This window comes from Gastrolobium bilobum, unplaced genomic scaffold (genome assembly GCF_033153095.1).
Source record: "Gastrolobium bilobum isolate Gb01-03AN ecotype WA unplaced genomic scaffold, APGP_CSIRO_Gbil_v1 utg4067, whole genome shotgun sequence".
Lineage (NCBI taxonomy): Eukaryota > Viridiplantae > Streptophyta > Magnoliopsida > Fabales > Fabaceae > Gastrolobium > Gastrolobium bilobum.
This window is the reverse complement of record NW_026896031.1, coordinates 34,545-106,633: the sequence shown is the minus strand read 5'-3', so window position 1 is coordinate 106,633 and position 72,089 is coordinate 34,545. Positions and strand designations below refer to the sequence as shown.

Genomic DNA, 72,089 nt, shown 5'->3' with positions numbered 1-72,089 from the left:
ACTGACTTGTCTCACAAGATCGCATTCAGTGTTCAACCGAAGCTATAAAAGTCCTTTTCTGTTGAAAGTATTGCTGGCTGATTTTGTAAGGCAAAACTAACTAAAACCTTTCTTTTATATATATATACTCATGGAATGAATAAAATGGAACCCTAAATTTTTTTAGATGTTGTGCATATTAAAATATGGGTCTATGATTTTTATTTTTATTTTTATTTTTGGTAACGAATATGCATAATTATGAGTTTTGTTAGAGAATGGAGAGTGATCCCAAAATTTGTTTCTGGCACATACTAGAACAATGACCTGATGTAAAATGTTCGTGACCAATGGTTAGGAGAAAACCTAGCTAGTAATGATATTATGCGGACCTTGCAACATGGAGTTGAGGAATAAAGGTAATAAAGGTAGGTTGTACAGGGTAGTCCATTCACTCCATTGTTGGTATATCCGGTGCCAAAGCCTGCAACCTAAAAAATTCTGTAAAAGTTTATCTTTGTATTCAGGCACAATGACCACTGAGGTAGGAAGGCACTCTTCAAATCGTATAGAGCATGCTGCCAAAATAAATAATATGGGCAAAATGAGTTGAGCTAAAATTTAGTTAACATGAAAATCAGACATTTTCTGGTCTTGTCTTGCAATTAGAAGCTCAATGAGCTGTGCTGACCTTTAATATATCTAATATATATAATTTTGTTTTTTATATATTATAGATACACATATATGTATATTCTTGCTTGGTGCATCTTTCAGAGCAAAGATTAGAAAACTTTGAATCAAAACATTCAACTGCAACAGAACACAACTTCTGAACCTCAACACCAGATGAAAGCCTGCTCACAATTCCACGTGTCATCCAGGAACATTCTTGATCCATTGGCCCCACTTCGTTCTTCAGTAATTTGAGAGCAGTTTGTACAATCTTATGTACTTCCTTATATATTTGTGTTCCTATGAGAATTCTGAGAGCCAAGGATATTCGCAAAGAGAGTACATCAACTCTTCTGGCTTCTTTGGCAGCCAATAACTGCTTTCGCCATGTCCTGTAAAATCTAAGTATCCAATCAAATTGACAAAGTCTCATTTCCTAACGAAGAATTGGATAAATGCAAAAGGTGAAAAGTATATCTCATTTTAAAGGATATAAAATTATATTATTTTTATTTATCAAAAAAAAAAATTATATCAGTTTAAATGAGAAAAAGAGATAGGTCATAGAGAAAAAGAGTGAACAAAAAAAATAAAGGAATGCGTCTCATCTTTTTGTAAGTGTGAAATGACACAAGTTGTGTCACCAAGCCACCAAGAGAGTTGTGAGCATAATTACAGTATGCTAAACATCAGTTAATAGTACTAAGGCTAATTACTTGGCTTGCTAATTTCTCAAAATAAGCCAGCAAACGTTCTTATCTACCTCTATATAACATTCAGATTCATTATATGGTCCCAAAAAGCACATGCCACATGCGCAATAATTGTTCCCATTCATATATTCTTAGTTTGAACTTTGAATGGAAGACAACTTTCAGCACAGATTATGTCTAGAAGCTCTCTGCGAGTAAAGGAATGAAGCATATTCTGGGCATCTTTTGACTGCTGAGCAATCTCATGGACTAGTCTTTGTTTGTCTAGCAAATTCAGCATGCCACATTTTGCAAGGTCAAAAAGCAAAGCTGTATTGAAATATGAACAACATTCTTAGTTTTAACTTCATAACTACAATATTTCCAAGTGCTGATAATTAAAGTTCAACATGACTAATTGGAAATTACTAACAAATTTACGAAAGTTGTGGGGTGCCTATGGTGATTTGATCACCATAGATCATTAGAATTGGACCCCCTTTTAGCACTTTATAGTGTGATGTGAGAACTAGTTGCTGCTGATGAGAAAAACAATGGAGGGGGTTCTCACAAATTCGTGATTTTTATTTATTTTTATTTTTTTTGTAATAAAATTCGTGATTTGTTATACAGGTGCTTGCATTTTATTAAAAACCTAAGCCACTGATTTTTACATTAACGATTATCAGCTATGCACTTTGCTGCATAAAGTGATTCTGCACTTTAGAGAATCTGAGAACATATTTATTTATTATATCTCAAAATATTTATATCCAAACCAAACACCCTCGACACAAATGGTAAGGAGTCTGTCCCTTTTAACTAGAGATTTTGAGTTCGAACTGTGGGAATGAAAAAAATAATTTGGGAGAGCTGCTCCTTTAATAGGGTCTGATAAGTGCTCGAACCGGATGTAGTCTGAAGGATGTACCGGTTGGAAACTAATATAAATATATATATATATATATATATATATATATAAAAGATGCATTAATTTATGAGAACTTTCATCTTAAAAGAAATGATGACAACAGAATCTATGGGTCAGAAAAGATATACTAGTAATTATGCTTAGTTTTACATATACTTAGTCAAACTAAGCATTATTTTTAAATTGTAATTCAAAAACAACAAGCTTAAGAATAACAGCAGCACGTTAAATATTCAAGCCCCTGATATATGTTGCCCTGACTATCAAGAAATAGAAGATTCTCAATTACATGAACATTAAACCATCCAATTCCCATGTACATTGTTTTATTGCAAATATATATGGATAAACATGCTTCCTTTTTTTCCCCAAAAATTTTTCTTTATGAGTAGGGTACCGAAACATCTGGTAGGGTGGTAGGTAGGAGTAAATCTCTGCCTTTTAGAAGTGAAGGAAGTTCCATAAGACCAATACTCGCAGAAAAGGATAGCAGAATAGCAAAATGAGGTTTAAGTCAAAAGATTGAAACTTACGACAAAAGAAACTTATAAGATAATTTTACCTTATATAACAAAAGAAACCCTTAACCTTTATATAATTATAAATGGGGAAGAATATACTTATCACCAAAAAAGTTTACCACATTTACAATCAACCTAATTTCCGTTGATTTCTGTCAATCTAACAGTTATAATTTATTGAATTTATTAAAAATTAATAAATAGCTAATAAATGCGATCCAATAAATTATAACAATTAGATTGATGGAAATCAACGGAGATTAGGTTGGTTGTAAAAGTGGTAAACTTTTTGGTGGTAAGTATATACTGCTCCATTATAAATAGTTTGTTTTATTTCATTTTATTTTCTTAATATTTTGGTTGCCCCCATACTGCATGAAACAGCCACTCGTTAAGCGCCTCGCAATTGAGATGTCCTTTTATTTGGATTGGGGAGGAAAGCGATTCAATGCAGCTATCCTTTTTCGGACTCCGTTGGACTTAGCTCACATAAACACATGCCATCCATTTTTACTTTGGATGCTCTATTTTTGGGCCCTTATAAGCCCAGTTTTGAATGGGCTCTCTAACTTACCTCAAACACAATTTCGGGACCTGGGCCTGAAAAGAACTAATTTGTCGTTAGAACTTGCAGCAATAGACTTCCCGGGCTTGAAATCTGTAGATAGGCCTGTTCAAAATATCCAAGTTATCCAAACCCAACAGGAACTAAACCGTTCCATAATTTAAAAAATCGGTTTTTTATTTATTTAATTTCGGGGGTAGGCGTATTAATTAACTGTCGCGTTAAACAAAAATAAATAAATAAAGAAATAAAAATATTACGAGTAAAATAAACAAGCTTTTATATTAAATTAGTAAACAAAATATTTAAAAAAAAATTCAAGACCAACGTCAATCATTTAGTTAAAAAAAATTAAAAGTTTGCATTTATTGTAAGGCTTTAATGTTTCTACTAGATAAGTTGTCTACATTCGATTATTAGCTGCCAAAACGATATCGTTTTAGGTTAAAAAATTAAAAATTTAGAATAAAAAAATTATTTTAACCCTAAAATAAATTATAATTACAAAAATATCTTGTCTTTCGCCTTAAAATAACATTATTTTAGACTCAATGTAGATAAGTTATATATATTGACCGCGGAAAAAGTGAATCCATAAAACATAAAATTTAGTAAGTGTTTGTAGTGATGTATTTGAATAAAAATATAATATAATATATGTAATTTCTTTTACTTCGCATAATCAAACTTTAAAAGAAAGATAAAATGATTAAAAAACAATATATGTAATTTTTACTAAAAAAATTTACTGAAATTTTATTCAATGTATTAAAGTCAGACTTAGATTAATCGCAACTGGAAATAATTAGGGGTATCATGAATTTAACTTTTTGTTAAGATAAGCTTTGAAAATATAATTGCTGAATGAAACATTAATGATTAAGATTATCGTAAAATATAAGGGTTTGCTTTTTCTGCAGTTACTGCAGATAAGTTATCTGAAGTAAGCCAATACGCAGTGGCGTAGCCACTCCTATGCCAGCAGGTAGGGGTGTAAATGGGCTGGGCTGGGCTGGGCTTTGGCCATCCTGGCCCAAGCCTACGTCAAAAAAAATTTAGCCTATCTGGCCTACTGGCCTATTAAAGGCTTTATTTGTAGGCCAAGCCCGCCCATTTTCAAAAATAAGAAAGCCTGACATGGCCTACAGGCCTTGTAGGCCTCCCACTATATATACTAAGCAAAAAAAATAATTGTATAGAGCAAAGAAAGTTCCATTCATGCATGCACTAGTACTTCTCATAAGAAAAAAATGACAAACAAGAAAGAGAGAGTCAACATAATACCTCAGCTCTAGAATGTATATCATAGAGGAATAGAGTCAAAGAAATGGGAAAAATAAGAAAAATACAATTACTAGATGTCTACAAGAGAATGTCATTCATCTAAAAATCTTTAAACCACCATCAAGACAAGGGAAAGAAGAGTATTATTGAAAGATCTTCATCAGTAACATCATAATCCAGCAAGGTACCCATTGTTCCATGGTATTAAGTTGCAACAACATGTAAAATTTGGAGACATTAGACAAGTTTTCCTTTCATAAAATAAAATAGCACAAAAAGTAAGAGATATTGGTATTTGGCACTTTGTGTCTTTGCCACATAAAATAAATATTATTTTATTATTTTATTTTAATAAATTAAATAGGCCAGCCTACAAGGCTGTAGGCCGGGCTTGACAAAATTGGCCTATGGCCTATTTATTAAAAAAGCTATTTTATAAGCCTAAGCCTACTCTACTTTTCTGAAAGGCTGGGCCTGGGCTGGGCTCAATGTAGGCCGGGCCGTAGGCTGGGCTGGGCCAGCCTGGCCCATTTACACCCCTACCAGCAGGTGCCTTGGCACCTGCTTGGTTTTAAAAAAATTTACTTGTTATATATAAATATATAATTAATTATAATTAACTAAGATTAAATTTGTAATTTGGCACCACCTAAATAAATATAATTATATTTATGTTTTCAATCAGAAAAATAAAACCCAATACCCAAACCCTTTTACCTAACCCATCAATTAAATTTACTTTTAAAGCCTTAATTTATGACTTACAATTGCAATCATAATAAAGACTCAAATTATTCTCAAAGAGGAGATGCTACTTACTTAAAATAATTCGTAGTGAAGGCTCAAATTACTCTCAAAGAGGAGATGCTACTGCAGCTTATAAGATGATCACTTTCTTTAAATTTATCTTTAATTTATTTTTGATGAAAGAGATAATAAGCATCACTGAAATTCTTTTCCAAGCATTACAACAAAAATCTCAAGATATTTTAAATGATATACAATTAGTTTCAAGTACAAAGTAACTTAATCAAGAATTACGAGATTCTATCCTTGAAGATTTTGTCAGTTTAAAATAGCGTCGTTTACAATTTTAGGTATGCATTTTTTATTAAATTTTAAATTATTTATTAAATGTTATTAAGCATGTATTTATTATATTTGTGTGTTTTTATATCTTTAGGACAATGCTTGGTCCATTACTTATTGGGATAGGTTATTCTACCTACCATTTTTTCTGCCTACCATTGCTTATCACTCTTCAATACCATTTGATCAGAATCTCAATTACATTTATTATTTATTTCTCTTATTAAGATTATGATCTAACGATGTTGGAGAGTGATAGACAAAGGTAGACGAAAAAATGGTAGATAAAATAACCTATCCCCTACTTATTATGCTGTGAGAGGAAAGTGAAATTCTTATGTTTGAAATGCTTATCGAAAATGTTAGTGCCTTTTTATATGTTTGCTTTGATATATAATCATTGACAATTGTTCATTTGAATTTTCAATGTTACGTGATATTATTTAATACATAATTTAGATAACTATGTTAGAATTTATAGTAAATTTTTTTCCTAATTAGTTTGTGTAATTATAATAAAAATTTTAATAATTTAATATGTCAAAAAAATTTGGCACCACCTAAAAATTTGGTGTGGCTCCGGCACTGCCAATACGACGTCGTTTTGGGACGGAAATCATGGTGTTTTTGTAATTTTAATTTATTTTAGGGTTATAATAGTCTTTATATTTAAAATTTTTTAAGATTTCAATACCAAAACGACGTCGTTTTGGAAATAAATGCAGATAACTTCTCTGCATTAACTGCGAAAACATTTTTCCCAAAATATAAACACATAATGATTGAGTTATAAAATTGTTAGTGTTTTTTTTTTATCAACCAACAATTATAATCTTGCATTTTACTCTTTAAAGTACACGATAAATTCAGGTATTATATAACACCAATCCACAATTGAAAAATATATCTAAAAAATCCAAAATTAAAATAAACCATACGAAATATTTATATTAAAAGATAAATTTTATATATATACAGGTGGGGGGGACGGGGGACGCAGACGATTTTTATCTATGTACACTGTTAATAATTATTTTAAAAAATATTATTTATAAAAAAACTATTACATGATTAATTAATAATTTTGTCATGAATAATGACCCGGTCGACCCGGAACCTATTGAACTGGTCATCGGACCAGTTCGGGTCAAGCATTTGACCGGCGGTTATGTATCAGACCCACTCAAATCTGGTTACCCAATTAGGTTATGCATTTAAAAAAAATCAAAATTGTTTCATTTTGTCAAACAAAAATGTAGAACTCATTTTAAAAACTTTTGTAATTTTATTTGCTTGTATACTATTCTATAATGACCTCAAATTTTAGCTTTTAATATTGAAGCAATTTGCGAAATAATAAATTAAGAGAATGTGAAATATGTCATTTCAATGTAGATAAATTTAAAAAATATGAATTTAATGTCATTGAGAGGTGTATTTATGGAGATTCTGAGTTATAACTTAAATTGACATAGTCATAGCGTGCATTTTTATTTATTTATGCCTCATGTTTTTTATCTTATTTAGTGAATATTGTTTAATTCATTTTAGATATGGAGAATATAATTAAATTTATATGTTCATATTTATATATTTTTATATTTTTATATATTGGACCATTCATATTTATATATATTTATATATTTTTATATATTCGGGTCAACCGATCTGACTAGTGAGTCAATAATCCAGTATCCTGACTGGGTCGATGCCCGAGTCGAGTTTAATAACACTGGATATAAAAAAAAGAGTTTTTCGTTATAAGAGCTTTTCCCAAAACCTGTTTATCCTAATTTATACTTGTAAGTAGCTTCTAGCTTAAAAATAAGAGGATTAGTCTTATTCTTTTCTTCCGATAATAAAATTCAATGCACCCATTGTTAGAAAAGGACATAACGACCGTACTTCGATTAGCGACCGACTCCTGCCTTACCCAAGCCCTGAGGGGACAAGGGGTACGATTTCAGCTACCTATCAGGCGTAACTAGAGCCGGCAAAACGGGCTCGACTCGGCGGGCCAACCCGCCCAACTCGCCAAACGGGGCGGGACGGCTGAGTTTTTCAACCCATCTCAAAAGCGGGGCGGGGCAGGGCAGGGCAGGGCGAGCTCATTTTTTGGCGGGTTGATGGCGGGCATAGGCGGGTCAGTGTAAAATAGGCTCGGGCTGGCGGGCCAACCCTCCAAACAGGGCTGGGCGGGCTGAGTTTTTCAGCCCACTTTCAAAAGCGGGACGTGACGGGCTGACTCATTTTTTGGCAGGTTGATGGCGGGGCGGGACGGGACGCCCACTTTGTCACCTTTATGCGTAACCGCCTAAGTAGTTGCCGTCCTCCTTACGTGGCATTGCATGGGGTGCCACCTGGTAGGCTGGTACCGTTTTGACTTTTGTGTACTCTTGAATTGATTATTGGATTTATTAGCTTATTCGAGTCTGAGATTGACTGTTCAATACTTAATACTTTTTCAACTGTACTTATTTAGAAAAAAAATTATTATTTTGTTATTCGTCTATCTTTGCACCAATGATATTAAAATATATCCAGAGCTGTGATTCACTTATTTCTCAAACAAATATTTAGATTTTATCATTTAGATTTAATCTCTTATCATTAATTTATTTTTTTAATGGTTCGAGATCTCTCTATTAATAAAAAAGAAAATATAATACACTTTATATTAATAAATAAAAAAACTTCGAAATATAATATTAACAATAATAATAAAATTATTATTTTTAAAAATATTTGAATACATATTGTTCAATGAAAACTGTATTTTGTAATACTTAATCAGTTTATTGAATTTGAAATATATAAAAAAATTCTAAAACATTACTTTGATATTATGAACATTCATTATTTTTATGTTCCTATTAAAAAAATCCACTTGTTGCTTATAAATTTTGATAATATAATTTTGATTATTTAGAGTGTATAATCTCTCAAGTTTTTTATTTAAAAAAAAATATGGATATAGTATTAAAAATAGATCTGGCATATTTAAAAATTATTTTTAAAACAATTAAAAGACATCAAATTAAATAATTTCATAGAATAATTTTTAAATCATAAGTATAGATCCCAATCAAAATCTCACTAAAATTCTATTTTATTACTTTATTAGCAATATTTTTATGTTTAAATTTAATAATTATATTATAAAAATTACAAATTTAATAATAATCAAAGTCAATAATCAAAATATCTCCTACAATCGATATTATATGCTTTTAATATTTGTCCACGTTAAACATAAAAATGTTCTATTCTCTCTCTTCATTGATGAAAAAATCTGTAGTTATAAAATGAAAATGAAATTAATATATAGCAGGATATTAGGTGTAAGTCTATAGAATTAAAGTAACTAAATTTTTTGTCACACACATAAATAAAAATTATTATCAATTTTAGTACTTATAGAAACAAAATATTTTTTCATTATTGCATGACTTTTTATTGTATAATTATAGTATAAAATTTACTGTTAACTGAAAGTTTCTATTATAAAAATCACATATCTATGAAATTTTATATTATTCCACAATTATTTATTGCGTCAATATATAGCAAGAAGAATGTGTTGGGGGTGTGCATTGGTGACTGAACATGTACTATATTTTTTACATGACTCGTCGTTGAATAATTATCCCAATAAATGTTACCTGCTTCATGATTAAGAAAGATTTTAGAATGAGATGAAGGGTTTTGCCTCTACATAAGTATATGAAAACCTTGTAAAGTGTTAGCTAAGAATAGGGGTGGCAATTTGTGGCACGACCCGCCAACCCGATCCGGACCCGACACGAAATTTTCGTGTATGGGTCAACCTGTTTAATAAATAGGTCGTGTTCGGGTTGGGAAAAAAATAATACGAAAAAATCGTGTCGGGTTACGGGTCAACCCGTGAACCCGCTTTGACCTGTGAAAGTTATTATACTCATTTTATTCTATGGTATAAAAGGCAAAAAATACCTAGAGTTTCAATTTAACTCCCCTCCAAGCTCCGGCGCAGCTCTCTGCCCCGCCTCTCTCTCAAATGTGATTTACTCCAGTCCTCTTTGGGTATTTTTAATTTGGTTGCTTCTTTTTTTCTTGTCCCAGTTGTTGGAGTTTCTTTTCTGTTTGGAAATGTTCATGGTCTTCTCAACTGCATTTCTCTATGAAGATGGCCCCTTGTTTTCTAGAAAAAGGCTGAGAGTGTCAGATCTTGGACATCAAGATATTGATTTACCTGCAGATGCAGGAATTTGCGGTGATATTTCCTTGTTCACGCAGCAAAATGTAGAAAGGTCTTATTCTTTGGACATTCATGAGATGCTGACTTGGTCTTTCTGTCTTGTTGCCAACTTTATTTGGTTTTAACATATTAATAAAATCTGTTATCATTGATAACTTGTTAAATTTTATCATTATCATGTTTACATCAAGATTCAATTGGTCTGTATCTTTTATGCTGTTTATTCCAATTAGTCCTCTGATTTTGACGTCAATTTCTAACATAGGATTCTTCTGTTCCATTTGTGACTTGTTAGTTTTGATCCACATGTTTCAGAATCACACATATATTCTATGTTAGCAAAAATAATTAATGATTATGATTGCTACTGCTGTAACTCACTCAAGTCCCCATTATTGATGGTAATTTTGAAACGATGCATATGGTGCAGTGTGGCGTGCCACACTTGGCTGTGAACTTGGAGTGGTTGGTGGGCTTGGAGGGTACATTGGTTGGTTGGGTCGGGTCGGGTCGTGTCGAGTCGTGTAAATACAAGTTGCACTCAAAATCGGGTTGTATCGTGTCAACCCGTTTATAAATGGGTCGTGTGCACGTTGAGTTTTATAACACGAATTGTTAATCGTGTCGTGTTCGGGTTGAGTCTATTCGTGTTCGTGTCAGACACAGGTCGACCCGAACCCGACCCAAGAACACGATTTGCCACCCCTAGCTAAGAAGGTTATGAGAATACTCTAAAATGAAGTTTGAGTGTGTGACTTCTTTTGAGATTAACTTTATGACCACTATTGTATGTGAGTTTGAATGTAAATTTCTAATTTAATCAGGAAAGCTTGACTATAGTAATCTGGTGAAATTTTTTCTTAACTAAGTATTATGGTTTTTAAGGGAATATTTTACATTTTAAATTTATTGTGTGTTTTCTCTCCATCTCTCTACCTCCGAGTTTTCTATTTCTTGCGATTTGGAGGAGACCGACCTCCAAGTCAAGTTGCAAAGCTCGTCATATATATTCTTGAAATATATGAAAATAATAATTACATAGTTATATTCTTGATCTTATTAAATATTATAAGCATTATTCTGGACGAACATTAATGAGTATTCTGCATATCACGTGTCCTCCTAGGGATCATTATATATATATATATATATATATATATATATATATATATATATATATAGGGTTAGGATCATTTTACACCAGTGTAAGTTACACTCCCAATCTTGTTCGTTGATTCCACTTATATCCAAGGGCTCTAATTTTTTAGTAATGTGAGCCATTGGATACAAGTGGATCAATGGTCAAGATTGAGTGTAAGACTTCTAACTCTTACACCGGTGTAAGAATATCATGTCCCATATATATATATATATATATAGCCTAAACTAGGAGTGTGCAAAATAACCAAAAAAATGAACCGAACCGAACCGCCCTTAAAATAATCAGTTTTTAAAAATCAGTTCATGAACCGAACCGGTTTTTAAAGAACCAGTCCATGAACCGAACCGAACAGAACCGTTTTCAAACCGAACCAAATTGATTTTTATAACTTTATTTTTTAAATTTTTAAATTTTTTTCTTTTCAAAAGAGGGTCGACCCGAACCGGTTTCGAACCGAACCAAACCACTTTCGGACCGAACCAGTTTTGAACCGAACCGAACCGCTTCTGAACCGAACCATTTAAACCAATTCGGTTCAGTTTTTCAAAAAATCCGATTCGGTTCGATCCATGTACATCCCTAGCCTAAACTATGCAGTTATGATGAACGTGTGTGGTTATGGTGATCGTGGGTGGTTATGGATATCCCAGTTTGAGGTTATGGTAGGACCCTAATATCATACTAATACGTGAGCCTCTTACCCGACTAAGTAATTAATCCGGGCGCGTGACCCCAGTTGAGTTAAGTATTGGAGGGATACTAACTAGGAACCCGGAACATTAAACCCCCTAGCTCGGAGTATGATTTCTTATCTGCTTCGAGTTGATGATATAAATTACCTTATCCACAAACTGTCTGACCTCTTTTTACTTTACATGTAACCTTATTAAATGCTTCTTGACTACTCATCTCACGCTTGCCAACTGTCCTCTTCTTATTGGTTTCGATTTCCTAAAGAGCGTGATTTGACAACTATCAATCATTTAGCTTCGAAATTCAAAACGTCAGTTGTCTCTCAAAATTCAAACGTCAGTTGTCCTTTGAGTTTCTCCTCATCTTTTGCATAACCTCTCTTATCACCCTTTCTTCCTTTCATTTGTCTTTCTTCTGGTACCATATCAGCTTTTCCTCATTTTTGTCCACTTTACATTTTCTTTACTCTCCTGTCGGTTTTCTCTACCAGCCTGCTTTTCTTGCTTGCTATCTTCGCCAAATTCTTCCCCAAGTAAGTTTACTATTTTTCTTGCTTTCTTTCTTTGTTCTTGCTCTTGTTTGTTATCATCTTCATTTGTTTCCTTTTTTGTATATTTATCTTTCTTGCCTTTATTACTTCTGTTTTTCTTCTTGTTACCATGAATCCTTTTGATATCTCTACTATCCCTTTAGAGGCTACTCATTTAGACTCACCTCTATCTTCTTTGCCTGAAAATGATTTCCTTTAACACCGTAATTTTTCTGCCTTTAGTGCTCCTACCTCTACTTTCCTGGGTTTCAGACGGATTAGGGTAATTTTACGCCCCCAACCATCCCCCCTTAACATATTAAATATTAATTCCTTTACTGAATTAGATTTTAATGGTGTCTTTCCGTTCAGGCACATGCCGAGGAATCGTCCCTACCGTTCGTTTCCCGCTTCTCGCTTTGCACTCCCTTCTACTGTGGCGGGCTTAGAATGGGTTGACGAAGAAGCTTTAGGTCTTCGTTCAACTTATGAAACTAATTCGAGTACTCTCCATGCCGCTTTACAATCAGTACCCCTATTTCATGACTCCATTATTACTTCTTTCCGGGTTGCTGTACCCGGAGAAAACGACGAGGTTTGTTCTCCCTCTGGGCAAGGTGGGAACTCTTTCTTTTTTTCTATAAATGTTTATTTTCTGAGCTCAAAATCAGATTACCTTTTATTGAGTTTCAAATGGACGTCTTGAATCATCTTGAAGTCGCCCCCTCTTAACTTCATCCTAACAGCTGGTGCTTTCTACACACCTTGGAAATAATTTGTCAAGTTTATGGATTTACTTACACTTCTCGAGTCTTCTTCTGTCTTTTTGCTGTGTTCCGAAATGCCATCGAAAAAGGAAGTACCCGATATAGTTGGGTTTCTTTGAAAGCTCGCCCGACTTTCGATGGTGCAGCATATATGAAGATAATTGGAAAAACTTCAAAGAGGAATACTTCAAAATTTTCATACCTGAAGCTCTTCCATCTACACCTTCTGCTTCTTCTTCTTCTTCTCAATCTGCACCTCCTTCTGCCTTCTTTTTAGATCCAGATGGAACTCCTCCCTGGTTCCCTCTGTCTTGGAACCAAAATCATTACACAACTTCAGCAAAAGCGTTTTTAACTAATTCAAAGAACCTCACTGACGAGGAATTTCGAACCTACACTTGGTTTAAAGACCTGGCTGCTCAATTAACCAAGCAAAATGCTTCTATTGTTCCTCGCTCCATTCTAGACTATAAAGATTCTTCTGACTGGATTGCAGAAAATTAAGTAAGTGACCTAACATTATTATCTCATGTTTTTATATCTTCAATATGCCTAACTCGCCTTTTTTTTTTATAGATAAATTCATGGATCCTTCATTTTTTGCTCGGATGAAGAAGAAACCAGCTCGGGCTGATGCTCCTTCTATTTCTGGCGACAAAGACCCTTCTCCTATTCCTTCTATTCCGTCTACCTCTGCTACGGGTTCTATTCCCAGAGATAGTGTTATGGATGAAGTAGAAACACAAGTGGATTCTGGCGAGCTCCGTCAAAGAAAATAGGTTAGGATTGAAGAACCTAGCCCTGATTCGAGCGCTGCTGATAGGACTTTAATGCCTCCGACTTCTGTAGTCGCTACTCCGTCTTCAGGTCCCTCTCTTTTAACTAAATTACAGCCCTGTTTTATTGCTGGACTCCGTGAGAAATGAGACAAGTTTTCCTTAGATCAACTTATTTCCAAGTTTACTGTTATCCGAGATAATGATCTCCGGGAAGCACATTATTTTGAAATGGTTCTCTTAGCTTTGGCTGAACGCTAGCAACTTCTCACCGATCTCAAGAACCTCAATGCCGAGAAGGAAAGACTTAATCAATGGGCTGAAGCTGTCGAGTTTGCAGCTAATGGTTTCCAAGTTAAACTTAAAGAAACTGAAAAAGCATTTGTTGTTGCTGAAGAAAAAGCCAAAAAGTCAAGTGACAATTTGGCAATTATTAAAAAAGTTAACTCAGACTTAACCCAAGAGCGTGATCGTTTGAAGAAAAACTGTGAAGATTCTGACTTTCGAGTAACCGAGTTAGAGCTAGAAGTAGACGGTTTGAAGAAGAACGTTTCTGGTTTACAACAGGCCGGAGATGAAATGGATTCTAAATACGCTGCTTATGGCCATGAAATTCATGGTTGGGTCTTAGACCAGGTTAGCTTCTTCAAACTGGAAACTCCTCTTCGGGACTTAGATAAAATTGAAACTCTCAACTTTGTCTAAGACCACCAATTTTGTACTTAAGGCGAGGAAGGTCTGATTGTTGTCCTCGCGACCCGCCCATCTGAATATGACAGCTTGAACCCGGATTCTAGTATTACTGCCTCCGACGACGTTCCTAAAGAAACATGAAGGGGTGGGATGCCATTTTAACATGTATTTCTTTTTATGCCCTATGTCATTTTGTCCTGTACTTCCTGTTTGTTTTGTACTCTTAACTATTGGCCACTATGATGCCCGTATGACTGTCTTTGTTACTAAAAACCTTTTGCTTTTACCCTTTGTTATAAACATCTTTTTCTTTGATCTGACGAGTAAACTTATTCAAACATCTTTCTCAACAAACTTAGTTTGAGAATCCTTTTTATTACCCTTGGTGACCATTTATCCGAGTAATAGCATATCCGAATTAAAACTTATAGGTAACTCGTTAAGAAAGAGTACCATGCCTGGGTAAAAATAGCTTTTACTGAGTAATATAATCATTGGTCTATGTACTATATATCTGCGTACTACATCAAACTTATGGGTTTTACTGAGTACCCTATCTGAGTAAAAATAAGTTACAATTCGTTACCAATTTATCTATATTAGGCGAGTATACCTATAATTTACCAAGTTACATCCGTCAAATTTGGACAGATGTCTTAATATTTATTTCTGGCCATTCATCCTGATATATGGCGAGCCCGCGTTTTAACATATACCGACTACCATATCCGAGTAAAAAATGTGAACGATTCTTTACCAATTTATCAAGGTTGGGCGAGTATACCTTCTTTCTCATAAAATTTGGACGGATGTCCTATAATTTAATTTTGGCCATTCACCGAGTACCATCTCCGAGTAGAAATGGAACTTATAATTCTTTACCACTTATGAGTGGTAGGCGAGTATACCTTCTTTCTCCTAAAATTTGGACAGATGTCCTGTAATTTACTTCTGGCCCTTAAGGGTTTTGACATTATATCCATTTCTGATTAAAAAATACCTACTTCCCAAAAGGCCAATTCTGGTGGACAGAGACTTTGTTTTCCCATTTCCGATTTGGAATTGGACGAGTTCCTAAGATGCCATTTCTGGCATCAAGGGACTTTGTTTTCTCGTTTCCGAGTAAGAATTGGACTGGTGCCCAATAGGCCATTTCTGGCGGCAAGGGACTTTGTTTTCCCGTATCCTAGTAGGAATTGGACGAGTGCCCAAGAGGCCAATTCTGGCGGTAAGAGACTTTGTTTTTCCGTTTTCGAGTAGAAATTTGACGGGTGCCCAAGAGGCCATTTCTGGCGGCAAGGGACTTTGTTTTCCATATTCCTGAAACCGTTGTCAGAACTCACTTGTATTATATAATTCAAAGATTACGACTGAAAATACTAAACACAAAATCATAAACTTCCTAAAACAATCTATTAAACTAAACTGCTAACATTGGACTTCCACCTCCTATGTCTAATGTCTACTTAAAACGAGTTCCTTAACTAAAATAACTTCTTAACTTGTCAGCATTCCAATACCTTGGAATTGTTTTTCCATCTAAATGCTCTGTTTGATAAGCTCATGTGTTAGTGGAAGTCGTTATCCGATATGGACCTTCCTAGTTTGCTACCAACTTACCATCTCCTGCATTTTTATTTCTCACATATACCCGCCTGAGCTCCAGATTTCCAACTTCAAATGACCTTTTTACTACCATCCGATTATACCTTGTTGCTGCTTGCTGTTTGGATGCCATTTCCACCATTGTTGTCTTCTCCCTTTCTTCTTCCAGTAACTGTAAATTTTACCAAGAAATATTCTGGACGAATTTTACCGATTCCCACAAACGACGCCAAATGTTCTAGACGAACATTAATGGGTATTCTGTATATCTCGTGTCCTCCTAGGGATCATTCTATATACATATAGCCTAAACTATGCAGTTATGATGAACGTGGGTGGTCATGGTGATCGTGGGTGATTATGGATAACCCAATTTGAGGTCATGGTAGGGCCCTAATATCGTACTAATATATGAGCCTCCTACTCGGCTAAATAATTAGTTCGGGCTCGTGACCCCAGTAAGACAGTAAGTGGTTGAGTTAAGTATTGGAGGGATACTAATTAGGAACCCGGAACAAGTAGTATTACAAATAATCAACATTAAATAGTCATAATGTAAATCTTATATCAATAAAATCCATACCCTACGTGTTTGATGGTGTAAAAGTATCAAATATTTCATTTGAAGCTTAACTAATATTGATTATTTAATCTGACGTGAATAATCAAAATTAATTTCTAGTAAAACTAATATTAACAAGGAAAATGTTATATTTACAAATTTTTTGTTTACAAACTACATTAAGTATGATCGGTCATACTTCAAGCAAAAGTGTATGACCGGTCATACTTAGCGTAATTTGTAAAAAAAGTTTATAAACGAATCTTTTTCCTATTAACAATTTATGTAAGGATATGTTATTCTGCTTACTTTTTTTTCCTTACCTACCTTGCCTACTAATCTCGAACTGTTAGATCAGAATCTCAATGTGAGAGATAAATAATAAAGATTAGATGAGATTCAGATCTAACGATGTTGGGGAGTGGTGGACAAGGTTGGCATAAAAATATATAGAATAATCTATCTCATTTATGTGTGATTGTATAGTAAAAATATTTTTCTGTCTTTTATTTGTGTCCAAAATAAATGAGAAATAAGAAAATAATAAAGAGTAAAAAGAAGGAGAAATTATACAGCCAATGAGGTTGGGCAAATTTGGCTCATACTTTATGAGGGTGTGAATTTGATTTCCTCTGGAATTTGTAATTCCTTTCAGAAGTTGAGAGGGTCTACCCCAACTTTGTTGAGATATTGGGTTCTAACTCCACCTAATTTTTTAATTAAAAAAAAATCAAAATAAAACATAGCCGGGAGGATGGTCTGCTTATTCTAACTTGGATTAATTAGAATGATCTCAATAAAAGAAGGAATATACAAGAGGTTATATTAGCCGGGAGATACGAAAGTTCTGTTAATTGGAAAAGGAATAAAAACAACGGTAACAAGAAAGAATTAAAGGGATCAACAATTATAAAGTTCACGTTATAAATGAATCATTTGAACATGAAAATTTAATTTAATAAATATTACTTATTAGTAATTTAAGTAGACGTCTCAAGTTCAAATTTTAAGAATGGAAAAAATAATGTTGGATGGCACGGTACTCAAACTAAATTAAACCGACTCGGATAAAAAAAGAAAAAGAGAAAAAAAAAGACTAAAGGTTATTTTAGATTGCACTTTGTATATATTTGGCAAAACATTATGAAAAATGAACGAGTTACAATTGACATTTAAAGAAATTTAAAGGGCGTGATTTCGCGCAGTGTTGTGAAACCCAGCCTGAGTGGCTGGGTCGATTCAGAATCCGATGAACCGTTCATCAGACAAGTTCAATCAAATATCGGAATGGTTATGTATTTGATATTGTCAAATTCAACAAAAATTGGTGACCCTGCCAGGTCATTCATTTTTTATATAAAAATGGTTTATTTTTTCTGCAATCAACGTAGATCAATTATCTACATTGAGCCCAAAACGACATCATTAGAGAGCAAAAATCAAAGTATTTTTGTAACTATAATTTATTTTAGGATTATAACAGTCTTTCTTATTATAATTTTTTAATTTTTAACCCAAAACGATGTCGTTTTGGGAGTGAATGTAGATAACTTATATACATTCATTGTAGAAATATTAAAGTCATAAAATAAAATTGTTTCATCTTGTCAGAAAAATATAAAACTCATTTTAATTTTTTTTGTAATTTTATTTGCTAGTAGTATATTCTTTTATAATAACCTTAAATTTCAGCTTCCAATACTAAAGCAATTTGTGGAACAATAAATTAAGAGAACGTGACATATGTCATTTCAATGTAGATGAATATGAAAAATATGAGTTCACAACATCTGACCTTCTGAATGTCATTGAGAGGTATGTTATGGGCATTTTCAGTTACAATTTAAATTGACGTAATAATAACGTGTATTTTCATTTATTTATTCTTTTAAACTTGTAAAAATGTGATTGAGTAATTTTTTAGCTTATTTAGTGAATCATGTTTAACTCATTTGGATATAGAAAATATAATTAAATTTATATATTTATATTTATATACATATTTTTATATATTCGATCAATTGGTCTAATCAATAATCCACTGATTTGACCAATAATTCAATAACTCAGTATTCCAAACCAATAATTCAATAACTCAATATTCCTATCGAGTCGATGCTCGAGTCAGGTTTAATAATATTGATTCAGAGAACATTTGGTTTTGTGGTGTACCTAATTACTAGCTCCAAACTACTATAATTAATTTCAAAATATACTTATACTGGTTTTATGGGCAAAAAAATTTATTTATTGCATTTTAATTAAATAATTACGTATTTATGACAGTTTGGGGAATAATTACAAATATACTGCACATTGTGACACTCCAATGAGGCGTCTCCCCCCTTTGGGGCATCACATGTGACGCCCAAAAGTGGGGTCACATTGTGCACCCTATATAATCTCCCACCCCCTATGCACTCTTCACACCTCTTCTCTCACTCTTCATATCTCTTCTCTTTAATTTAGTATTTGAATTTTATTTCTTATTCTATTTTAAAATGAGTTCACGTCCTGATTTTGTTCGTGTTGTGTTATATTACAATGGTAGGAAGGTAGAAGGTCGACGAGGTGTCATGTTTGAAGGTGAAAAAAGGCCGACACGTATCCAACGCAACGCAACCATTGGCAAACTGCATCAGAGAATTCCGCAGAAGTTAAGTCTTCAAGGCAATCAATGTATCACTCAGATCACGACAAGGTTATGGCAATGTGATAAATACATTAGTTTGCAAGTGGTTGACGATAAAGACCTGGAGATGACAACAGAAGAATTTTTTAACCAGTCAAGGACAGATTTTCTAGAGTTGTTTGTCGACATCACCGCAACCGAGAATGTTCCCTTCTTGGTGAGGTCAGTTGATTTAAATCCTCCCCGTCTTCCATCTTCGCCTGCCGCTCATGCGTCTCCAGTTGGTAACTATTTTGAGGGAGATGAAAATGATCCGACTTGGGAAATGCACGACGACGACGATGAAAATATAGCAATGGAAGAACGTCTTCTTGCGGAGGATGCTAGTGCTTCCGAAGGAGATGAAGGTGCTGAGATGGGTGTGTCTCAAATCCCAATATTCCATGAACCATCTGTCGCGCAAATGGTGCAGTTGCATGACCTTGCGTCAGCCCTATTAGGTATTCATCATGAAGGTAATTGAAATAATGTGTATATAGTTGAATAGATACCTGATTTAATACCTGAATTAGAAAGTTTGTATTAAAAAGTTACAATCCGCAGTTGCAGGTGACGAAGCTGTTATTCCTTTTTTAGAAGGAATTTTGCATTATTCCTACATTGATTGAATTTATCGGAGCGAACAAGAATCATGCACTGATGGTACGGTCTCAAGATCGGATTCAATACAAGGTCCGTGGCAAATGGGTGACAAGTTATTTGTCAATCAAGAATTTGCAACAAAAAAATATGTCCAAATGGCACTTAAGCACCACCTCATTAGGGAGCATCAAGAAGCAATTGTAATTGAGAGCACGCCTGCAAAGTTATCCACGAAATGTTGTGCGTATGATAAGGGTTGCCCGTGGCGCGTTAGGGCCATGAAACCAGTGTTTGGTGAAAACCAGCATTAGGGCCATGAAATGTTAATACGTAGTACAGTCATTTATTTGTAATTAAATAATAATAAAACATCGGACAAAAATAATATCATACTTACATAATACTGAACCCTAGGTCACTAATAACTTCATAAATATGTACTAATCAGCACACCTAACTGACTACAAAATTATGAATACACTCCCGCATTAATAATATCATACATACAAAATTTACGAAGTCGCTATCACTATTTTCTAAATCACTAATTAATGCGCTAAACCCTAATGCATAATTAAATATTAATAATAATAACTACGTAACAAAAAAAGGAAGTATCATTACAACATTCATAGCATGACACAAAATTTCTAAGTGACTATCCTGATGTTCTAAGTCTCTAATATACGATCAATCCTAACATGTATTACTAACTAGCACTGTAATTTAAACGTATACATAGGAGGTATTATGGCCTTACCTAAGTTGGCAGAGCTTCACTACGAACCGTGGTTAGAGAGAGGTTAGAGAGAGGTAGAGAGAGGTGAGAGACAGTGACCATTTTGCCACGCTTCTCCAAATTATTTACCAGACTGCCACGCGAACAGTAAAAATTCCCGAAATTCTACGCGGCATAATTCGCTACACTGTGTAGCGAATTATGTTTGCAAATAATTCGCTACATAGTGTAGCGAAATATGCAATGTCAGGCAGCACAGTCAGCAAAAATGACACGTGTCAAGCTGGCAGCATAACAGACATAATTCGCTACACACCCCAGCGAATTACTGTCAGCTTGACACGTGTCATTTTTGCTGACTGTGCAGCCTGACACTGCATATTTCACTACACTGTGTAGCGAATTATTTGCAAACATAATTCGCTGCACTGTGTAGCGAATTATGCCGCGTGGCATTTCAGGAATTTTTACTATTCGCGTGTCAGTCTGGTAAATAATTTGGTGAAGCGTGACAAAATGGTCACTCTCCCGAGAGGTAAATGAATGAGGAGTGAAATGGTGAAAGGAGAGAATATATAGATGCACCATGAGACGTCCTTTTTGGGCGTCACATGTGACGCCTCCTTGGGGCGTCTTCCCTTCATGAGAGACGCCTCACTGAGGCGTCACAGTGTGCAATATATCTGTAATTATTTCTCAAACAGTAATAAATACGTAATTATTTAATTAAAATACAATAATTAAATTTTTTTGCCTGGTTTTATGGCGTAACTCTTTGCTCTCGAAACGTCACTTTTCACTAGAAACAAATAATTATGATTCAAATCAATCCAGAAATGATTACTCGTAACGTTTTGCACAGTTGGTTTGGGGTAGATGAGGTTCATTTAGTGCTGGTTATCATGCAGTAGCTCTCAGTCCAAGTATTTCATTATCACCTAGTTACTAGGTAAGTTTTGTTCGTGGGCTACAACGGAGAAACTCTTCTTTCATGTTTAAAAAATATATGATATAGTTAGGTGGGATAATTATAATCATATAGAAATAAATTAAGGATTATGATTTAGTAACTACTCATTTTAATATTTGTTCTCTCTTCTCTTTTATTATTATTAATCTACCTTTATATGATTATAATTATCCTAACACGAGAGAATCCACTCCGCTGGTCAACATATGTTTGCCCAAAAAAAAGAAAAAGAAGAAGAAAAGAAACTGGTATCATCTGTGGGGATCCGATACACTCCATAAACTAAAATAAATAAATTCAAAGTACTTATTTACATTTTTTAGATATACATATGGCGGTCGTCTCTTAGTACTAAACGATCACTTGTGCTCGTACGTTGGAACTTGGTATAATATTAGTAAATGAAAACTTATATAAATAATTTAAAATTAAAATATTTTTAATAATTCACATTAAAAGCATATATAAATTTATATTTTAATTAACAAAAATGTTAATGTAACAAAATTATATTGTACAACTTCTTTATAATTATCAAAGTTACCATTTAAATCAGAACACAATATCACAATTATGAAAAAATGGTATTAAATATTCATTAATTAAAGAGTATCCAAGCAATGTACCAAAAAAAAAAAAGTATCCAAGCAAATTCACCAACAATTATTTCCTTCATCAAAATTTCAAATTTGAGTCGAGAAAATGAAGAAAATGATATTTTGGAAGCCATCCCAATACTAAACCTGTAGGTTTGAAATTTTTTTGTTTTAAAAAATCTAAGCATCAAATCAGAAAATTAGTTATAAAAAATGCATAGCCGTTAGAATGAGCCAAATCCGATACTATTTCTTGACATTTTTGCCTCAGGCGAATTTCTATCTACAGTTATGTTATGAATTAAAGAAGTGGAAGTTTGCATGATCCAATTTCCACTTTCCATTGGGACAAAACATTCCTATTTGGGAATATTTTCCATCTCTTTCCAAATAACCACACTTTTTATGAGTATATTTATATATTACAAGAGTATTTATTTCTTTACTAAAAATATGAGACCTAAGTAATAATAATCATAAAAAATAAGTAAAACAATAAAAGTCAATTACATTAATTTTTAAATTTAATTAAAATATATTGAATTTTCGATACTACGAAAGTGTTGAAGATATTTTCACTTTTCACCGCCATTAGAAGATTCCTCCCCCTCCTCCCGTTTTGGCACATGCTTACATTACATGCAGAGTCATGTATCTCCAGTGGCGGACTCAGAAAACAAAATTTGTGTTCGCACATTTAGTTGTGGGAGTTCGAGGGCAGCATCTCTGAATTTTTTTTGTAAAGACAGTTTAGATTAACGCTTTATGTATAAGGTTATAAACTCGCTCATAATCTAGTTGCTTCCATAACAAGCTGCAAGCAATAGTTTGACCAATCGTTTCTCCCCTTAAATCTTACGAATCCTCCAAAACAAATATGAGAATATACTCCAGGTCATTCATATATCATCATTCTATTGTATAATGGTGAATAAAAAAGTCAAGACTACCTGTACAGAAGGCAAGCGAAATCACAGTGAAGGCCTCGTCTCTAGATATTAACTTATTTGGAATGTCAGACCTGCAATCAATCCTCTCTTTTTATAAAATTGAAAAAAGAAACAAAGGATGAAGAGAGCATGGGAATTGGTACGTGACCGGGGAGGAAAAATAAGTTTTCTCTCTAATCAATTTGTGTTACTACGTTGTTTTAAATTTAGTGACCTGGTTCCTATTAAATTCAAAATGGATATATTTTAGTCCTTTTGAGTAACTAATGTGGGTCTTTTTTGAATTTGTGAGTGACCACGATTTGAACTAAATTGATCCACTTTGAATTTCATAAGAACCTCGAGACTAATTTTTTTATAAGGGACTAAAGTGAGAATTGTATTTTTTGTTATAGACTTAAAATGATCCTAATATAAATATTGAATCAAGAGACAAATAAAAATCTACAAAAAAAAACTAAAATCAAATATTCATGTCCGCAAGTGCGGACATGCGCCCCTTGCTGGGTCCGCCGATGTGTATGTCAACTCATATTTTGTAACATATTACACAACCGTCTCTATATAAATCACGTTATTGCTTAATTGAAAGGAATTTGGCCATTTACACATGGGTTTATAAAGTTATCTCCCATAATTTCAAAATTAAGTAATTTTGGGATTAGAATAAGGAAAATATTTTTTTTTATGTTGTAGGAAAGTAGTTACCTCATGTTGGATCTCGGACCTATGAATGGGGATACTCCCAAAACTCACAAAGAAAAAAGGAAGTGAGTTAGACAAAATGAGAAGAAATTTGGACGAAAAAAGAAGTAACTTGGACAAAAAGAAACAAAGTGACTTAGACAAATCTTTTTTGTCGATAACCTCAGAACAATCATTCAAATATTGATTAATACGTAATCAATCGAACATTACTTGAAAATTGCTATTCTGCTCAGAAATGAAATGTTCCAAATGTTCCTGGAGATTCTTGCTCCCATTGGACCATTTGTGAGACCCACAAGTAAGAGAAGAGAGAAATAAAGTGATAGAACCCAACCTTTTTGTGTGCTTAAAAAATTATTTATCTCATGTAAAATAAGATAAATATAACCCTTAAAATAATTAATGAAGAATATTTTAATAAATTTATATAATAAAAAAACAAATAAAATTAACATCGTTAATTTCCTCAACCCTCAAAATAGTTTTATTGAAAATAACTTTATTATAACCGCAAAAACAAATTTCCCTTTGCACATTGCACTTTTCATATACTCTCCAAAAACTTACACTCTGCATATGACCACACATCACACCATGAATTCACCAGTCACATGATGGAAATCAGCATCTCCCCCACAAAACCGACCGCCATAGAGTTCAAGTTCTTCACATATTATATTTCTAACTCAGCAAACATAATAATATATAATTCCTCCTACCGGACTGAACATCTCTGCACAATTAGGTTGAGCCAATATACACTAATCTAAATTTCCAACTTAAATTTTTTTAAAACAGATAAAAAAAAGAACATTTTATGTTTCATGTGATGTTTGTCATTTTAAATGACATAAGTTATGTCATTTTAGGAGAAAGATAGACACAGAAAAACAGAAATCATGAGAGAAAGAAAATGGATGGTTTTTTTAATTTAAAATTCAAATTTTTTGTGTCTGTATCTCTCTTAAAATAACATAACTTTTTGACATTTAAAATAACAAACATTTTTCCCTTCATTTAATTTAATGCATATTCATATACAAGGACACCTCGACAACTGTTCAACTCCCAAAAATATACGTGTTAAGTAATGAGTTCACCTCTTCAACAAAATTCATCTACCATTTTCTTTCTTCTATTTTTTTAAAAAAAAAAAAGACATTTCAGAGATGTAGGTCCTCCTCTCCCCGGTCCCCTTATCCCTTCTCGCAGCTACCATCCAACTATTTTCCTATAAATGGAACTAAAACAGCCACATTCCAACCATACCTTCATACAACTCTCTCTCTCTCTCTCTCTCTCTTTTTCAAATTTGCCTTGCAAATGGGTTCACTAGGAAATTCGGAAACTACCACTCTGAGCTCGAGGATTTCAACAGTGGTTCCTGCAACTCCTCGAGGCGAAGAAAAAGGAGAGTATCAACTCAACTACATGGACTTGCTCATGAAGCTCCATTATATCCGACCCGTTTATTTCTTCAATTCAGAAGCTGTGCAAGGGCTCTCAATCTTCGATTTGAAGAAACCCATGTTCCCACTGCTCGACCCGTACTCCCACGTATCGGGTCGGATAAGGAGATCCGAATCCGGAAGGCCGTTTATCAAGTGCAACGACGCTGGGGTGCGCATCGCCGAGTCTCACTGTGACAAAACCCTCCGAGAATGGTTCGATGAAAACGGAGACTCCGTTGACGGGCTTGTCCATGATCACGTGCTTGGTCCTGATCTTAGCTTCTCTCCTCTGGTTTTCATCAAGGTACGTACATGATAAACATTGATCATACCTACCTTAATCTTAAGAGTTATGCTATTCTGTTAGACGTACCTTTCTTTGATGGGAACTTTTTTTTTAATAACAAGAAATAATATAATATAAAATCATTATATTTTTAAATTATCAAAAAATAATATATTTCTATATTTATATATTTTACAAATAAATTTTCTTTAAATTAAACAAGTTTTCACGCATCATCATGTAGTATATATTTTCAAAATTTCCTTTTTTTTTTTATCTTTTTCTTTCTATTATCCACTCTTAGGAGTGTAACTCGGATGACCGTCTACAAAAGTCTACGGTCTAGTCTATATCAGGTCAGATTGAACCAATTACATATAATCAAATAGAATAGGCCTAGACTTTTAAAATATATGTTTAAAAGTAGGTGGTAGGTTTTTTTTACATGCCGGCTTATATCATATTATTTATTTTAAATAACACAAATAAAATTATTATTTTAATAATAAATAATATTATTTTTATTATTTTCTAATTATTGAATACTTAATTGACTTAAACAGACTAAAATGCCTAGGTCTAGCTTTTTATTTTTTTAAATATAGGTCAGACTAAACTTATAATTTAGGCCTACCCAGATCTAACATGTCATGTCAAACCTAAAGTATTTTACACAAACTTAGTCTATTTAAGTGACTGTTTGGATCCTCTTATTTTTAAGCTAAAAACTACTTATAAGCATAAGTTAGGTCAAACATGTTTTGGGAAAATGTATTTTTTTTAAGTTTAAAAGCTCCCATAAAAGCTGAAAGTTAAAAGCTCATAGGAGGAGTTTTTTTTTAAGCTCTTATCTACTTTTGTTGAATTGTGTGCTTTTTTTTAATGAAGAGTTACAAAAATAGAGAGAGATAATTTTATTGAAATATGTGCTTTTAAGCTAAAATTTTTATGTAATTACCAAACTTTAGTTTTTTTAACCTCTTATTTTTAGCTTTAGCTTATAAATAGTTTCTCTCTTAAAAAAGAGAGGATTCAAATAGGCTCTAAATCAGTCTAACCTAACTTATTGACACCCCTATCCAATCTCCCTGTATTCAGTTTGGATTGTACATAAAAATTATGTGCATATAAATAATTACATATATATATATATATTAACATGATAGATTTTTTTTATAACGTTAAATATATCTGTAATTTATGATAATTTTTTAAAAATTTTCAAATTGCCGTAATTAATGGTTATTTAAAAATAAAACTCTGGTTTCTTGAAATGTTCTGTTGATTTTAAGTTTAGTAGTCTCAAGGAGATTTAAATTTGTGGTGATGAGTATTGCAAACTATACTCACTATTATTAGTTAATTTCAAATGGTTTTTTACTCCAATTCCATTGCAGTTTATATATGTTTTTCTATATCTTTTTAACAATTAAATTACTTGTTATAGAAGAAAAACAAAACCAAATCGATATCCCTTTGCATATGCGTATAGTCATGTGCTGTTATGAGAAATTGAGACTTTACATTGGCATTTGAATTGTGTTATTTATTAGGGCTTATATACTCTCATCTGACATAAGAGTAAATATCGTATCCTATGTCATAAACACATAGTAATTTTCAAAATATAAAACAAAAAATTATACAAGATAGGTAGGCAGTGGCGGACCCAGAAAATTTTATTTATATCCGCATATTTAGTGGCGGGGGTTCGGGGGCAACACTCTCGAAATTTTTTTTGTAAAGAAAGTTTAAATCAACGCTTGAACCCGCTCATAATCTAGTTGCTTCCATAACAAGCTGCAGGCAATAGTTTGACCAATTATTTTTCCTCTAAATCTTACCAATCCTCCAAAACAAATATGAGAATATACTATGGTACATCCATACATCATCATTCTATTTTATAGTGATGAATAAAAAAGTCAACACTACCTCTACAGAAGTCAAGCAAAATCACAGTGAAGACCTCGTCTCTAGATATTAACTTATTTGAGAATGTCCTCTCTTTTTATAAAAATGAAACATGAAACAAAGGATGAAGAGAGCATGGGGAATGGGTACATGACAAGGGAGGAAGAATAAGTTTTCTCTCTAATCAATTTGCGTTGCTACGTTGTTTTAATCATTTCCGTACGTTGTTACGTTGCTAACTAATATAAGAATAAATATCTTTTTTGATCCCTAACAACAAATTCGGTTCACACTTTAGTCTATTATAAAAAAAATTAGTCACCTGGTCCCTATGAAATTCAAAGTGGATCTATTTTGGTCTTTTTGAGGAATTAATGTAGGTCTTTTTTGAATTTGTGAGTCACCATGATTTTAACTAAATTGATCCACTTTAAATTTTTTAGGGACCTCGAGATTAATTTATTTTTGTAAGGGACTAAAACAGGGACCATATTTTTTTGTTAGGGACTTAAAAAGATATCTGCTCCTAATATATATATATTGAACCAAGAGATAAATAAGGATATGCAACCAAAAAAAAGCAAAAAAAAAAAAACTGATATATAATATTTTATGTCTGCACTTGCGGATATTTGCGCGCAAGTGGGTCCGCCATTAGAGAAAAATTAATCTCATTATATAACAATGAGAATAGTTTCAGAGAAAAGGAGTTAGTTATTTTAAATTGCAGAACTCTCTTATTATATCTATGATAGCAAAAAATATATTAAAAACTGTATTAATTTCAAATCTTATGTTGTTATGATGTTACATGATTCTAATCCGAAATATAGCATTTAAGATCCCGAAATGTATGGTAACTAAGGTATCAAACATCTCAAGGCCTGATGGTTGAGATGTATGTTATAAAGTGCCAAAGTGGGGCATGTCATAATGATAAATTCTCATAGAAATCAGTATATATAATGATCAATCGCATCACCGCTAGTGCTGAACAAAATTTAATGCATGCTGAGCTGAGAACCTGACATTGGAAAGGTGTTACAATTATCATACTTGCATAAAATTACTAATATAAATGTATTTTCTTACATTTCTTAAATTATACCATTTTATTTTTATTTTTTTTACATTTATGCATTCCAATTTAATCATTTTACGTGCGTAAAATTATATATTTAATATTAATATACATATCATGGATTAAAAACTCCTAACTCATATACTCACCTTTTGGCAGTAATTAATATACGTTTCAGTGCTAAGCTTAAATTAATCTTGACTTCAGTCAGCTTAAGCTTCAAATTATTTATGACGCCGCCGGTAGAGATATATTCCATAATATTTACAGTTATATTTATAATTATTTTATTAAAAAAATTGTTGGTTAAAAAAGTCAAATTTAAGCATTTTAAATTCAATTTGAGCAAATTCCCAACGACCCTGCATACCTAAATGGAAGGTGGCAGGGACCCAAACTTTTAGGACGTCGGTAAGGAATAAGGTGGGGTGATAAATATCGGTTAGAAGTGTTAAATTCAGTGTTATCTGTGCTTATATTATACTATACCTTGTACTGGTGGTGACAAAGATTAAGAATGCCCATGCAACAATAAATGCGCACAGTATACGGGTTTAACGTATATGAAAATAAAATTATCTCATATATATATATATATATATAAAAATAAGTGTTTGAGATTTATTTATTTTTTTATGATTTTTTATGGGCTTCGTATACTTCTACCTATCTGTAATAGATAATTCATAATTTCATCTCTTACCACGTAGAAACATATCTACTTAATTATACTAGTGGTTGAAAAATATAAATTAAATACATTATGAAAGGAACTTTTATTTGCACCAACTTATTTTAAATTGAAAGCATTTAAAATTCTCTTAATTAGTAGAAGCTCTATGCAGAGTTCTAATGAATAATATTCTTTGGTTAATTACTGCTGTTGGGGTAAAAGCAACTGAATTTATGAACTGTTATTATGTTTTCCTTTCAGTTCACTTGGTTCAAATGTGGAGGACTATCCGTGGGATTGAGCTGGGCTCATGTAGTTGGAGATGCATTTTCAGCTTTTAACTTCATCACCAAGTGGAGTCAGACACTCGCTGGTCACGCGCCACCGAAATCTCTTCACAAGCCAAACCTCTGTGAACCTCAATTTCCACCGAATTCCGTTTCTGTTAATCCCGTTTCCGTTAAAAAAGCCAGAATTGTTGGGGAATACTGGCTCGCTGCTAATGATAGTGACGTGGCCACTCACTCTTTCCACGTCACTTCCAAACAACTTCACCATTTGGTAACAGAGACCAAAACCTCGTATTTTGAGATTCTTTCAGCTTTGGTATGGAAATGTATTTCACACATCAGGGAAGACTTTGGACCAAAGGTTGTGACAATTTGTACAAGTAGCTCTAATCGTGCAGAAAATGAATTCCCCACCAATGGTTTGGTGTTAAGCAAAGTTGAAGCAGATTTGACAGCTGGGGAATCTGATATATCGGAATTAGCAAAACTGATTGCTGAGAAAAAGATGGTTGAGAATGAGAACCATGTCATGGAAAAGCTGGCGGAAGAAGATGAAGGGAAAGGGGATTTTATAGTTTATGGATCAAACTTGACATTTGTTGATTTGGAAGCTGCTGATTTTTATGGGGTAAAGCTGAATGGAAAGAAACCAATTATGGCGAATTGTACCTTCCGTGGGGTGGGTGATCAAGGGGTTGTTTTGGTTCTTCCAGCGCCGAGAGACAATGAAGATGGTGGTAATGGAAGGATTATAACTGTTTCTCTGCCTGAGAAAGAACTAGACCAGCTGAAAGACAAGCTGGATGGAGAATGGGGTATACACTGTTTGCATCCTTGATTTTGAATTCCCATAGCACAAAGAGGTCAAATTGTGTGGATTGTTTTTCATCTTTTGCCTATACCTGTTTGATATATCTGCAGGCAATTAAATAAGGGTTAGTTATCCAGTTATTGTAATATGGTGATGATTTATAATTGTCTTTTATAAGAGTTATGTCGTAGAAAAAATGATTGTGTTATGTCATAGAAATTCGTTTTGTGTGCCGAAGTTTTTTTTTTTTGCTGCGGGTCCAATAAAATATTGTGTGTGTAGGAAACTTTTGTGGTCATGTTAAATAATAGATGATAAACCCTTTAGAATTCAGTAAAAAAAGAACAGTTAGAAAGTTTCAATTGTGTAAAGCTTCGAAATATCACTGTATAATTTTTTTTCTTGTGAATGCGAATAGTATAAGTTTATATTATATGGCATTTGATAGAATGAAGTTTTATAGTTCGCTTATTTTTATCTTTAAGTGGTTTGATAAAATATGATAGGATAATTTTGTATTATATTAGAAAAAAATATAATACTTAATTTTAAATCAATCTTATCTCCCCTCTTCATTTTTTCATATGTAAATATCATCTCACCTCAGAGAATATCTTTAGTGTTACGAATGCACCGACTTTTCGATGCATCTTCTACTTATAATGTGACATGTGTTTTATTTTTGTCAAATCATTAATAAAATTTATTTTAAAATCAGCTAAGAGAATAATTTGATGAAAAGTAAGATACGTGACAAATTATGAGTGGAAGATGCGCTGAAAATTCGATGCATCCGTAGCACTAAAAAAAATTTCCTCACCTGATCAGTTTCAGCCACCTTAAGTTTTTGTATTGAAATGGTTAATTATAAAACTTTTCTACCCCCTCCTCAAAAATTTCTTGTTGATATCCATTCATAAACCGCAATTTTGCTTTAGCAACGTCTTTGAATCTCATTCCGAGTAAATTATCTTTCATGCTCCTGCTAATCATAACGGTTTACATGCTTTTCTGTAATAAAATTGGCAAATACGTGCTCGGGATTGAAAAAAGTCTATATTATATCAATTATTTAGATTATTAATCTCGACAATTATCATTGCAAAAATATTTTTTGAGAGTTTTTTTTAATATATAATAGTATTTTTGTCCATAAATTTTTTTATTCTATGCGAACTTACAGGGCTATACAAACAACATTAGATGAGATAAAATTATACAATCATATTTGACGCGATGTTGATTAATATAGAAATTTATACAATGTATAACTTTAATACTATCTTAATTAGCAAATATTATTAAGCATTGTTTCGTGTCATGTATCAACTGCGCGTTTGGATAGGAAAAAAAACCCTTTTAAAGAATTTTATATGTTTGAATTGCAACTTTTAGAAAAAATTTAAATTCTTTACTTTTGGGTTCAAGTTTTTATGAATATAAAATATTTATTTTAGGAGAGATAGTCTCTTCATGACGTGGATATTTTCGACTCGAACAAGTTTGTCTAGTTTATAAAAAATAAAAAATAAATATTTTATAAAATTTTCAATTTTATTCCAATCCTACTCCATCCTACTACCATCACTATCATCCCATATTCAGTAATTTTATATATAAAAAGTGTTTGTAATTTTAATATCCAAATAATATTTTTATTTAAATGTGTTTTTTATGTTGTTCAATGTTCATCCAAACATAAAGTAATTTTAATTTTTAAAAAACTCATTCTAAAAACTGCAAGTAATAAAAAGTTTTTTTTTTTTTTGAAGTCTATCTAAACGGACCGTAAATATGGTTCAATATCATTAACACACGGGTTGAGGCCCTAGAACCTAGTCGCCTCAGTGATTGACAAGATGTATGTTTGATTCTTAGGTAAATTTTAAGGGCGTTTTGGTAGAAAATTTTTATTTATTTATTTATCTGGAAACAATAGATTATTAGAATATAATAGGAAATATATTTTGCTGGAATGTTACTAAAAAATTATTTAGTATGACCAAATTTTCTCGAATTTTTGTGATTTATTTTACTGAGTGTGTGTTTGATTAATTGTGAAATATTAATGAGAATGTGAGATTATTTTACGAAAATAACTCATCTTTATTTTTTAATACAATAGATTACAGATAGTACACCAAAAAGTAAGGTTATTATCGTCCATAATATTTTGGTCATTTTTTTTACTTCATGCGCAAACCAATAAACCAACTAATCGATAGAGATTTACATTTTTTCCATATCACTTTTTACACATGAACTGCAAAAAATAGAAAACATTGTTCCCAAAAAAGTGTACTATTTCTGTTACCAAACACAGGCTTCCAATTTTCCATAGCCAGCTTTCTAAGAACCCAAAAAGAATCTGGATATCAAACACCCCGTAAAGGACGATGGTATTTTGCTCTGGGCTTAAACAGAGCTGAGATCTCAAAGTGCGTCTGAGTTATCTATGACCCATGTTTGACCACCTCAATTCCTTTTAATAAAAAAAGCACCCTTTCACCAAAAAAAAAAAAAAAAAAAAAAGCACCTAAAAAAATCATGTGATATATTAATTATAAAATTCATACTGGCAATAGATTAACTTCTAATTGTTGAAGATTCGTAACTCAGTTAATACAAAAATTAAGTCCATAGAAACCAACAAAGATAGCTTGTTCTTTAAGCATGATGATAGTGGGATCCGTGTACAAAAAATGTTTTTTTATAGAGATTTATCCACTTAATGTATGTGTTACTTCGAAAGGATTAGTCTTTGAGAATCGACGAAAGATATATTGAAAACAAAAATAAAAAATAAAATAAAAATTAAGTGCATAGAAAGTTACAAACCTTTGAATTATTAATGAAATTATGAGCTAATTTGTGACCTCAGTGCGTAGAAACAGAAGATCTGTGCTTCTTATATTAATTATTTGACTTTTGGTGAGCAAGAAACGAGAAAAATTAATTTAAAGGTATTAAAAATGTATTATTCCTGTATTACTGCGTCACGTGCAGAACGTTCGCCAAAGAAAAAAAATAATGAGCGGAACTTGTGTTTTTTTAAGTATATCTAGGCAATGGAAAGGAATATGCTACAAAATGCAACGGCTTATAAATGATCTAACTTCTTATTGGCCATTATTTTAAAAAGAACAAAATTCTGTATTTTAAAAACTAAGTAAAATTGGACATATTTCAACTGAAAAGGTAATGAAATCAATTTTTTTTAGTGCATAGTGAAATTAATTTTAATGTATTGTTAATATAAAAAGTCATTATTATTTTAAAATGTATTAAGAGATCATCTGATAGGAATGATATATCAAGTAAGTCTTAACCTTATCAAAATTATTAAAGATAAGACAAGTTATTGAACGACCATGTTAAATTATTATTTTTTTACTGTATATTTTGAATAATTTCTTAAAAGGATTATACAACATTATTCTTTTTAATAAATATCTATATTATCATAATTTTATAATAGTTCTTCTATTCGTTTACATAAAATATTTAGTTATTTTAATTTTTTAAAATAGTATATACTTAAGCTTTTTTATTTAATATTATTTTTTAAATAACCAAATAGTACATAAATTAAGAAGATATACTATTATTTTCTTTTAGCAAAATATTTTGCAAGCTACTTTTTTTTAAAAACTTTTTCTTATACTTGCTCTTGCAGGGAAACATGTATTGAGAATTACGTTTTTATTGTTCTATTAAATTAAAAGAGAATAACGTCAGTAATATTTTAAATATTAAACTTAATTGATTGTTTGAATCAGTTTTTTTTTTTTTTAGTACAAGTTTGAATCAGTTCAACTGTGAATATATTATGCTTTTAATCTGACATTTATAAACCAATCCAGTTCAAACTCTTGTAAGTACAAGTTTTAGTTTAATTTTTAAAACGTTAAATATAAGAACAATATAATATAAGTTTTAGTTTAATGGTTAAGATTTAGAAACAAGAGATAGTAAAAAAAAGAGGTAGTAATTATAGTCTTTTATGGACGATATAATAGAAAATAATACACAATTTTTTTTTTGATAACTTAAAACACAAAAAATTATTTATATATTTATTTTCACGTAGAAAAAGTAGTAGTTGTTGTTGTCCATGTTTTTTATTTTATTTTTCGTGAGATGAGTTGAAGAGGCACAAACAAGGGAAAAATAAACGAACGCAAAGACAAATTGTCAACGCCGAGTGGCCTCCTCTGCTGTGCTGCGTTATCTCTCCAATTGCAACCTGCAAAATCTCAAACTCCAAAACGACATATCGTGATATCAAATCGAAAGTGGCCCAAAATTTCTGGTCTATCTCTCGTTGGGTCCTCCACTACTTCCTTCCTTCTCTCTCTCTCTCTCTCTCTCACGCGCTTGAGCTAAGTGCTACAGATTAGGGGAGCAGAGAGCAAATCGACCACACCGCCAAACACACCTTATTCTGAATTTGAATTGATTTGACTGAGTTGACTCGATGTCTTCCAATTCCGATTTGGTGCGCACCATTGAATCGGTTCTGGGCGTTTCACTTGGCGATTCCGTTTCCGATTCGTTGGTTCTGATCGTGACGACATCCGCAGCCATCATAATTGGGCTTTTGGTGTTCTTGTGGAAGAAATCAACGGATCGGAGCAAGGAGTTGAAGCCGGTGATAGTGCCTAAGTTGTTGGTGGACGATGAAGACGATGATGTTGACGTTGACTCCGGCAAAACTAAGGTTACTGTTTTTTACGGTACTCAGACTGGTACTGCTGAGGGCTTTGCTAAGGTATATTTCGTTTTCCATGTTTCGCGCATCCTTGTTTTCCGCTTGTTTCTTTTCTCTGTGTTGATAATATGTTGGAGGATTGTTTCTAGGTATGGTCGAATCGAATGCGCTGGATTTTAAAATAAATAAAAAATAAATTTATTCTTCTAAAAGAGAGAATATTGTTCTTTGGGTTCTTTAACGTAGTTATAGCTTATAGTTTGTTTATTTATCGTTGCTTTATTATGATTGTCTGATTATTCTTATTCTAATTTTTTTTTGAGAATATACTTTTCTGTATGTCTAAAATGTTTGCCAAATAATAACATTACAGTTTTTCGTGACTGTGAAATTGAATTTGCTGAAGGAAGAAGATATCATAGTTTTAACCCTGGGCCATAGTGATGTTTATGGTGAAACTATTACTTTTTGACAGCTCTTTAATGTCAAGCAACCCTGTGCTTTTGTATAATGTCTTCATTTTGTTATATTAGGGCTTTTTGGAAACACCCAGGAGTGAGGATGTTGTTGATGACAATTTGAAAATAATTCCTTTTAGTCAAAGGCGCCAAAAAGTAATGCTAAAGGTGCTGAGGTTAGGTGCCTGAAGGGGTCAGTGCCTCTTGCTGGTTGAGACACTGCCTTTTTAATGAGGCGCACACCTCTGGTGCTTCAGGCGTGCCTTTTTATCGATACCTGTAGAAAATCCCAAAGGTTCAGCCATTTAACTTGTTAACTGTTATATTAGACAGTGTAAAATAGTCAAAATGTTCAATAATGTCAATCATTGGGACTCATACCAGTTAGCAGTTTAGGGTTTTGTGAAATAAAAATGTTATGCTCGAGCAGTTAAATAATATGGGAAATTAATTCAAAATTGTCAAATACTGTAGTGTTTTCTTCTTTTTCTAATGTTAACACCTTTCTTGAGTGAAGTTTTTCCTAATGTTAACACTTTCCTTTTCTAATACTGTAGTTGGCCAATTGTGAATATTCTAAATTTAGCTAGAAATGATTGCAGCTTATGCTACTGTACTTTGTGTAAAGATAAAACTCTTTCCATCCTTTCCAGAATGCTTGAAATGGTCACTCCAATTTAATCCCTCTTGCCTTTAAATTTACTGGTTGTCATGTTCAAGTGTTATATAATTACTGTGCTTTTTTTTTTTATAGGCATTGGCAGAAGAGATAAAGGCAAGGTATGAAAAAGCAGTTGTCAAAGTTGTTGACCTGGTAAGTTGGATTTAAACAAAATTTTGGCAATCCCTCCATTCTGATTGTAGATTTTTGGGCCACTCATTTTTTTTAAATGTTAGATTTCTCGCTAGGGGAGTTCAATTTGTAAAATATAGCTTTGGCTCAAGTGTCTGATGTATTTAATTTGAACTAGGATGACTATGCAGTGGATGATGATCAATACCAGGAGAAGCTGAAGAAAGAGACTCTTGCATTTTTTATGCTGGCAACGTAAGATTCATGTACATAAAATGGTTGAAATGCATTTTATTCATTTATTTATTGTAATATGTGGTGGATATGATGCATTTGGACTTGACATGGCAGTTATGGAGATGGAGAACCAACTGACAATGCTGCAAGATTCTACAAATGGTTTACTGAGGTTTGTAGTTATATAACTTTTAAGCAAATCCTAGATTAAGGTCTTTCTCTCTCTCATATTTCTATCATGGCTTTCTTAAAGTGATTATAAGATTTATTTTATTTATTTATTTATTTTTTTGGGGGTGGGGTTAATTTTAGGGGAAAGATGAGAGGGGCACCTGGCTTCAACAGCTCACATATGGAGTTTTTGGCCTAGGTAACAGGCAATATGAACATTTTAATAAGGTAAATCAGATGATTTTATTTTTGTTAAGTTACAAAAAAATTCATTATCTGATTCTGATGTTTTTCTTTTGAAACAGATAGGTAAAGTTGTTGATGAAGATCTTAGTGAACAAGGTACGTGATTTCATCACCTGTATTTTCCCAAGTATTAAATTGGATAACTGCTCCATTGTATTTGCACAGTATCATTTTTTTATTAATTAAAACTGATGATCATGATATCTTTTCATTTTTGTCATTTGTGCATATGATATTTTTTTGCTTTATTTCACCCCTCCCCCAAAAAGTTAATATATTGTTCAACTTCCTTTTGTTCAACTTCTAGAAGTCTAACAGATGAAAATATTTGTTGAAACTTGCATAAAATACTAGAGGTCATTTGTTAGGCAATCAAATTATTGTATCTTGTCCAGATATATGAAGTGTACACTCTAGCCTGCACATACATTGGGCTAATGGAATTTAATTACATAATTCTAGTTTGTTTACAACCTAAGAGCAGACTATCATGTGAAGTTTTATATACTTGCAGATTTATATTTAATGCTTTTAATTAAGTCAGATGAATAGCGAGTAAAAGCATGTATCTAAGTTCTGAAGTTTATATATATGACTTAAGAATAGTGTTAAAATAGTTGTTGACTTTGCATAAATATCTTATATGTAGTGTTGTGGTTGCTGCAGGTGCAAAGCGTCTTGTTGAGCTTGGACTAGGTGATGATGATCAATCCATTGAGGATGATTTTTCTGCCTGGTAACCATAGTCCTCTTGCTTGTACTATCCATCTATCAAACAGTGTGGCTGCTGCTATTTTGGCACTTCAAACATTGTTTTTGCTGTGCAGGAAAGAATCTCTGTGGCCTGAGTTGGACCAGTTGCTCCGAGATGAGGATGACGTAAATACTGTGTCTACTCCCTATACAGCTGCTATTCCTGAATATCGAGTAGTGATTCATGACCCCACTGTCACATCATCCTATGATAAACACTTCAATGTGGCAAATGGGAATGCTGTGTTTGATATTCATCATCCTTGCAGGTGCTTGGATTGGAGTTGTACTTACTCATTTTATGACCATTCTTACTAAACAAGGCTAAAACAAATCTGTTTCTTTTCTTGAAGGGTGAATGTTGCTGTTCAAAGGGAGCTTCACAAACCTCAGTCTGACCGATCTTGCATACATTTGGAGTTTGATATATCAGCGTCTGGCATCACGTAAGTTAGACTGTGTTTTTTGACAAAGAACCATATAATTTTTTTCTTAGTGAACAAGAAAAAAAAGAACAACAACATTGGTCAATTATAATTATTTTGTTTCTTATTGACTTTAAAAATATTTTGTTAATAATTATCTTTATACAATTTTTTTATACTTATTTTAAAGATATTACATAATTATTATTTCAACAATTGAGTCCTGGTGGGATATAATTATTATTTCAATTGGTCATTCTAAGAAACGGTTAACTGTTGGTTTTATAGATAAAAAAGAATCTAAGAAACAAATTTTATCTCTGATTTTCCCCCTCATTTCACAATTTTCAAGTACTGACTGGGAAGCTGTGAAATTCTAGAAGGGTGAGATTCCCTGAGGAATTTATTGTTAATGATTTCATCCGTACAAAAGTGTCAAGATGTTAAGTGTATGAAGCATTTCATGGATTTAAACGCATGGCAATCTTGTACAGATTGAATAATAAAAAGTTGTGTAAGTTATCAATAATTATTTATGGTTTGATGTTTTATCATCTCAAAGTAGATGGCAACTATCATATCCTGTCCTAATTACCCGATACTGTTTAGCTAATCTGTTGATGGCTTTTGTCTGATCTTTCCCAGATATGAAACTGGAGACCATGTGGGTGTTTATGCTGAGAACTGTAATGAAACTGTTGAAGAAGCTGGGAAATTATTGGGTCAGAATTTAGATTCGCTGTTTTCTCTTCATACTGATAATGAGGATGGCACTTCCCTAGGAGGTTCTCTGCTCCCTCCTTTTCCTGGTCCGTGCATGCTGCGCTTTGCATTAGCACATTATGCTGATCTCTTGAATCCCCCACGAAAGGTTTTTATATGATCTTCACTTCATGTGCTTACCATTTCCTTCTCTTTTCTTATTATGTACATAATTGGTTTGACTCATTATAAGAGTGTGTTTCAGTTGGGATTTGTCCTTGTTTTATTTTAAAAAATGAGGAAATAGTTAGCATGCTTCTCTTTCAGGCTGCTTTAGTTGCATTAGCTGCTCATGCTTCTGACCCTAGTGAAGCAGAAAGGTTAAAGTTTCTCTCATCCCCTCAGGGGAAGGTAAAAAAAAAATTGCTCATACTGTTTCTGTCTGTTGTTTTCAAGTCTGATTTATCTTCCCCCCTCCCTTTTTTAATGATGGTTTTCAATTTTTGGTTTCCAGGATGAGTACTCTAAATGGGTAGTTGGAAGCCAGAGAAGTCTCCTTGAGGTGATGGCTGAATTTCCATCAGCAAAACCTCCCCTCGGGGTGTTTTTTGCTGCAGTAGCCCCTCGTTTACAGCCTCGTTACTATTCTATTTCATCCTCTCCTAGGTGATTTTCTTATCCTATCTAAAATATGTAAATGAAGCTTTATAATATAATTGGCCAAGAAATAATATTGCATTATTTTGACTGTTCAGGTTTGCCCCACAGAGGGTGCATGTAACTTGTGCCTTGGTGTATGGTCCAACTCCCACTGGAAGAATTCACAAAGGAGTATGTTCAACCTGGATGAAGGTAGCAATTTGCAATTTGATACCCTTCTCATGCAATCAAATTCTCCCTGTTTCTACATCTTGGACCCCCCCCCCTCTCTCTCTCTCTCTCTCCCTTCTTCCCCTCGGGTGTAATACCTAGTCATGCTATGCTATATCTAACTTAACTTTCTAATGAATGATCAGAATGCTATTCCCTTAGAGAAAAGTCGTGACTGTAGCTGGGCTCCTATTTTTATTAGGCCATCAAATTTCAAGCTACCAGTTGATCATTCAATTCCCATTATTATGATTGGACCTGGTACTGGCTTGGCACCTTTCAGGGGATTTTTACAGGTATGTGAATATGTTATTGATATGTATAGTTTTCTATTTATTTATTTTTAAATGAGATTGTTAGATAGTGACAAAATAGAATGAAGAGGAGGTTGGGGGTAGAATAGGAAGTGAAATATTGAAGAGAAAAATTGGCATCAAATATGTAATTATGTAATAATCAACCACAATTTTGTACCAGAATACAAAGTTCCTAATTTTGATACTGTTATGATCAGAAAGCTCCATTTTGCAGTCTTTGGGCTTGTTTGCTGTGTTGTGAAATCAACATCATGTACTTATAAGCCTAAAAAAAAGGGATTTTTTTTTTTAACTTTTCAAGATACAGAGCTAAAAGTGTTTTCAAGCAACGGTGGTGCTTTTCATAGGAAGCAAAAGTGGAAGCAGTTTTTTCTTTAAATCCAAATTGTTTCTTTTTCATAGTGCTTTTATAGAAGCATTTTATGATATAAACAAAATTATATAAAAAAATAATTTCACAGCCTTACCAAACAGGCATGTAGTTTATTGGAAAACCCTAACTTTTAGCTAAATTAATAATTAATAAACCCTAAATTACAAAATTGTTAATCAAATCCCTTTCCTGATTGACATGATTCAGTGAAATGAAATTATTATTATAAGCATCTACTTGTTCTTAATTCTTCCTTTATCTTTGATTTACCCAGGAAAGATTTGCTCTCAAAGAGGATGGTGTTCAACTGGGTCCTGCATTACTCTTCTTTGGATGTAGGAACCGTCAAATGGTAAATTAATTGCTCAATGCAGTTTCAATCCAAATTGACTTTCAGACCAACGATCTTTGTGTTCAACTTGGTCCTGCATTTCTCTTCTTTGTGTAGGATTTTATTTATGAGGATGAGCTAAATAATTTTGTGGAACAAGGTTCTCTGTCAGAGTTGATAGTTGCATTCTCTAGAGAGGGGCCTGAAAAGGAGTATGTTCAACACAAGATGATGAATAAAGTAAGTTCTAGTAGTGGCCTAGTATGGAACGAATGTTACTAGATAAATTATTTATTGCATCAATTTTCATATGTGCAGGCAGCGTACCTGTGGAGTCTGATTTCTCAGGGAGCTTATCTTTATGTCTGTGGTGATGCCAAGGGTATGGCCAGAGATGTTCATCGAACTCTTCATACCATTGTCCAGCAGCAGGTTCTGATTGTCTTTCATCATCCCTCTCTCTTGCGGAATACATGAAAGTGTCAACTTTTCTTGTTCCTTAACATGCATAAAGATTATTGATTTCAAAGAACTGAATCGTGTGAGAAAATAAAAGCAGAGGTTTTTGTATCTTCTGCTTAGGCCTCTTTTCCTGAAACAGATTCACATTAATAATATTGCTCAGCAGTGAGTATAATAGTATATTTATGTGATTGTGGAGGTGATTTGCATCGTACCTGATGTTTAGGCTTTTGTTTTCGGAGTACAAATACAGATATTACTCTCTGTTTGGTGAAAATTTCAGTATTAAATTATTCAGCTGTGTTTGCGCTTTCCAATAGACACCAAAGCTCTTTGGCTTTTAGGTGAAAATTCTTAATGAATTAGCTTATTAATATGAACTTGTACAGTTCTGTCATTTTCTGTTGGGATTACTATCCTTTTGTTGGAGTGTTTAGTATTTCAAATGTGGAAGGAAGACTAGAACATTCTTCTACGTGTAGGCATGTGAATATTTCAACAAATTTGTGTTTGGAGTAAATAGTCACTTCTTTCTGGCAACTTCTTGAGAGTGCTTTTAGAAAACACAAAAAAATAAAATTCGATTATTTCCCATAATATAAGTGTTCCCTAAAAAGCACCAAAGTGGTTTTTACCATATAGTGGTAGAGATTTAAAATTGGGGAGTTTTTTGGTGCAATGACACTGAAGAAACTGTTGGACAAATCAATAGTATGCTTGCTATTGAAAGTTTGAAAAAGGTTTTTATTTGAGATAAAAAAGGATTTCTTCTTCAGCTTCTTTTTTATGACTCCACGACTTTGTGTCAGTTTTTGTTTGCGGTGCCTTTTTGTAAGAATTCTCTCTCCCAACAAAAAAGGGCTTTAAAAAATGATATCGAAAAAACTATCTACTGTAACTTCGTTCTATCCTTATGCATATTACACATGCATGTATGGGTATGATTAGTTCCCTCTTCTTTCCTTTTTAGCTTTAGCTTTCACAACTTGAGTATGTGAGAGAGGTGCTTTGTCCACCTACGTATTTCGTTTGCTGATTCTGTCAGACTTGTATATGCTGTGTTTACATTTATAGTGTTTTTAGTATTTCTAGGGATCCGACAATGTCAATCTTCATCTTTAAATTACACATCCTTTTAAAGTCTTTTTGCAAAGCACATAATTTGCGGTACTGTATTTCTTCTGACTCTCCAATCCAACGTGTATTTTATGTTGCAACAGCACATATACTCCATACCTAATTGTATGAAACTGTCTTAAAAACCATGTTTCTGGATTGAAATTTCAGGAAAATGTGGACTCATCAAAAGCAGAGGCTATGGTGAAAAAACTTCAGATGGATGGACGTTACCTTAGGGATGTCTGGTGATTTTTCTGATTGTTCATATGTTAAATTCAAGATTGGCTGAAGGATATTTTTGAGATTAATCACTGCTTTTACGGAATTTTGGGACACTGACGGTGGAGGCTAAACAGGTTTCCTTGAGAAGAAATGATTTTCTGAACATTTGTCTTTTTCTTTTCTGTTATCTTTATATTCTCTTATTATGATAGGTTAGAGCCCTTCGGACTAGGATTATTTTTAGGGGACTGTATGGTAGTTAGTCTCAGAGATCGGTCAACAACACATACAGGTTACAGTGGATGGTCATGTATTATTAAGTATAGGAATTGGTAACGAATAATTATTTTATTAATGAAACTTGTGTATTTTTTAAAGTACAGTTGATGTTCAACACTGTATCTTCCTGCGTTGGAGACAAGTTTGTTTGAAGAGTAAATACATTTTTCGGTTCTCAGCAAATTTCACGATACCTGCTTTAGTCTCTAGTAAATAAAAAAGCTATTCGTGGTTCCTAAGAAATTTAAAGTGGACTCATTTTAGTCTTTTTGAGGGACTAATGTGAGTCTTTTTTGAATTTATGAGGGACTACGATTTTAACTAAATGGATCCATTTTGAATTTTTTAAGAATCACAAATAGTCTTTTTATTTGCTATGGATTAAAGCGGACACTGTAAAATTTGCTGAGGATCAAAAAGAATATTTACTCTTTAAATATTTTGAGTGTAATACCTTAAAATCTTCATCTTACAACTGTGCATGATGTTTTAAATTTTCATTTTGTATATATCCATAAAAAAGTATTTCTTTATCGTAGTAGCTTGTACGATTCACCGTGTTTCAAATTTTAGCTATAATGTGAAAAGCGGGAGCAATAAAGCAAGGGAAGCCAGAGAGACTTTTCCTTCTTAGGGCAGCGAAGTTTTCCAAATCAATAGCTACTACAACTGTGGAAGCTATGCGACTTTATCGGTGGAAACTGGAAAGACTTTGTAAAAAACTGCATGAAAAAGAAAGCTGAAATCTCAAGATCAATTAACAGGTTTTTCGAATTAAACTGAATTTCTCACAGAATTGAATTGAGTTGATTTAAATCGATTTGGTTTAAAGAACTGATTTTATTTTATTTTTATTTGAACCAGTTCAGTTAAGTACGCAATCAGTTTATTTGAATTCAAAACCGATTGAGTTTGATTAATTGAAAAACTAGTTGGCTGTGGGAGGCCAGAACGATTTTTTTATAAACAACCCAACTGCTTTCAAATCAACGGTTCTTTTATGGTACGACCGCACCTCGCCTTTTATTTGTCCTTTTCTTTTGTGGATTTTTTTTTTTTTTTTTGAATTACAATGAGAATTGAACAATATACACACTACATTACACACCCGAAAGGAGGATGAGCATTAACGGTTGTCGCTCTCTAAATTTTTATTTTTTAATTTTATATATAAAGTAATATTTATCTAATATTCAAAGATTATTAACACTAATAGTTAACCTTTCTCTAACAAATACTTATAACAATTAGTCAATTCTATTATTATTAATAACACTTATAATTTAATATTTTATCTTCGCCCCATTATAAAATTTCTGGTCCGTCACGGACGAACAAATATATAATGGTCCAGAATCATTGGTCCTCCATAAAGAGAAAGGGAAGAAGAGATGAGAGAGAGAGAGGAAGAAAGAGGAGAGAGAGGGACCAGAAAATTTATTTCCTCACGGACGCACACATCCTACACTTTTCTTGGGTTTGATCCGTTATAGGTTTTTTTTTATTTTTTATTTTAAGAAATCCGTTATAAGTGAGTGAACTCCAATATGGTCCAGATCAAATGCAATATTGTTTTTACATTTTTTTTTAGTTTCTTCAAAATATTATGAATAGCTGAAGACTAATTTTTTCGGGTTTTGCTTTTATTAACAAAATATTTTTTATAAACATGTGACCAAAAATCGAACCTACCAACTATTCCGCGATTTGTCAATATTTTTACATGTCTTCTAAATGTGAAGACTTACGCTTACAAAGAATTAATTCATGTGTTTTAATTGATTTCGTTTTGTAGTATTGTTGAATCAACGAAGAGTATTGAAGACTAATATAGATGAGAAGATTTATTTTCTACTGTATTCACAGTTTTTTTTTTTTTGGTAGCATATTTGTTTTTTTTTTTTCATTTGCCTTTGTAGGGTGCTGTTCAATGTGCTTGATAGTATTGAGCACAAGAACTTTGACTCATTTTTTGATCGTTTCTATTTGGTAAGACAATATGCATCTCATTATTGTTCCTGTTATATGGATTGCTGTATGATGAGTCTCCAATTTACTATGTGTTAAGGGTGAATATGAGCATGAAATTGATTTAAAAGTAATTAAAAGTTATGAAAATTATAATTAAATTATTATTTTATTTTCAATGATATTCTCATAAGATTTCTTTTATTTTGCAGTAAATTTCAGCTCAATAAAAAGATAAATTGGAGAGATTAGGTGGAGTTGTTTTGGATTTCTGAATCATTCAAGATCTTATCAAATCTTTGTTTGAATATTTTTAAGGAAAGTTTCCATTAAATAAAAAAAAGAATATTTGAAGGATTGTATCAAAGATATAATAGGAGATTCTAGTGAAGATTTCATTGAATATATTATGGAAAATTAAAATATATGGTTTGATTCCTATAAAAAGGCATCTCTTAGAAACACAAATTCACAATTCGACAGAAGAAGGAGGAGAACACCAGATACTAGAGTCGTAGATTTCAGAGAGAGAGAGAGAGGAGGAAACACAAATTCACAATTCGACAGAAGAAGGAAGAGAACACCAGATACTAGAGTTGGAGATTTCAGAGAGAGAGAGGAGTTTGAAGGAGACTGAACAACATTGATTCTTCTTCTTCTTTATGATTTCTTCTTCTTTTTGTTTCTTTATTTTGTTTAAGACAATTATGTCTAACTAATTTTCTTTTGTAGTTGAGATCATAAATCCAATGTGAATCCTTTATATGTTTTAAATTATTTTTATAATTGTTTTAATTTAATTAGTTTTATTCTACCTGAATGAATTTTTTTCATAACCATTTTAGAATTGATCGCTCTATTATAGGGTTTTGAAGGTTAGAACTCACAATAGAGATATTGAGGTTTTAATTCTGACAAGGGAAACTTACATAGATTGCAGAAGAATCACTAGGACACTGTGTTCTAGTTGGGTTAAAAAGTTGAATATACTAAGACATTATGGTGTAATTACTTAATAAGGAATAAATGAATTGTCTGAGTTAATCAATTAATTAATTATAAGAATTAATTTAGGATTATAAGGGAGGATCGGAGGTGAAGTACATCATGGCTCAGTTTCTTTATCTTAGTTACTCATACCTTCTTTTATATTTATCTTATTACTATTTTTATATTTAATTCAAAAATTATTGGCTCAATTAAATTGAATTATCCAAATTAGAGGGAATAGTGAGAATAATAATTGATGCATTAATCCTCGTGGGAACGATTTTTTCTCATCACTTTATTACTTGGATCGATCGGTATACTTGCCGATTTCGCAACACTCTATATGAAGATATCTTATTATTGATTGAGCGCATCCATGACTGGTAATAATTGTTTTGGATAATATTGAGCGCAATAACTTTTCCTCATTTTTCGATGATTTCTCTTTGGTAGGACAATCTGTGTATCATATTTTCATCACTTTTGATGCTGTATGCATTGTTGTAGGTGAAAATAATCAATTATAGAGTACATAATTAATTTTTATTTGCATAAAATACTGACACACGGTTCTTTCTTTTAGTGATTAACCAACGACAGACCTCAACAAAATTTTGATTTTTTTTTCTCCACGGGTATTGCACTGGTATTTTTGGATAACAAAATCAAAAAATATTGAATCAGTATAAACTGAGGCGTGAGAATTGAGATTGCATAAATATATTACCAAAAAATAATACAATTATAAAAGTAAAATAATAAAATTCTAATTAATTGCACTGGTATTTTTGTTATTTTTTTATGCTTTACGCCTTTGCTCGTTATTCCAATCCAAACAGGGTTGTCCCCAGTTTTTATTTTAAGATAAATAGAATTAATTTTACAAACTATTTTTGCTTATAATATTTTATAATATATTTTTATTATTAATTTTTATTAATCTAATAATCATAATTTATTAAGTTATATTTATTATTTAATTATAATTTCAATAAATATAATTTAATAAATTATAATTGTTGAATTGATAAAATTAATGATGAAAATATAAATTATAAAAAATTATAAATTTTTTAGATCACGGACACGATCCGACACCTTCGGACAAGCGTCCGACACGCGGTCAACTCTCTAACACGCAGTCAATATTTGGAGACACGCGGTCAACATTTGGGGACACACTCGGATACGCTCGGACACACTTTTTTTTTAAATCTTAATTTTATTTTGTTAATTAAATATAAAAGAAATAATTTATAAATTAATTTTTTTCTGTTATGAAATTTGACTTTAAAAATATGAAAAATTACTTATATTTATATTTATGTTATGAAATTTAAATATTTGATTAGTTATATGACTTATTATGGACTCTTATATGTATTAAATATATATTATATTATATATATTAAATTTTTTATTTAATATCAAAATATGTCACAACTTATTAAAATATGATATTTTTTAAAATTTGTCAGCGTGTCGTGTCGCGTGTACTATAGTTTATATATATCATGCCCCAAAAGGGGTGTGCAACTGTGCATGACGGTACTATTAAGCTATAATCAATTACTCCACAAACTCAGCTGGCAACTGGCACAATCTCAATCCTCTGTTTGATCTCCACCTTCAGTTTCATTCTCGCTCTCCCTCACTTCTTATTCACTGCACGTCACAACCTCTCTCCGATTGGCATCGTTTTTTCCTCCATCAATCTCTCTCTGATTAGGAGTTTTCTTTCTCTTTCTTCCTAGGGTTTAGGGTTCTTCTTCCTCCAATTTGCTCTTCCTTCCTCTTCAACCAAGACATGACAATGCCGGAACAGAAGAACAAGAAGGTCTCCTTCACTGAGGAAGATGCTGCTGCTCTCACGCTGAGGTCTCTCTCTTTATTATTATTATTATTTTCTTCCTAATTTTGTGTTGTAGTATGAGCTGTGTGTGCCTTGGGGGTTTTAAGGTGATTTTTTTTTTTTTTTTTTTTGAGTTGTGTAGGTATGACGAAACCACAGTGTTAACGTTGCTTCAGGAAGTGGCGAATTATCCTTATTCGAAGATTGATTGGAATGATTTGGTCAAGAAAACCTCGACTGGGATTTCTAATGCCAGGGAGTATCAGATGCTGTGGCGTCACTTGGCTTACCATGATGCCTTGGAGGAAAATTTCGAAGACGGGGCTGAACCTCTGGTCTGCATCACACTCCTTACTTCTGAACTCTGCTAATTATGCTGATATATTTAAGTAAAACATTGCCGATTCGGAGTTATTATTTCTTCTACTGTTTGATCAGCGGACAATGATCACCATATTATTATGAGATATTGCAATAATTAAATCTGAAATAAGTTTTCCAGGTGTATATGTATGTTCACGCAATGTTTATCCGTGACCATGCTATTTTATGCATTTAGTTATGTACTTATGCTGAATTTACTGTTCATTTCATTTGAATAGTTTAAGAAGTTTTTTTTGTTTGCCAAGCACGATGTGTTACACCAACATCCAAATACTTATGAAGCTTTAATGGTTACTTTAGCAACCTAAAAATTCTATTAGGTGCTAAATAATGAAGAATTAAGTGTGATAACTTTTTTAATATGCGATATCATTCAATTTTACATGCTTTTGAAGTCTAAAATGCAATCAGGTTTTAGTTAATATTAAAAGACATTATCTCAAGGCATCGTACTGGCTGAAATTTTAATGCATAAAAATTACTTTTGATACTTTTTTGGTTCAAAATTTGTGTTAAATGTATTTATTAACGATCAAGCGGTAACTCAACCAGTGATTATAGTTGAGTATGTCAGCAACATGGATAAAATTAGAGAGCGTAGGGTTAGGGCAATATTTGTACGCAGTCTTATCCTAAAATCAGCAACATGGATATTTGCAAAGAGACTATTTTCCGGATTCGAACTCGTAACTTTTCAATTACAAAGGAGCAGTTTTACTACTTCTAGGCTCGGCCTCTTAACATGGATATTCACCGTGGCAGAAAATAATAAACTTGTCAATTATCTGTATATTATTTTAGGCATGGCCACTGGTTACCTGTATTGCCATCTTTACTCTTCAAATTGCTATTCTCAGATTAGTTTTGCAAAATCTGATGTGCTGTCGTTTTTTCATTGAAACTTGTTCTTAGATTCCTTGATTAGGGTTGTAATTTTTTGTATTCAGACTTATTTGGAGTCTTACTTGCAGGATGATGATAGTGACCTAGACTGTGAAATGGAAGCATTACCCCCTGTAAGTGTGGAATCTGCATCGGAGGCTTCAGCATGTGTGAAGGTGATAATACTTGCCCCAAATTATTACATTCTATCTGAATATGTTAGGCCTTGGGTTCATGCCTTAGCTAGTTACATCTTACTTATTTGATGATATATGATTAGACTTATATTCAAATGAAATAGTATTACGGGCACATTTTCCAATTTTTTATTTATTTATAGCAAACATTCTAATAGAACTACACATTTAATTTTGCAAATTACTTTCTGATTGTGGGAAGCTTTATAATTATAGTAACAAATACGACTCTATCAGATTAATATTCAACTGCGAGATGGCTGACCTTTGCCAGACAACTATAGGACTAGAAATGCTGTATGGTAGTGAATGCTAGGCAGTAAAGTGCCAGCAAGAGGGGGGAAAATAAGTGTAGTGAAGATGAGAATGCTGAGGAGGTGACATGAAAAAGATGAGATTAGGAATGAATGTACATGAGAGAAACTTGATGTAGAGCTATAAAGGAGAAAATAACAAGATGACAGAAAGTTACCTAAGGTGGTTTGTGGTCACATGAGAAGACCAGTAGAGGTTCCATTGAGAAAAGTGGATCTAGTGAAAGATAGTTTGATTAAAATGGGTAGAGGAAGACTTGACAAAGTATTAGAAGAAACCGATAAAAAATATTTTGCTTTAAATGGTTTTACTGAAATTTTGGTTTTTGATAGAGCCCAATGATGTTAATTTATCCAAATATATTACCCCCATATTGTGTAGAATAACTGAATTCTCTTTACAGTTTCAATGTTTAAAAGTGTTTTTGGGAAATTTTTTTCCATCAGGTAATGATTGCTTCTCGTACGCTAAGTGAATCTACCCCTAGTAGCTCAACAATTGAGGCTCCATTGACTATAAATGTTCCAGTTTGCCATTCATCTAGGACTCCTAACGAAAGTTCACAGCCCAATAATTTGATGCAAGGTTCAAACATTATTTTCCCCGTTACTGTTCAGAGGCAGACACTGCCAACTGCATCATCAACAGACGGTATAGAAACCAAGGGATCAGTTGGTGGCAACATGGCTTCAAAAAGAAAAAGAAAAGCATGGTCAGAGGAAGAGGACATGCAGCTACGAGCTGCTGTTCAGAAATGGGGTGAAGGGAATTGGGCAACCATGGCAAAAGGAGACAACTTTCCTATTAAGAGAAGTCCTACACAGTTGGCTCAGGTGGTTTTCCTAAAAAAATTTGAATTATGTGACCATTATCCACTCTTATCATTAATATGCATGTGAATATTTCATTGATGGTCCATGTAAGGCAACATGTTCATCATTAACCCTTTTGATTAGTAGTTAGAAGTATTTGCAAATGACGTCCATCAGGGTGGCGAAGAATAGTGTAAGAACAGTGTTAGAGACGAGAAGATAATAAGGGGTTAAATTCTTCAAAGTTATGTTCTTTATTTTAAAATCAGTTACATTTCCCCCCTTTAATATCACTTTCTGTAATGTGTTTGTGTTAGCACACTTGGTGGTCTAGCCTAGAACAGTACCTTTTGGCAATTGTAATTGATGAAGTATGAAGATCCTGGGATCCTGCGTCATATAATCTATCAAGTTTAGTTTGTCTTGGACCTTGCATATCACCAATATCTATTATATGTACTTCAATGCATTATATTTGGATATCAGTCTGGTTTTCCCTAAAATTCAAAACTAAGTTGAAATTATTGTATGATCCCTGAGGTTTTAGTCTTGTGCTTGTTCCTTGTAGTGAGTTAATTGAAAACCTCATTCTCTTTTAAGTGGATACTTTTAAAGCAATCAATTTGTTAACCATGAATGTTTATGAAAATTCATTCTGGTTTATGTTATCACACTGATTATTTCAATAATAATGGTAGGCATTGTTTGAAGTAAAATATTGCTAGGAGGTCATAATCCTTGGTATCCTATAGATAGATTAACCACTTGACTTAGATGCAAATAAATTATCTTTGTTTAGCTGAAATCTTATTCCCTCATCAAACGTAGGAGATCTATATCAGCCAGCTCTATTGTTGGGAGATGGTACTTTAGCTTGTTTGTGCAGCTATTAGAGTTGGGTCAGTTCAAAACTGACCATTTTTGGTGTAATTGTACATTATGTATTAAGCGTGTCATCCATTCCCTCCTCTATTCTAAAAGGATGAAAGGAAAATTGTCAGTGGAAAGAGTATGTATTTTTGCATGACACATGATGCTTGTCTTTCTGTGGATGTTATGTTTGATTGGAATTTGGTGACTGATGGCATTGAAATATATTTTAATCCGTTGTCATCTAGTCAGGTCAGGATGTCTGGGTATCACCCAGTTTTCCCGGGTTCAAATCCCGGCAACGGAGTTTTACATGTCCAACTCTTCAAATAACTTCTCATATGGAAAGTCTTTATGTGATGCTTAGATCTTAGTAAAATGAATCTGTATTAAGTGTTTTGTGAATATTAATGTGATTTAATAATTGTTCCATTTTACCTGTATTGTTATTTACTTTTTGTGCTACATATTGTTATGGGTTGTCAAAATACTTCCAGAGGTGGAGCATTTTACGTAAGAAAGATGGCAGTGCCAATTCAGGAACCATCTTGACCAGCACACAATATACTACTGCTGAACAACTGGCAACTCGTCATTCTTTATCCTTAGCCCTTGATATGCCATTCAAAAAGTTAACTGCTCCTGGAATGACTGATCCTGGTAATTTGTCTTTTGACTCTTTCATGGTTTATTTTAATTTAGTTTCATGCTAATCAAATACCTGAATTTGCTATTTTTGTGTGTTGATATTTTTTCCTTTTTTTTTGTGTTTTCTGAGTCCCTAACTATCAACTGAGTCTCATGTTCAATGATTCTCAACATTACTTTAAGTGGCTCTGGTTAACGGATTAGCTTAGTGGCTTTCCTAATTTTTCAAGACTACCAGATAGTATTGCTTTTTTCACTTCATGTGTGTCTTCTGGCTGCATATTATTAATGTATCATAGTGGCTTTTCTAATCTCGCTTCGTAAATGAGGGCGAGCTTGAGCAATAGTAATGTTGTTTTTTTGTGATTGAAAGGTCACAGGTTTGAATGTAAAAAATAGTCTATTTGCCAAATGCAATGGTAAGACTGCGTATTATTGACTTTCACCTTTATCCTCGCAGGGTCACGGAGCCTTGAGCTTTGGGCTTTTTTTTTCCTTTTATATTATATGATCCATGTTCATGAAAAGAGACATTGCTGCATAAAAGAAGACAAAAAATAGGAAAAATGAAAGATATAACAAGAACACCAGTTAGGAACAGGAAATTGTCTTGGCGAAAAATCACTCATAAAGTCAAATGAAGAACATTGTCCTGAACACAAAATAGAGCTCTTTGGAAAAGTTTTTGTTTATTTATTTATTTGTTTTGAACTTTTTATGGCTTTTAAAATGTGACTAGCATAATGAAATTTTTGTTTTTTTTTTTTAATTTTGTTAATTCTTAGTTAAAGAATTATTTATTTAATTATGCTTCAAAAGTATAGGATGGTGGCAATATTGATACATGAATCTTCTTGAGAATGTGCTGTTTATAACTCAAGACATTTGAATAATTTATGGTTTACATAGTTGCAGCTAGGACATCCACATCAATTAAAAATCAAGTGCAAACTTGCAATGCCACAGAAGGTTCAACGGTTCACAACAGCTTTGTACCACCATCTCAGCATCCATCTCAACAAGCTTTGCTGGGATCTTGTGGTTCCTCTGCAAAACCTAAATTAGTCTCTGGAAAATCAATCCCAAAGTGTAATCCAATGCCAAATACTTCTGTAAAATCTACCACAGTTGTTTCCCCATTAAATACTGGATCACAACATAAGGTTGCTCAAGCAAGAAATGTTATAGTTACAGGCAACTCTTTGACAAAGACATCCGTGTCTGGTGGCTTGCCTAACAACCCAAAGGTTCAATCAAATGTACCTTATGTTTGCACCAGTTCAACTGCTGCTTCTGCCCTTGCTGTCATATCTCCTGGATCATGCTCTAGTACAGTAAAAGGCGCCTCATATAAGGTGGAGAATTCAGCTACAACTTTGTCTCGACATGACAAATCAGTTACCTCTGTGGTTGAAGAAGTTCCATTGAAACAAGTTAATCCCACAGAAAAATTTAAAGCTTTTAATACTATTCCTACACCAAAAGAGATGGTGCAAGAAGATGAGAATTCTACATTTACTGCTGAGAATCGTGTCATGGCAATAGATACCAAACTGGATAAGGGGAGTATAGATTTTGATAAAGTTAAGAGCGTGTCTCTTGTGAAAATTACAAGTGAGGATATTTCCGAAGATAAAGCAGTTCCACAAAATCTAGGGAAATGTGAAGAGACAGGAGCGGTTAAGAATTCAAATTTTACATTCAGTATGGAAATTAATGAGAATAACAACCTGGACAAGGGGAATCAAGATTTAGACCATGATAAGAGGACAAATTCAATTAATGGAAGTTCTGACAATCAGAACATGAACGTGAACCAGGTAAATTTGGCAAGTGTGGTATTAGATGAATGCAGTCAAGGTCTGGAATTGTCAAGTTAGTAACAACTGGTTGTGATGTTGACTAATATATGTAAATGAATAGTTTTTTTTTTTTTTTTTAATTCCAAAAGAAACTTGCGGTGGAATTATAAGTATTTTTAAGAATTTGTGGAACATTGATACGTTATAGTATTTTTTTTTTTAAAAAATCTTGCTTAGCAATTAATATATTTTGATGTCTTACAAGTTTTTACTAGATGAGTTGTAGAATGATTTTTACAAAATGTCTTTTTCCCAGATTTAAAATTTAATTTTTCAATAATTGCCTTCCCCAATAAATTTTGTTATTTATTTTATTTTATTTTTTTCCCAGATATAACAACAATCGCTTTTTCATTTTAAATTTTCTAGACATAGTTGGATTTAATTTCTTAGACATATGTAATGAAATTTTTTGACATGAATTTACCCTGCCTAAACCTGATAAGGATTAGGGGTGTCATGTGGGAGGAATTTTTTTCTCTTTTTTTTTTTCTTTACTCTCTTCTCTCTCCTCTGTCACATCGAGTATTCTGTTTGGTTGAAATTTTTGCTGGAGATGTCCGTCCATCTGAGTTTGGGAATTGATGTTGTCTTTGTTTGATAGAGGATTTATAAAAACTTGCCCACTAATCTCTTTTGCCCAGCAATTGAGAATCAAGTGCAAAAATGCACTGTTGAGGTTTATCAACTTGAACGTAGTATTTGCGTATATATAACTGGGTAAGTGAGAAAAAGTTGACAAATATTATGATAATACTACTTTTTTCTAACCTAATTTTTCCAGTAAAATTTTTGTTAATCAAATAACTTTTTTTTAACTCTTTTATTAAATTCATTTTTCTACCATATTCCTATAATTACATTTACCTAGTAAAAAAAATATCTCCTCTATCAAGCACCTCCCAAACAAATTCTCAACTGCTGGGTTTATACTTATCTCGTACATTCATGAGTCATGTATGTATCATGTGTTTTGTATGCACGATCACAATTCATCCATGATAATCTCATGCATGCAATCATGTATGAGTCATGTACTTCTATATGTACAATCCTAATGAAACTGACATTGATCAGTAATATATACGAAAACTTATATTTATAAATTTTTTATAAGAAAGGATATTGTGACAACCAAGTTGTATTACTACCAAGTGACTACCAATCAATTTCACCGTTATTGATCTAACGGTTATATTTATTCAAAATACTCTTTATTAATTTTCCTAAGGGAAATGATATTGTGACAACCAAATTGTGTTACTACCAAGTGACTACCAATCAATCTCACCGTTAGATCGATTATGTTGATTCAACGGTTATATTTATTTCCATCTTTGCATGGTCATGATTCCCCATATTTAAAGTGAAAGCATTAAATATGAGAAATCATAACTATGCAAAGGTGAAAATAAATATAAAGTATTAAATTTGGGGAATCATGACCATACAAAGATGGAAATAAATATAACCGTTGGATCAACATAATCGATCTAACGATAAGATTGATTGGTAGTCACTTGGTAATAACACAACTTGGTTGTCACAATATCCTTTCCCTTTTCCGGGACAGGTTATATTTACTAACTTTTTTGTTTACAAACTACACTATGTAGGATCGGTCATACATTAATCACACAGTGTACGACCGGTACTACATTAGTGTAATTGCAAAAAAAATTTGTAAACGGATCATGTTCTTATATATATATATATATATATATATATATATATATATATTATGGTAAGAGAGGAGTTAAAACTTAAAAGTTTATACCACCGATACAAAAATCCGAATAACACACGTCAGTTCACTGAAAATTGTTTCAGTTGAAAAATAAATTACTACGCTTATTTTTGGTATAATTAAAACAAAAGATAGTATTTAAAATATATTTTTTTATATCTCTGTTTTGTTGTTTTTTTTCACTTTAATGAAGTACGACTGAAGCAGCACGATTTCACCTAAAACCGACCAATCATGATGCTAAATTAGATGTAAAATAGTTATTTTACTAGTTTTAGAATTGTTTTCTTTTATGATTTCTGAATTGGAAACATGCCGTCGAGAGTGCTAAACGAATCAGAGATTTCCAAGGGTCTTTCATCCGACTAGTGAAGGCTTGAGTTTACATGTTTAAAATTGATTATTGGAATTAGACTTGAACTTGTATAAAAGCTCGTTTAATAAAAAGACATCAGACTCTAATTTAAAAGTTCGGTCTTAGAGCCTTTCAGACTGACCTAGTATACTAACTTTTATTTTATATTTTTTATACTATAGCCTTCTCTCTCTTCAACTTATTTCACCCAATTTTATTTGTTAAACAAACTTCTTAAATGATTTTGTTCTATATTATACTGTTTTGACATACATTGAATTTATGAATCTTTGTGGAATTATTAGTCTTATTGATCATATATTCTGTGTGGATAAATTTTTGTTATCTTATTTTTTTTTTTTTTAACAAACTAAACCAGACTTTTATTTTTTGTAAATAAGTCAGGCCACAAGCCGATAATGATATTCATAACAAGTAACAAGCTAGGTCAGTCTGACACATTTAAACACAGACTTAACCTTTTAAGATCAAAGTCCGATTCAGCTCGGCCTGTTGACACCCCTAGTGGCAATGATCAGTTCAAGAGAAGTTGGTCTAGACAGTGGTTGAAGGGTAATTGTGAGTATGCAATGATATCAACGGGATGATGATATTAATGTTGGAGAAGTCTATTTGTCTGGAACAAAGGAGGTGGGTATTTGCAAAACATTTCGACACTCAAATTAGTATTTGAATGATGAGTTTCAGTAAATTGAAAGAATATGATTATACTTGGATTTTGAGCCTTCCTTTTATAGTAGTAGCATGCATTTTTATTGATGGATTAAGGTGACATGATTATACTTGGATTTTGAGCCTTCCTTTTATAGTAGTAGCATGCATTTTTATTCATGGATTAAGGTGGCTTCGCTACCTATCTTGTGAGAGTCATGCCTTTGGTGAGCTATGATACATAGGCTTAACTAGAATCTAATGTCTGTTCTCTAACCATTGGCTATTAAGGAGGCACGTGAGTCCTGAGCTCTTGTCAACCCAAATGTGCATACATATGATCATGTGTATACGTGATATACGTGTTTCCTTACCAAGTATTTGACTTTGGGTAATTTGGACTATTATTGAACTGGATCATTAATCTTTTTTTTTTTGAAAATATTCCAATCGGTTCATTGCTTCACAACTAATCCGATTCGGGGCGGGTCCAGGATTAAGGCTTTAAACCCCTCCCAAAGGTGCTACTGGGGAGATTCGAACACATGCTCTCACCTCTACCTGCTTAGCTCCCATGCTGGACCATTAATCTTGTTTAGTTATGAGGCCAAATTATCAATTTGGACTATTATTGGACTGGACCATTAATCTCATTTAGTTATGAGGCCAAATTAGATTATTTTGAAGATGATTTTCTTTTTTTCTTTCTAACTATGATTTTGCTAGAGCGGAGATGAAATTGAGCGAGTTGTGGAACTTTCTTCTAGAATCTTCCAATTACTAAAATATCAAGAGATTTACAAAGCTTACAACATTACGGAAAATATTTTAAGTGTTCTTATTGCACCCACTATTCTATAAGGTGTTCATCAATCGATCCAAATTGATTCAAACCGCAGTAACCGAACCAAAAAATCGATAATCGAATTAACCGAGAAAAAAACCCCGCATATTTTAATTGGATTGTTGGATCGATTTTCGGTTTGGTTGGTGAAAACCGATCCAATCCAAACCGATCCAATGTATTATGTATTTTTTATTTTGAAATTCCACTAATGACCTTTCCCTTAATTCAATAACCCTTATTCAGTTACTCCCTTAGTTTCAAAACCTAGAAAAGACTATTCAATGAATTAAAAGAAATATATCCAATAAAAATAAAAAAAACAAAAACTAAAATAATTTTATCTGATGGTCCAAAATTCCACGTTACACGCCAAACACATTATTCTACTTGTATAATTTTTTAATTTTATATCATCTTTTTATTTTTCTAATTATTAAGTTACTAACAATATTTTCTTATAATTATTTTAGATATCTTCAAATATAGAAGTTGATGATGATGATGATTCTGATTAAAAGTTGATGATATAAGTTGTTATTTTTAATTTAATTTTTCATGTATTTATTTTAAATTTTTTATTGCTTGAACCCTCTCTTAATCTCTTATTTTTATGAAAGTTATTGTCTTGCTGGTTGTTTTGAAAACTACAGATGAACATTAAGCAAATTGAAAGAGTGAAGTATGGAAGAGAAACATGGTGACTTTGAATCTTTTTATTTACTAGACTTGGAATCTTGGATGTAATTGATAGCAAACTACCTTATTTTAGTTTTGTTGTTGTCTATTACTCTATTATAAATCTTCATGAGTTTTAAGACTTGTTTTAGTTTGAAAAGTTAAATTTTCTAGTGATTTGTAACTTTGTATGGCTTCATTTTGATATAGTTAGTGATTTGTATGGCTGAAATTTAAGGCTTTTCAAAAAACCGAAAATCGATCCAAACCGAATAAAATTGGATTGGATTTGAAAAAAAATTTAAACTGAATGGATGATTAAATTGTCAAACCGAAGGGAATAGATCAAATGATCTTTGCTTCAAAATCGATCCAATCCATATCGCGAATACCCTTCCTACTCCATACATCCATCCAATAAAAACAAGACATAATTAAGAACCTATCATAACAGTATTGAGGAAAGAGAAAAAAAAATATTTGCCGTCAATAATTTATCCATAATACAAATGTCTCATTTTAAATGGCAGGTGTATCCATTATTGAATGCGACCCAACACTAAATTTACTCTCCCAACATTATCTACGTATAGTTGCTTTACTTTTTCAATGGAGGCTGAAGATATAATTGTGTTGGAAGAATACGGGAGTTAAACGCACTGAGTGCCAGAGATCAGTGTTTTAAAATCCTACTCTGTCTTCTGGGTTGACCCGGGTCAACCCTGACTCCTCCTCTCTGAGGGTTGGAGTCACAAGTTGGATCCTATATGCATATCGACTCCTTCGACCCCCAAAACTCAGTCAGATTTCAACGACTCCTGGGTCAGAGGGGTCAAAGGGGGTCACTGCTTGTTTTCTTTTTGTAAAAAAAATTCCATGAAACATCATTGTTTTATTAAAAAATAAAATAAAAATGCTTGCAAACCTAACTCTAATCGTTCTCTTCTCTCCCAACGACCTAGACGTCTTTAATCTTCACTTTGTTGCCGTGAATATTCTAGAAAAGGTAAGCATTTTACCCATTCAAATGAAATCCTTACGGTCGTCGATGGAAAACAAAAACTCATCTTACTTCCTTTAAATTTTCCTTTGTGAGGAACCTTATCAAAAGAGGTAGAACCGGGTCAGCGTAGTGACCTCATTAGAATATGAGTTTTGTACTTTGGTTTCTTGATACTTTAATTAGGTTGTGTAATATTGACTTGTGGTTGTAATTGGTGAATTATGTTAAGTATATTTTGAATTTTTGAGATTAATGGTTTGTTTTTTAATATTTTCATATAAGATATATATATTTATATTTTTTAAAAATATAAAATCGGGTCAGCGTAGTGATCCCATGACCCCCCGGTTGAACCAGTGACCCCATGACTCCTGACCTCGGCTGGGTCGATGGCTGGGCCGAGTTTTTAAACACTGCTAGAGACAGTGGTGGAGCCTGGGAGAAGATCCAGCCAGTGCCAAAAGATTCAATTAGTAAAATTTAGTTAGTACCAATGTTGTATTATTTTTAAAAACCTAGCCATTATTAAGGCTATACCATAATTTTATTTAAAATATGTAGCATTTTTGAAAATTAGTCGGTGCCAAGGCACCACCTAAGAGCCAAGTGGCTCCGCCGCTGGCTAGAGATGTTTTTCTACGGAAGTGGATCCTTTAATGTGGGGGAATCATTATTATACAAAGTTGGATTAATGGTGATAAGAAAAAAAAGAGAGAAAAATATTGGTATAAGTAGTTACAAAATCATTACCGTTAATTCACCTTTTATATTTATGATTCCCTTCTGATACATAATCATAACAGATAAGAGAATTCATTTTCGAATAATTTACATGCAGTCTTCTAAAGATATTCTGTTCAAGTTTAATCAGCACATACTTCAAAATTTCTACTACACCCGATATTGATTATGTACGTGACTGATTTTATTTTTATTTTTAAAAAAATGCCAATATAAGTAAAAATTATAAAAAATAATAGTTTTTTTTTTATTGTGTCTCAATCAATTCACATGATCAATAATATGTGACTCAATCACTACTTATATTACTTTGATCTTATACTCGAATTTCTAACTTAATAAAAAAAAATTGGTATAATTAGTTAAACAATAATACTAAAATCAAATGTTAATTTACATTAAATTGAAATACTGTAATTATTTTTTTTATTTATCATTACAAAATTTCTGAACTTATTTATCTTTACATGATGAGTTGGAGTGTGTGTAAAGGTTTAAGTTTGATTTTAATTCATCCAGTTGTTAATAAATTTAGCAGTAAATAAATTATGAGGAAGATTACCAAAAAAAATAAAAAATTATGAGGAGCTAACTTGGTTTACAGTCCATGGAGGATTATGATGTCCATTTATTTGGAGCTGCTTTGCTTTCTTTCAACTTTCGATATCTAGATTCTGTATTTGTGTTAAGAGAACGGAGTATAGTCCTTTGCAAGTAAATTAGAATGGCATGAAGTGAAAAAAATAAAATACCACTCTATTATTTTGTAGGTTTTGGAGCAGTCTCACTTTTTATTATTTGAAAGTTAATTAATAGAGTGATTCAAGAATAGTTTAACACTTTAACAAATATCATAGCTTAGAATTTAAATTAATTTAACAACGGTAGTTTATTATTTAAAAAAAAAAATCAGGTATAGAATAATTCGTTCCTTCATTTTGTTGGTTATAACTTATGCAAGCTAAGTGTGAAAATCAGGTAAAATATGTAATATAGAGTTCTTACGACACAAGATATGATGGGTTCCACCTTTCATTAAAAAAAGAAAAATTATTGCACACATTTCGATATATCACTAGTACGAGAAAGAATTCTATAACACGAGAATTCTTTTCTCCATATATTTAATCCCAACAATTTTGCCAATAATTCTAGTATGTCTATTCTTGTTGACTGATTATTGGGCAAGAGGGATTTGAACCTTTTTCTAAACACTTTTAAACCAGATTCTCGCATTCCAAAGTGTTTTATTAAACTTTGAATTTTGTTGTTGACTTAAGTCGCGTAGTAATATCAAACCTCTTGGTAAAAAAATAAAATAATCATTTTAATAAATAATTTACATTATATGCTAGATTATAAAATAGGGGCCTTCTCTTAGGTAGCTCCTAGAGGGTGTTTTAACTTCATGTTCAGGCGAGACTGTTTTGAGTTTGATTGAAAAAAATAACTAATTATTTAAGACAAAATTAATAAGAAATCTTAGTTTTACCAATTTAATTTTGCTACAGAGGGCCTATCTACTTAAAAAGAAAATGTAAGGACCATTTTTCTAAGCAAAATAAATAAATAGATAGAGCAACCTAACTTAGATCATAATGAAGTGATTATACATTTTTATATACAGTTATTGCATGCTCATTTGATGGATTAGTTGAAATCAAGAGAGAATCTTTTGCTTTCTGGGTAAATATATACACACATGCACATGCTGACATGCAATACAATAGGAAAGATTTGTATCTGAAAATAGTTCTAAGATTTCAAACAAAACTAATCTTAAAAGAAAAAACACCAAAATCATGATCAGACTACAGAATGTAGAGTTGCCCAAGTACACAAAAAAGATGAAAGTTGGTCTACATATTGGAGCATTATTATTCGCTGCTAGATCACTGTATTGTTTGCCGATTGCCTTTGCCTCTTTAACTTGATTCCAAACAGAAAAGACCTCAAGGGTATTCTAGCACGACTTGTGGAGTGTTTCATATGGTCATGAACATGCCCGTGATTGTTAATTCCGAGTGTTTGACTCAGTTCTTCTAGCATCTTCTCAACTTCATTTTTCAGTCCCTTCACAAAACTTAGACCAGCTTGCAGTTCACTACAAACCTTGTTATTCTCCTGTTTCATGTTTAGAACCTCACCTTGAAACTTTGCAGCCTGATACCCACCTAGTTCTTCTCTTTTTGATGCGGAATCTGGATTTGCAGCTCCTGCTATTTCATCTTGCAAGCTGCATAATGATGGATGTCTACCTTGTAACTCTTCCTGCAATATTGCATTATGTTCAAGCCACAGTGATAATTCAGTTCTTATCTCTCTTAGGTGTGTATATATTGGTTTTATTTCAGATTGAATAGCATTTGAGTTCCCTTCGGACATGTTGTTATCCTTTATTTTCCGTAGCTCTGATTTTAAGTCATGTATAGAATTTTGAAACTTTTGAATCTGATGAATTGAGGTGCTAAACCTCAACCAGAACTCTAAGTTCTCCTCCAGCAAATCATCAATGTCTGATCGGAATCTCTTTTCTAAGGGTGAAAGGGATTGCTGCTTATCAACCTGGTTTGCTTTCATCTTCACTAATATCACGTTTGCAGGTGATATACCAATATTTCCTGTGTTTTCAACATTGTGGTGTTGCTCTCCAAAAGAAGTACTCACTACACTTGCATCTATATTTGAAGATTGAATTTCATGGTCCTGCATGTTATTATCTCCTTGAGCTGCGTTTTGAAGAAGCGCTTCTTGCGGTGTATATTTATATTCTGTGATAGTGGTGCGAGGACTTTCATCTGGATTTGTTTCCGAACAGGTTAGCTTCTGTTGTAAAGTGTTTATCTCTTTATCCTTAGTGGCAACAGTGTCCTTCAATTCCCTTACCTGCAGGAGCATATATACAGTAATATATTATCAGCAGTGGGAGGTAATATATCACTAGATTTTTGTCGTGGAATTACATTATAAGTAATTATATATCTATATAATGATTATGCGGCGTGATATTCTTACACCGGGTGGTGTAAAAGTTAGAAGTCAACTATTGATCCACTTTTATTTAATGACTCGCATTATTAAAAAATTTGAGTTGTTAAATATAAGTGGGATCAGCGGACAAGATTGAGAGTGTAACTTACACTGGTGTAAAATAATCCTGACCCAATGATTATATATGTATGTATATATCAAATTTGTAAAAATAATTGTTCTTTTAGTTTGACTTTACATAATTAACAACGAAGTTCATTATAAAATTCAAATATTTATCCAATTATTTATAAATTCTATTGGCCCAAAAAATAAAATTTATACATTGACTAGTGTATACCTGAAGTGCCAGCTCAAAAATGCTGTCCCGGTTTTTCTTCTCAACATCATTGAGCTTGACCTTCACATCCTTATAGTCCTTTAAAACTGATGTGTACTCCCCCAACAAAATCTTTTCTCTGTCATCTAATCCATTCACAAACGTCTGTCTCAAGTTAGGTTGGTCTTCTTCCTCGCCAGTCTCCATAGCAAGTGATTCAATGTCAAGATTGCTCACTGTCTCATTCAAATCATCCTTATCCTGCTGTATTGGCTCTGGAATCATCCCTTCAGTCCTAAAATTATTATTTTCCTTCAAATTGGAATTGTCATTCTCATTTATGACATCATTGAAATTTGCAGCATATTCTTCCTTCTCCTCCTTTGTTGTCATAACATCCTTCATGATTGCTAAGTTATCAGTAGACAATTTATCACTTGGTTTTCCAGACTCCTCTCTTAGTTTTCCATTTAGGGCACTTTTCTTCATGTATAGTACCAAGTTCTCCCCCTCTTCATCTAGCTTCACATTATTCAATCTTCCTGAAAGGTGCTCAAGATTACAACTAGCTTCAGTGAACTGTGTTTGGAGGCTGTTGTCTTGCCTTTTGACACTTAGGTTGAGAATTTTAACTCTCCTCAATTCCTCCCCCAATTCTTTCATCTTCTTGTTGGCTTTTTCTGAATCTTCTATCAACATTTCCTTCTCCTCTTCCAAGCTTTGTATATTTGTCTGAAGTTCATCTGTTTCTGATCTCAATCTCTTTACCAAGGCATTCTGAGAAGAAACCACGGTTTCAAGGGTAACAGCCTTACTTACAAGTTCATCAATCCTCTCTGCCATTTCTGTCATAGTGAGGGAGTTACCTGAATCTTCCTCAAGCTTTTCCTTAATCCTCTCCCGCAAAAGCCCCACATCATGCATATCTTCTTCCAAGCTAACTATCTCTTCCTCTATTGTTTTTGGTTCTATTGCTTGGTCTTGTTCACTCGTATGTTTACAAATGAATTGGTCTCTAAGGGCTTCAAACTTGTCATGAGCTTCCTTAACCCTTTCATATGCTTCTTTAGCTTCTTCTGAAGATAGTGCATGTACCTCTAGCAACTTAGCCAGGGTCTCTTTGCATGAATTTAGAGCTGTAGCAGCCATTAAAGCTCGAGCATCATTATCTTCTATGACTGTACTAATGCCAAACTCATCTTGCAAGCTGCAAACTCTTTTCTGCATTCCTGTAATCTGGTCTTCAATTTCCCAGTACTTTTCATAGGAACGTTCATACAAGCTCCTTACAAACTCTTTCTCAGTCTGTAGTGCCAAAATTTCTTTCTGTAGCTTGTCTATTTGTGCTAGTGCTTCAGCCTTACTAAGCCCTGAACTTGTTGTTGTTTGAATGGAATTTTTAGAGTTGGCTATCCTCCTAAGTGGTCCCTTTCTGGAGAGTAACATGGATGGGCTTCTAAAATGCTTCTTTGGGATTTTTGGAACTTCAGGAATACCTGATTTTTGTGTTTGATTGTTGGGTTTAGGAGATGATGAATTTGAACCTGGAAGACTATCTTCATAATCATCTTCATCCATTCTATATTGAACTTGTTCTGGGAAGACAGTGGCAATGGTACGGTTTGCACTTTGGAGCTCTTTTGATAGATGATCATATCTCTCTGCTAATGCTCTATATGCTCGAAAAGCTTCTTCTACAAAATTTACCAGTTCTGGCCTCTTCCTGTAGTACATTTCTGCTCTCTGAGCAAATGAATCCCCATTATCATCAATGATTTTGAGGGTGTCAGCCACCTTCTCCTCCATATCTGTTAAATTTTTGTTTGCATGTAAATGACAATGAGTTTTCTTCCAATGCAAATGTTTGATTATTCAGCTGGGAACTTTAGCTATAAGAAAAGTGGGTGGGAAGGAGTTGTGAACCAAATGAAACCGATGGAACTATAGTAATGTATGTATTTCTGCTTGTTATTCTTCATGACACCAATGTATGTATGATTTTCAGGTCGTTGTGATACGTTATCTATTTTCCTACATTCCAATCGTTTGCTTTACCTCTCTAAAATCCAATGAACTCTAAACTATATTTTGTTATGCATGTAAATATATCATATACTGTTCAGATAATGGTGAATAAATAATAATAATAATAAAATCAGGCAAGTATTATGTATATAGAAGGAAATGCATCATGTTTAAACATGTAGGCTGCATGCCTTCTATCTTTGATTAAAAAATGGCCAAAAAAGTGTGTTTTGATGGAATTAATGATAGTGGGAAAGCAACCAGATTGGTCGTTGAGGGAAAAATATCAACCTATATACTAAGAGACATACCTTGGAGGCTTTGTTCCAGCCATTTGGATTGCTTTGTTCTGATGTGGCTTGCCCACCACCATGAATATGCATTGGTTGCTGCCCTTTGCAACATTTTTATCTTGTGTTACAATCAAGCACATTCAACCCATTGAGGCAAAAACTTTACAAGGTGAGACAGAGAGAAACAAAAGCACACAAAATGTAAGAGAAAAGCTAAAATTTTAATGATCTTGGTAGTTAAAAAAAATTTGGTCAAAAGAGAAACAAATGTTGGCGAAAATGCCTTCTTATAGTTATGGAGCAGACATGAAGAGGAGGAAATTTCGCCACAAACATAGGTGTGTAATGTCTTGGATCCTTTGAAGAGCAAACTTTTTGGAGGGCTTTGCTAGAAAACTATCCCCACTTAACGGGCTTTGTTATACAGCCTTCCAAAATTTATATTTATTGCCTGTTTGAATTAGATTAATCATTAATCTATAGGGAAAATTGTTTTTAAAAAATAATAAAAATTTAATTGTAAGCAATTTTATATTCAAATCAAGTTAATTCAAACACATTTACTATAAAAAAAAAAAGTTAATTCAAACACGTACTTAAACTAATATTAACAACCTTAAAAGTAATATTATTTAATCATTAAGATAATCATAATAGCTAATCAAAATTAACCATGGCAGAAAATTATTAAGAGATTTGTGTATTATTTTGTTACATATCTTCTAAGATAATCTAACATATTCATATACTCAGCATTTATCTTGACATGAGAGCAAGCAAAAACCTCTAATCATATAGGTGATAAAATGGGTCCAATTCATCAATCCGTTTAAGTCTATCTTGCATAAACACGGATCAAAACGGGTTGAACTGATGTGAGAAAAATTGATCCATTAATAGAGATGAATACGAGTTGGCCCGCCTCAATCGGTCTGCTGACCGTTGAATATAGAATGAAAAAATAAATTCACTTCACTTTATGGTGAGTTGACGGGTCAATCCGTCAATTAAAAAAAGTTAATTAAAATTTAAAAATAAATTATACTTTATGAATTTTATAATATTTTTTAATTTTATTTCACACTCTTCTTAATTTTTTTAATCTCAATCTTAAATGTACACTAATATTCAGTTAAATATTTTTTAGGAACTCATTTATCTCCATATATAAATAACATTTATAATAAATAAATTTTTTATTCTTTATTTTTTCTAGGGAGTGTTGAGATAAAAAAAATTGGATATCACAAAAGCTTAATGACAAATAAAATATTACTTAATTATAAAAATTAAAAAAATATGACCAAACAGTTTGAAACCATTTTGACCCACTTTTAGGCGAGACAAATTGAAATGAATTGGTGGGTTGAAAATCTTAATCCAACCCGCCATATTTTGGAGGATTCACGGATTAACCCGCCGGATTCAACCTATATTACCACCTCTACCCATCAATTTTCTTTCAATAAAATATTGATCATTCTTTTACGACTCTTTGATTTTCATTTGATACTCTTTATTTCTTAAGAACACAAGTTTTCTATATTTTTTTATCAAATTCAATACATAAGAGGGTTGGCGGGATAAGATGAGCTGAAATTTTCAACTCATCATAAAAAATGGGACATGAGAGATTGACTCACTTTAAGACTGATTGAAAGCGAGAGGGGGGATTGTTTGTCTTGCCACCTCTACTACCATAACGAGAAATACAAGTGAGTCATCTTATAAATAAAATAAAGAAACAAAAAGTGGCAAAGTGTGAGATGTTTGTTGTGGCTTGATTGCTTTATACAGAAAAGTATTGATCTAACTAAATCTAATCAAGTACTTTTCGTCTACACATAAGAGAAAAGTATTGTCGTAACTCTATGCTTCACAACCAAGTAAAAAATGTAATAATTTCCCCAACCACACACACACAGTACAACCGAGTTAAACAGATTTTACATTTAATTTATTCCTGAATTTAAGCACATAATTTAACAGATATGATACAATTAATTTCATATGTACATAAATATTTACATCAAAGAATTGCAAGCTCTCTCCATTTAACATGCATTCATGCATAAATTTTTCCTTTTCTCTCCAATGTTTTGATTCTCTAAGGTTGAGAGCAGAACATCAGGGGTACATCACTACAAGACAATGCTAAAGAATCACAACTGCTTTATTATTGACCACGTTTGCTCCTCAAAGGATTTGAATTAGGCTAGACCCAAAGTTTAGCAATCCTACTACGCCATCACATTGCAGTACAGCATTTTTTTTGGCCCCAAGTTTACAGTGAACAATTGTTTATTGGCTAAAGAAGACAAATGAGGATTTCAACAGAGCAATAGTAACAGAGGCTGCTCTATACTGCAGAGACATAATTAGAGTATTTGTGCATCAGGAATTTCGAAGAGAGGAGATCCAATTTTCTACATATTTCTTGCTCTCTGCAGACAACAAAAGAAGCATAAACATTAACTTTCTAACCACCCAGGAAAAGAAGAAAAAAATTTGGAATGACAAATAAACTGCACTATGCATATTTTTTTTGTAAATTATACAGAAAATCCAAGTGAACATTAACATCACAGATCAATCATAATTCAGAAATACCAACAATAATCACACGGCAATTGCTCTGTTGTAACACCCAGGTAATGGAAATCCCAAAAAAATTGCAAGATGTTAGCCAAACATAATTTGGAAACAGGATGTTGGAAAAGTACAATTGTCTCGAAGACCACATAACTATATCAGTATGTTGTAACACCCAGGTAATCTTTGCATCAGCTTATCTACGAAGTTGGCTAAGGTATAGATCATTTTAGTAACAAAAAAAAAAACAGTTGAAGTTTGACTCGGATGGAAGACAACTGGTTTTAAAAGTTCCTCCACCTCCACCGAATTCCAATAAGCTAACACAAAAACAAAATAAACTAAACGAAGCTGAAATTTTCCCCAGTGGATTTCCATTTATATCTGTCAAATGTTAACATGCACTTAAAGATAATTAGTGCAGCAGCTGCAGTCTTCTATTGGATTAAAAGCAGATCAACATTTGTGCATGATTTGTTGTTTCCAGCTACTGGTACGGTGAAGCTGGCAAGGTATAGGCAGAATACTATGTCCAGACCCTTTCCAATAGTAAATTTTCTTCTGATGTCATAATTCATAGGCAAGAAAACTTAATCAGATTAATGAATTAAAAAGGTTCTGAATCAGCAACTACTTCCAATGGACCTCAATACAGATCATCACATTATTTACAGAATTACAGATTATTATGTGAATATCTGTCTCGATAACTAAAGGCCACCGAATTGCTTGGCATACCTTCATATTTTTAAGTCTAAATGATATGTTATAAAGAGGAAAAAGGGGAAAGTAAGACTAGAAAAAATAGAGAATCCGATCTCAAATTTATTTCCATTTCTAACAAAACAAAATAACTTTCTTCCCAAAAGAAAAAGGGAATTTATATAATATTAACTGCAAAATGATATGCTTAGGAATGCATCTTGCTTGAGTCTAAGAAAAACGATCACATCTTGCTAATTTTCTTTAAGCTAATATATCTATTCTGGGCTTCAGCAGCTGATGGAAGATATAATATCTTTCAAAAGTAAAAAGTTCATCCATTCATGCTATGAAAAAATAAAACCAAGTTCTCCCAAATTAGTATTACATGCACAAACTCCATCAACAATTTAAAGGCAGCCAACATTTGAATAGCTTAAACATTCTTAACCTAGTATTAACTCTGAACCGATGCATAAATAATTCAAATTTTAATGACCCCCTTAAATAGAACATATTGTGTAAAAATCCAGTTAACAACAACACAAAGCAAACTCTCATAGATGTTAACGAAAATGCTCTTACCATCTGAATAACTATCTGGAAAGTACCCAACGTTGCCCAGTAAGTTGCTTTTGGGATCCTCCTCCACCATGGCACTGAAATTGCGTCCATAACAGGGAACAAGCACAGCAAAACTGTTATCTGTTTCATGACTTTCACCATCATCACTTGAGAACCCAGTTCCATGAGGCTCCAACCAGCCAATAGACCAATCAGAATCATCAGATTCAGAATCAGAAACAATTCCACCATCAGATGGAACTATAACAACATCATATTCCCTATCTATTTTCGGCTCTTCCCTACTATGCCATTTCCGCTTTACCCTTCCAGAAGAGGAAGGCACAATTCCCTGCTTAACAAAAGGAAATCTCAAAACATCCAATTCCAACAGAACAGAATCAGCTGAAGAATTTATGGACGACCCATTTGAGATTCTTGGCTCTTGATGTTTTCCTCTCCACAACCACCACGAGAGATGGGTAAAAGCCACATCCATTCACTCACGTGGTGTTGGATTCCCAGAGCAAAAATATTTGCATAGATTCTTCTTGAACCAGCACTAATCTCTCGTTAGGTGAACCTATAAAAAACAAATCGCTTAGCAACTACAAATCAACAATAAAAAAAGCGCAAACCATCTAAATCAAAGAAAAAGTGATGCTTACAACTAAAAATTAGAAAATGCCACTTTTTGATTAAAAGCTTTTTACAACCCATAGCCAACACAAAAACTCTAAAAATAAACATCTGTCCTAAAATTTGTATATACATTGAACATAGACACCCATTTTCACATAAACCAGAATCAAGAGGAATATAACACAACTTGTACCAAATCAACGCAATGATTGATTCAAAGCAGAAAACCAATTCCGAAATCGCAAGCCTTAAAATAGCTAATACTTATGCATATAATAATAATATCTGGTCGTGGGAACCATCAAGATATCCTATCCATACAGTTTGATTAACCAATCTTACAAAAAAATAAAAAAATAAAAAAAAATTCGATGTTTCGTCAATAAAAACAACGACTAGAAGTAAAAGAAGCAGAGAAGATGAAACGACAAAGCTGCCTTGTTTCAAAATCCGAATTTTGGATGAAGATTCAAAGCTGCCATTTTTAAAAAAAAAAAATAAGAGGAAAATAAAAATTGGCAATTGGTACCTTTTAAAACCCAAAAAGTTAGTATTTTTCAAGGTTTATATAACAAGAATCCAATGGAAACCCTAGTTTTGGTCTGGGAGGAGGAGATAACATGGCTTTCGGGGAAAGACAGAGAGAGCGCGAGTATCAAATGTTCAATTTGTATATTGGGCTTTCAGATACTGTTCAATCACGCGTGGAGCGCGTGGAGCCCTTGGATTGATCTATGTTGTTCCAATAACGTCACGGTATAAACAAAGCAAGCAGCGAATCACAACGGGGACGACAGAGAATAACGTGAATCTGGCATCCGCAAATCATGCTCTTATGATTTTTCAATTAACAACGGGATGTTATTGTTATACACAGTAACCAATTTCACTTCTCATTAACCGATTGAAATATTTAAAAAAAAAAAAAAAAAAAAAAAAAAAAAAAAACTCATAATAAAAAAACCATTAAGTACGTAAATTTAAAAAAAAAAAAAATGAGTATTATTGGTTATGGGATATTACAATGTTTTCTTAATTTATAATGAAAGGGTGGGTATGTATTTTTTTTCAAATAAAAGTAATTTTATAATTCAATTATTATTTTTTGCTCTCACATTCACTTCTTTTCTTATCATATGATTTTTAAAAAATACTAACTAAATACATTTTGAAATTTATTTAAAAATAATATAATATTTCTAAAAATACAATCATATATCATGAAATAGTGCCTTTAATGAAAGTTTATACCTTAAAAACTTAAAAATTGTCGTCAGTCAATATGTTAAAGTTTTATTATATTCAGGTAGATAACAATAAGATAAATGTTTTTGTTATGTAACATAACATAAAAATAAACTTCCTACTCTCACAAAAGGAAGAGAAATGAGAGAGAATAGGAAAAAGAGAACAAATTTAAAGTGGATCCCATATAAAATTTATGTATGTAGGAAGAATATTTTATGTTATGTAACATAATAAAAATAAAGCCCTAACAATAAATAGATATGACTCGTATTAAACAGGATTGTGTAAAAAATTCTTACACGAAAACGAGTATAAGAAACTCTCAAGCTCCAAAAAGTACTATTAGGTGATTTCAGCAAGGTGGCGTGACACGCCATTTTTACATGGATGTGTTCGCTTAAATGAGATCTAAAGCTTGTGGTTTTGAACCTCCGTTTTGAAATTATTTTAATAAGAAAAAAGGTTTTAATTTTATTAGGTTTTATTTTATTTTATTTTTTTGTATTTCTTATGGATATGAATTGACTCGACGAATTGAAAAGTTTTATATAAAACACGGGTGTTTCAAAGAAAAGTAATTCCTTTCAAGGATATCTCTATGGAGTTTATAAAAAAAAAAAAAAAATTCTTGGTGAAAGTTTTATAATTTTATGATCAGTATTATCAAGTACAAAAAGATTATATGAAAGTGATCATAAATGTGTAATAGTCATTCATTATTTGAGAAAAAAATAACGTCAAAATTTAATAAGTAATTGAGAAAATATGATAATTTTTCACGAGTAGTTTGGTGAATATATATTTGTATCATTTAATATTTTTTAAATTTTGTTAGGAATTTAATTTTTATCTAAAATCAATGAAACTTTATTTTCATAAAAAATTAAAAAAATATTATATTATTATTTAATTATGTGTTAT

The 72,089-nt window shown here is 32.6% G+C and overlaps 5 protein-coding genes across 8 annotated transcripts; 3 read left to right on the top strand and 2 right to left on the bottom strand.

Moving 5' to 3' along the window:
* The first annotated feature begins 25,252 nt into the window (after positions 1-25,252).
* Positions 25,253-30,895, top strand: LOC133297378 (protein ECERIFERUM 26-like). The gene is made up of 2 exons (XM_061496502.1): positions 25,253-25,752; positions 29,664-30,895. The coding sequence occupies exons 1-2, from the start codon at positions 25,321-25,323 to the stop codon at positions 30,528-30,530; spliced, it is 1,299 nt and encodes a 432-aa protein (XP_061352486.1). The 5' UTR covers positions 25,253-25,320; the 3' UTR covers positions 30,531-30,895.
* Positions 30,896-34,666: 3,771 nt separating this feature from the next.
* Positions 34,667-43,075, top strand: LOC133297377 (NADPH--cytochrome P450 reductase). Of its 3 annotated transcripts, none has more exons than XM_061496501.1 (18): positions 34,667-35,274; positions 36,427-36,474; positions 36,644-36,720; positions 36,817-36,878; positions 37,022-37,101; positions 37,179-37,215; positions 37,786-37,855; positions 37,947-38,141; positions 38,226-38,318; positions 38,943-39,168; positions 39,327-39,410; positions 39,514-39,665; positions 39,755-39,851; positions 40,016-40,165; positions 40,834-40,911; positions 41,008-41,130; positions 41,209-41,322; positions 42,640-43,075. In XM_061496501.1, exons 1-18 carry the CDS (start codon positions 34,981-34,983, stop codon positions 42,718-42,720), a joined length of 2,061 nt encoding a protein of 686 aa, XP_061352485.1. In that variant the 5' UTR covers positions 34,667-34,980; the 3' UTR covers positions 42,721-43,075. The 3 variants fall into 3 exon arrangements, with proteins under 3 accessions (XP_061352485.1, XP_061352483.1, XP_061352484.1); XM_061496499.1 differs by having other exon boundaries at positions 36,427-36,486; positions 36,817-36,874; positions 37,015-37,101; XM_061496500.1 differs by having other exon boundaries at positions 36,427-36,486.
* Positions 43,076-47,500: 4,425 nt separating this feature from the next.
* On the top strand, positions 47,501-53,940 carry LOC133297384 (uncharacterized). 2 transcript variants are annotated; one of them, XM_061496511.1, is made up of 6 exons: positions 47,501-47,808; positions 47,925-48,117; positions 49,138-49,224; positions 50,007-50,393; positions 51,740-51,902; positions 52,806-53,940. In XM_061496511.1, the coding sequence occupies exons 1-6, from the start codon at positions 47,738-47,740 to the stop codon at positions 53,768-53,770; spliced, it is 1,866 nt and encodes a 621-aa protein (XP_061352495.1). In that variant the 5' UTR covers positions 47,501-47,737; the 3' UTR covers positions 53,771-53,940. The 2 variants fall into 2 exon arrangements, with proteins under 2 accessions (XP_061352495.1, XP_061352494.1); XM_061496510.1 differs by having other exon boundaries at positions 52,800-53,940.
* A 7,739-nt stretch (positions 53,941-61,679) lies between these two features.
* LOC133297379 (protein NETWORKED 2A-like) lies at positions 61,680-65,510 on the bottom strand. Its single transcript, XM_061496504.1, has 3 exons — positions 65,439-65,510; positions 63,124-64,950; positions 61,680-62,678 (listed from the first exon to the last, which is right to left on the bottom strand). Exons 1-3 carry the CDS (start codon positions 65,508-65,510, stop codon positions 61,680-61,682), a joined length of 2,898 nt encoding a protein of 965 aa, XP_061352488.1.
* A 1,891-nt stretch (positions 65,511-67,401) lies between these two features.
* LOC133297386 (uncharacterized) lies at positions 67,402-70,675 on the bottom strand. The gene is made up of 3 exons (XM_061496513.1): positions 70,450-70,675; positions 69,300-69,861; positions 67,402-67,864 (listed from the first exon to the last, which is right to left on the bottom strand). The coding sequence occupies exons 2-3, from the start codon at positions 69,775-69,777 to the stop codon at positions 67,815-67,817; spliced, it is 528 nt and encodes a 175-aa protein (XP_061352497.1). The 5' UTR covers positions 69,778-69,861; positions 70,450-70,675; the 3' UTR covers positions 67,402-67,814.
* Positions 70,676-72,089: the final 1,414 nt, after the last annotated feature.

Excerpts from the sequence above, each read along its gene's own strand:
- LOC133297384 (XM_061496510.1), top strand. The coding sequence starts at position 47,738 with ATGACAATGCCGGAACAGAAGAACAAGAAGGTCTCCTTCACTGAGGAA. Across the intron at positions 47,809-47,924 it reads GCTGCTGCTCTCACGCTGAG|GTATGACGAAACCACAGTGT; the intron begins GTCTCTCTCTTT and ends TGAGTTGTGTAG. Across the intron at positions 49,225-50,006 it reads AGGCTTCAGCATGTGTGAAG|GTAATGATTGCTTCTCGTAC; the intron begins GTGATAATACTT and ends TTTTTCCATCAG.
- LOC133297378 (XM_061496502.1), top strand. The coding sequence starts at position 25,321 with ATGGGTTCACTAGGAAATTCGGAAACTACCACTCTGAGCTCGAGGATT. Across the intron at positions 25,753-29,663 it reads CTCCTCTGGTTTTCATCAAG|TTCACTTGGTTCAAATGTGG; the intron begins GTACGTACATGA and ends TTTTCCTTTCAG.
- LOC133297379 (XM_061496504.1), bottom strand. The coding sequence starts at position 65,510 with ATGCATATTCATGGTGGTGGGCAAGCCACATCAGAACAAAGCAATCCA. Across the intron at positions 64,951-65,438 it reads GCTGGAACAAAGCCTCCAAG|AAAACTCATTGTCATTTACA; the intron begins GTATGTCTCTTA and ends TTGCATTGGAAG. Across the intron at positions 62,679-63,123 it reads TTTTTGAGCTGGCACTTCAG|GTAAGGGAATTGAAGGACAC; the intron begins GTATACACTAGT and ends ATGCTCCTGCAG.
- LOC133297377 (XM_061496499.1), top strand. The coding sequence starts at position 34,981 with ATGTCTTCCAATTCCGATTTGGTGCGCACCATTGAATCGGTTCTGGGC. Across the intron at positions 39,411-39,513 it reads TCTCATCCCCTCAGGGGAAG|GATGAGTACTCTAAATGGGT; the intron begins GTAAAAAAAAAA and ends TTTGGTTTCCAG. Across the intron at positions 39,666-39,754 it reads TCTATTTCATCCTCTCCTAG|GTTTGCCCCACAGAGGGTGC; the intron begins GTGATTTTCTTA and ends TTGACTGTTCAG.
- LOC133297386 (XM_061496513.1), bottom strand. The coding sequence starts at position 69,777 with ATGGATGTGGCTTTTACCCATCTCTCGTGGTGGTTGTGGAGAGGAAAA. Across the intron at positions 67,865-69,299 it reads TCCAGATAGTTATTCAGATG|AGAGCAAGAAATATGTAGAA; the intron begins GTAAGAGCATTT and ends TGTTGTCTGCAG.